The sequence below is a fragment of the Helianthus annuus genome, chromosome 15, assembly GCF_002127325.2.
Source record: "Helianthus annuus cultivar XRQ/B chromosome 15, HanXRQr2.0-SUNRISE, whole genome shotgun sequence".
Classification (NCBI taxonomy): Eukaryota; Viridiplantae; Streptophyta; class Magnoliopsida; order Asterales; family Asteraceae; genus Helianthus; species Helianthus annuus.
Window position 1 is genome coordinate 61,510,290 of NC_035447.2, and position 72,089 is coordinate 61,582,378.

The following is a 72,089-nucleotide window of genomic DNA, read 5'->3' on the forward strand; positions in this document are numbered from 1 at the left end:
CAGCTCCACACACTGATACTGTTGAGCATACGACCGAGATTCCTCTACCACTCATACCAGAGCCAATTCATCAGTCTGGATTGTTAGCTTCCATCGTACCATTTCCAGTTCTCACACGTAATGGGAAGAGAATTCGTATTTCAGAGGACATAGCATCTACCTCTAGGATTGTTACAGAGACTGCATCAACGAAGTTAAAGGGAGTATGGCTAGACAGATGCTCTCACTGCGATCGTTAGATTACCACTCTACGAGGGGATTTAGAGACGACGATGTCACACCCCGATATTTCCACGTATTACCGGTGGGCCCGGAGAGGAGTATCATGACGTGGTTGGTAACATTGTAGTCAAACAACACAACATTTAAATGCACAGCGGAAGCAAAAGATAGATATATTTCAACCGAATATAATTGTAATATCAAGTATCACAAATAGTAATCCACAGGTGGATCAAAAATAAATAGGAAATATTGTTCAACAATTTTGACATCCAAGCTTGCGAGACTTATTGTGGACGTTAGGAGAAAGCCAGCCTAGTTCGTGTAGTACCTGCACTTAACCGTTTTGAGAAAATACGTCAGTTTACACTGGTAAATACATTCAACCGACTCACTTTGAAAAGTTTAATAAAATTGATTTGAATGCACGAGGCACAAACTTTTTATAACTTGGGATAATTATTTGTATATAATCTTGTAAAAGAATTACATGTTCCTTATGCATTCAGTAGCCCGATCCGTAGACCAGGTTAAAGATCAATAGACACACCACATTATTTATTTTTGGCACTGACGGGTGTACGCCTACACCCCGTGCTTAGGTCGTGGCCATTTCGTAAAATGATGCCAGGGATATCCGGGACATGGTCATTAACCCCCCAAAGGCTTTAAGCAAAAAAAAACATTTCAAAACGGAGCATATCAATGATTTAACCTCTAATCGATTAAAGATTCAATGTCCGACCAAGCGGTATTTTATATACCATACCCTAAGCCTGTATGGGAAGATAAATTAAAAGTATTTACCTTTGCAAGTATCAATCACAAATAGCAAGTGCGTGTAGCTTTTACCAGGTCTCCTATTCTGGAACGAAGGTTTATAATAACCTATTAGAATCCTAACGAGTCTTTAATTAAGTCTAAACTTAGACCGGTTAGTTTTTAAAGAAAGATACGGTTCGAACGCGTGATTAAGCGAAGACCGGGATAGAATGTGATTTAGACCCAACAAGTTTGAAGACTTGTATAATATGGGTAATCTAAACACATTCTAGATTTTGAGATAAAAATGATAAGGTTTGACCCGTTTCGGCTAATTTATGTAAACTAGTTACATAAATCGAACCGAACGTGCAGGAGGCGTAACGGGTAACCATGAGAGTCGTTTACAGATTTCCTAAGTTAATATGCCTTGAATAGGTTGTGATATCAGTAGAATACCTTCTGTTATGCCCAAAACGAGTTAAATCTTAATTTAAGCCCCGAAGGGGTATTTTGGTCATTTAGAAGATTGTAAACCAGATTAAATTTAAATTCTGAGACTCGGGTCCGAAATAATCAGAAAAATATCTTAATTTATCAGGTTAAATCAGTTGGTGTTTAATACGCGTAAAAAGCCTTTTTAAGCGATTTCCAGGTTATATCGGAAATCCGAGTTTTCTGATCCGGTTATAAAGTTCAAAATACCAAATTTATTATATAAAATCAGTAGCAATTGGATTGGTGTCAAAATACTATGTAGAACTCATTTTATAACAAAAAAGGGTATAATCGGTATTTACCGAATCAACGTCATAACCTTGGGTTATGAGAAGGTAAAAAAATAATTAAAAATCTTTATAAATCTTAAAATATTATGTTACATCAGTGTGCAAAAGGTTTGGTGTCGAAATTGGGTTTAGATAGGCTTTATGCTAAGTGCGCTGTTTAATTAACAAAAAGTTTCTTAAATGCGCTATTTAGCATAACTCCTATTTTGGACCTTGAACTGATGTGAAAATTTAGGTACATGTTTATAAATCAGTAAAAAAGATTATGATCCTTTCACATATCCAAAATTCTCGTTTTATTGTCAAAAGGGCATATTGCTCAATATTAGGCATTTAACGGAATCGTGTAAACGAATCGAGCAATCAACGAACCAAAGACAGAGGGTTATACCATCATGTAACTTGGTCCTAAGGAAGCTCTAAGGCATATCTAAATCATACCATATCGGGCCAGAACTGAAGTCAAAGCAAAAGTCAAAGTTTTGCGACTTTCGATTCCGAACCGGGTTTAAACAGAAAATTGTCGGATCAAACAAGCTTAAACCAGGTCTTATACTTATTAGCATGTTATATGAGTGATAAAATAGGTTACAAGCCTTCTACGTTGCTAATTACATGTTAATTCGAAAACTAAGCTTCTGTTGACTTTTTATAAACAACTTTGACCCGACATTTGATCTAGTTAAAGCGGGAATCAGAGGGTGCCCTTAAAAGGGTGTATTGCCCACATAATTAACAACTTATAACTACCTTCAATTCGACTAATCACTGGACCATAAATGATTAATTGCTAAGTCAAACGTTAATTACGACGGTTTGATTTTTAAGCTAAAAACTAAGTAAAACTCAATTAAGGATGGTCAAGGGTACTTACCAAAGTCTAATGCACTATTAGAGATGCTTGGGAACAGGTCTTATGCTCCAGAAAGCTCCACAAATGCAGATGGAAGGTGTGATCAAAATGTTGCAACATGAGAGCCTTTTTATAGTGAATTTTGGTTGCTCAAGATCATGCCACACAAGTCTAGCATTGTTCCCAGATCATAAACAAGTGTTCCTAGTGCCTATGGACTGCTAGGGGTCGCCCATGAAAGTGAAAATATCTTTTTAAGTCGGTTAAAAACTTATAACAGCCAACTGCCAAACTTTCTGTCGCTGGGCACTCCTTACGGACCGTAAGGCAGGACCTTTACGGTCCGTAAGCCTTTACCAGAAGGCAAAAAAATTTAACCTTTCAAGCTTTGAACAGGCAACTTGTATAATATGTTTTTGGGCCAGGAATTGTCAGTATGAGGCCTTTAACCCATGCTTGATCAGTTGTGTCTACCCTATCATATTGTATTATTGGTTTGAACTATATTGGAATTCATAAACGAAGGCTTATCGTGCATTATTTCATAGGATCCCATTCTTGAAAAATAGGAATCCATTATTGTTAGAAATCACCGGATTTAAAGGTATACTAGATGTTTATTATTCATATTAGGGTCTAGGGATTCATAATGAAGTTGTTCAGAGGTATGAATTAACATGTCGACAAGTTTAAAAATCCTTCTATACATCTTTAACTCAATCTGGGTTCATAATGCTTTTGTCTTACATGACACGTGTCGTTTATATATTGAACACAAATTTTTCGAGGTGTTACATCCTCACCCCCTTAAAAGAAATCTCGACCTCGAGATCTACTGAAACAACTGAGGGTATTTCTCTTTCATTGTGGACTCTACCTCCCACGTATACTCGGGACCTCTACGGGCATCCCATTTTACCTTTACAATAGGCACATGCTTCCTTCGAAGCTTCTTAACCTGTCGATCCTCGTTCGACACAGGTTTTTCAACAAACTTCAAGCTCTCTTCGATGTGCACATCTGTGTGTGGTATGACTAGTGATTTATCAGCGAAACACTTCTTCAGATTGCAGATGTGGAATACATTGTGAATACCACTGAGCTCTTCAGGTAATTTTAACTTATAAGCAACTGATCCGACACATTCGATGACCTCGAATGGTCCTATGTATCTCGGGCTTAACTTACCTTTCTTACCAAATCGCATCACCCCCTTCCAGGGTGATACTTTAAGTAGAACTTTATCACCTACCTCAAATTTCAGAGGTTTACGCTTTAAGTCCGCGTAGCTTTTCTGCCTATCCCTGGCAGCTTTCAGGCGTTCACGATCCTGGACAATCTTGTCCGTCGTTTCAAAGACTATTTCCGGTCCAGTCAGTTGGACATCTCCAACTTCCGCCCAACACACGGGCGTTCTGCACTTTCTACCGTACAAGGCCTCGAAAGGCGCAACCTTAATGCTGGTATGGTAGCTATTGTTATACGAGAACTCGATCAACGGCAGGTGGTTATCCCAATTACCACCTAAGTCAATCACACATGCACGAAGCATGTCTTCCAAAGTTTGGATTGTACGCTCACTCTGCCCGTCCGTCTGAGGATGGTAAGCCGTACTGAAATTTAAGCGCGTGCCCAAAGATTGTTGGAAACTCTTCCAAAAATGAGATGTGTATCTAGTATCTCTATCAGAGATAATAGACACAGGTACGCCATGTAGAGATACAATCTTATCTACGTACAATTGGGCTAATATGTCGGAGCTATAGGCCTCCTTAATGGGTAGGAAATGGGCTGACTTAGTCAACCTATCAACTATCACCCATATCGTATCATTTCCTTTCCTTGTCTTCGGCAACTTGGTGATGAAATCCATCGTCACCATTTCCCACTTCCATGTGGGAAGTTCAGGCTGTTGTAGCAAACCTGATGGCTTCTGATGTTCAGCTTTGACTTGCGCACATGTTAAACATTTAGCTACATAGGTAGCTATAGACTTCTTCAAGCCTATCCACCAAAATTTTGCCTTCAAATCCTGGTACATCTTGTCAGCTCCAGGATGAACGGAGTATTTGGAACTGTGGGCTTTCTGAAGAATAACATCTCGAAGTCCTCCATAAAATGGAACCCATATTCGTCCATTTAACCTTAGAATTCCGTCCTTGCCATAGGATAACTGTTCTTCAGTTACTCCTAGCTTTTCATTAGGATAGTTAGCTTCCAGCACAGCTTCCTTCTGCGAGTTAAATCTTAATTTAAGCCCCGAAGGGGTATTTTGGTCATTTAGAAGATTGTAAACCAGATTAAATTTAAATTCTGAGACTCGGGTCCGAAATAATCAGAAAAATATCTTAATTTATCAGGTTATATCAGTTGGTGATAAGTCTTATTTGACATTATGGTTTTAAACCCATACTAGGTGTTTAATACGCGTAAAAAGCCTTTTTAAGCGATTTCCAGGTTATATCGGAAATCCGAGTTTTCTGATCAGGTTATAAAGTTCAAAATACCACATTTATTATATAAAATTAGTAGCAATTGGATTGGTGTCAAAATACTATGTAGAACTCATTTTATAACCAAAAAGGGTATAATCGGTATTTACCGAATCAACACCTTATGAGCAGGTAAAAAAATAATTAAAAATCTTTATAAATCTTAAAATATTATGTTACATCAGTGTGCAAAAGGTTTGGTGTCAAAATTGGGTTTAGATAGGCTTTATGCTAAGTGCGCTGTTTAATTAACAAAAAGTTTCTTAAATGCACTATTTAGCATAACTCCTATTCTGGACCTCGAACTGATGTAAAAAATTTAGGTACATGTTTATAAATCAGTAACAAAGATTATGGTCCTTTCACATATCCAAAATTCTCGTTTTATGGTCAAAAGGGCATATTGGTCAACATTAGGCATTTAACGGAATCGTGTAAACGAATCGAGCAATCAACGAACCAAACATAGAAGGTTATACCATCATGTAACTTGGTCCTGTGGAAGCTCTAAGGCATATCTAAATCATACCATATCGGGCCAGAACTGAAGTCAAAGCAAAAGTCAAAGTTTTGCGACTTTCGATTCCGAACCGGGTTTAAACAGAAAATTGTCGGATCAAACAAGCTTAAACCAGGTCTTATACTTATTAGCATGTTATATGAGTGATAAAATAGGTTACAAGCCTTCTACATTGCTAATTACATGTTAATTCGAAAACTAAGCTTCTGTTGACTTTTTATAAACAACTTTGACCCGACATTTGATCTAGTTAGAGCAGGAATTAGAGGGTGCCTTTAAGAGGGTGTATTGCCCACATAATTACCAACTTATAACTACCTTTAATTCGACTAATCACTGGACCATAAATGATTAATCGCTAAGTCAAACGTTAATTACGACGGTTTGACTTTTAAGCTAAAAACTAAGTAAAACTCAATTAAGGATGGTCAAGGGTACTTACCAAAGTCTAATGCACTATTAGAGATGCTTGGGAATAGGTCTTATGCTCCAGGAAGCTCCACAAATGCATATGGAAGGTGTGATCAAAATGTTGCAACATGAGAGCCTTTTTATAGTGAATTTGGTTGCTCAAGATCATGCCACACAAGTCTAGCATTGTTCCCAGAGCATAAACAAGTGTTCCTAGTGCCTATGGACTGCTAGGGGTCGCCCATGAAAGTGAAAATATCTTTTTAAGTCGGTTAAAAACTTATAACAGCCAACTGCCAAACTTTCTGTCGCTGGGCACTCCTTACGGACCGTAAGGCAGGACCTTTACGGTCTGTAAGCCTTTACCAGAAGGCAAAAAAATTTAACCTTTCAAGCTTCAAACAGGCAACTTGTATAAAATGTTTTTAGGCCAGGAATTGTGCATTATTTCATAGGATCCCATTCTTGAAAAATAGGAATCCATTATTGTTAGAAATCACCGGATTTAAAGGTATACTAGATGTTTATTATTCATATTAGGGTCTAGGGATTCATAATGAAGTCGTTCAGAGGTATGAATTAACATGTCGACAAGTTTAAAAATCCTTCTATACATCTTTAACTCAATCCGGGTTCATAATGCTTTTGTCTTACATGACACGTGTCGTTTATATATTGAACACAAATTTTTCAAGGTGTTACAGACGAAGGGAAAGATGCAGGATCTTGGGGGTCAGATGGATGCATATGAGGACATCTGGGGATTGGATGAGATTGTGAGAGACCAGATGAGTTAGAGGATAGCAGAGTTGGAGCAGATTGTTGGATTGTTGTTAGAGTATCTAGGATTTAAGTGATTGTGTTGTTGTTTTGAACAATTTTGAATTCTTTTGGTAATCCTTTGTTAAGCTTGTTTGCTACGTAGGTATTTTAGGAGGAAATTCTGATAGACTTGTTTATGGTGTTGATTCCATTCCCACCAAATTTTGTTAGTTCCAAAAACTACAAACAAGCAATGTAATTTCCACCGTGAAATATCAACAATGGATTTTTGGATTAAATTCCTGAATTTGTTGTGCGATCGTGATTACATGTGCATTGTTAAATCCATTCACATTTAATGATTGAGTTATTTAAATATTGACTTACGTTGTTATTATTGCTTCAATAATAGAAACGTCAATATGCCACCAAAAGCGAGACAAAGTTCCTCTACCGATGACATAGGATTTGCTATCACACCCGAGGAGTTAGCACGATTGGTTGCTCAATATGTTATCGCTACCTTGGAACAGTGTGAAGTTAATCGAGTTGCAGACCATGGACATGGTTGCAAAGGGAAGGCGCATGATCAGGGAGAAGTGCCATCTAAAAACATACCAGATAGAATAATGATTGGAAGATTTTGTGAGTTTCCTATGTTATGATATAATCTAAGAGTAATCTTGATTTTCATTAACTTGGTAAATAGTACACGGATGTACGAACGAAATATTCCAAGGTCCTAACCCGAGATCATTTGCTGGTATCACGCGTGATGAAGAGACGACGCCACATGAGCAGTTAGGTAGTCACAGCAGTTTGACTATTAAGATCATCCAGATTATTGAGTATAAGGATGGAGGTATTAGCGAATTGAGGAAAGGACACAAGATGCATCATACCCCATTTTAATCACTTAAGTACAAAATGCGTGGAAAATAGATCTATTGGGTTGACTACCCCATCGTGATCAGTCGCTTCGATCTACATAGCGGCAAATTCGAATTCTTTAGTTGTCTAGCATGGATTAAAACCTCAATCGTTTTATATAGCTCGTAATGTCTTGCAAACTTACGAAACTGAAGTTATAACGAAAATTTAATATTAAAATTAAATCATGTAATATAGTTTCCAAGCAGAATACGGTGGTAGTGCCGATTTTAATGATTTTACCATGAGATTTTTCAAAGGAAATAAAATGGTCTTTCTTAATGTTTTCAAACCATTAAAGGGTTGTATTAAGAAAGTTTTCCTTAAACAAATTGTTAGAAAAATTATATGTGAACTCACCCTCCTTTGTGTTAACACTTGATTTTTACGTGTTCTTTAGGTACATGAGCTCGGCTTCGGAGAATTTTGGCTTGCGTGGTCATGTGGTTGTGTGATGCTTATGTATTTAAATAAATGTTTGGACACTTTTAAACTTTCGGTACCGTGTGTAATAAGACCCCTAAGGGTCAAACAAACTATGACTTGTTCGTGGTGAATGTGGTAATCTTAAAAACTATGTTTTTAAAATGAACAAAATTTCCAAAATAACTATAGCATCGACCACAAAGACTTTAATGGGTACCAACCTCCGTCACCGCCATGTTTGTATTTCCGCTGCGACGTTTTTGGGGTGTGACATGTACCATGGTAAACTAAGTTGGTACATCACCATTTTGAGGTCAAAAGTTGAGTTTATTTTCTGTTTGTTTGAAAACCTTTGGATTAGTTGTGGGTTACAATGTTTACTTGGATCTCATTGCACCAAACCAAAGTACCAACAAGTTCCATTGTTCGGAGCCTTGTGTTAGGAAAAAAATCTTATAGTTTTTTTTTTACAAATTCGTAAGATTTTTTTCCTAAGGGGTGCGGATGAAAATTTTCAAGGGGTACGGTCGGGATTTTACCGTGAATTTAGCACTAAATTTTATTTTTTCAAGGGGTGCACCCGCCCATCTTGAGATATAGGTGGGTACGCCCCTACGTCCAACCGATAGCGGTGTGTCCGAGAGCCCTCATTGTACGTAGCTTCTGGCATAGAGGCGCATGATGGAGCCAGCCTCAAACTCTAAACACGGGAGACCGAGTTGTGGTTCAATCTAGCCACCCCCTGATGTACCTCCTCGGCTTCGTCATGTTTGTCGTCGACTATCTTCTTATCCATATCAATCCTAAAAATATAAAATTGGTATATATATATATGTATATACTTATTTTAATAAATTTAATAAAATAATATTTAATATAAGATAATTTAATATTCTCTAATTGTTATATTATACTATAACTTAAAAGACAAAGTCGGTGGAAACCCCGCCGACTTTGCCTCCTCCTCCCCCATACTTTCACAATATTGCAATTTTAGCCCTTGACTTTGGTATCTTCAAAGTTTCATAAAATGACAAATTTAGTCCCTAAACTACTACTCCATTTTACACATAGTTTGCTTTTGACACCCCAACTTTGTGGTAGTTTTCTTTTCAGCCCCAACTTTGTTATAGTTTCCTTCTTACCCCAAAACTTTATCAAATTTTATCTTTACCCTTTTTTAGCTCTTAAGTTTAGGAAATGCAATTTTTAACCACTTAACTTTTTATGAACTTTGTAAATGCCACTTTGACCCCCTCGAGAGTTTTTGGCTTGATATAAATTCGAGTTAGTCGTGTCGCGTATAGTACGTTATGATTTTACGATATAAATGTGATTTACGTTATGTTTTGAACCAATCGTAATGCAACTATAGGATACATTGAGTTCAATTGGATACGTCAAAACGTGTGTTTTCATATGATTGACACATCACATAACGTTTGGACTAATCCATTCGATATTTGCAAAGTACCCGCACTGCAATGCATGCTGGTCTTATTCGTGGCTTTTCCACCTTCACTTCCTCAAGTTTAACAATTTACATTTTTGGCCCAACTAATGTAATCTACATTTTTGGCCCCCTCATCTTTTACATTTTACATTTCTTACTAATACTTTTGAAATTTACATTTTTATGCTCATGCTTTTCTAATCTACATTTTTGGCCCATAACTTTTTTTCTTTTTAACACATTGTGATTTATGCTCTTTGTCTTGCTACACGTTTTCACTCGTCGCGTGCCTCCGCAATACACGGCGGGACTACTACTCTTACTTTAAAAACTTGCAATTTTAACTCCTAAAATACTACTCCTACTTCTACAATTGCCAATGCATTATGTTTTACATTGCTTGTCTACCTTTGTGTTTTATAATTTTTTGTATTTGCCTTTTACGCATGTTTTACACTTTTTTTTAGTAATTGTCTTTTACAAATTGCATTTTACGAATCGTGTGTTGTCATACTGCACGTTTCCACCCGCCGCGACCGCCGCAACGCGCGGCGGGCAAAATACTCGTTTTATAAATTTAATTAACTAGTTATTAAGACCCGCACGTTGCGGCGGTGTCGAAAACGTCAAGCAAAGAAAAAACTGATGTTGAAATAATGATAAAATTAACTGAATCTTCATGCGTTGCGGCGTAGGACGTTAGTAATATTCAAAACTTTATATAAAAAGTGAGATCTTGATGTAAGCCCACGTGTCGTGTAATAAACAAAACTTTAAAAAATTCACTTCGAAACCTTAACAAATTTGATAATTTTAGTATTATTACATCTTACTCAAAATACATTACACTAATACTAAAATTTGATGTTTTGCATCTACCAATAATCTCTCTGATATATATTGGGCACGATGGAAGAAACTATAGTTCTTATTAAGATATATAAAAAAATAAATTCAAGATTAAACGATTTAACAAAATTGTATATAATAATAAAAAAGGGAACATTGGAAAATGAAAAACTTAGCAAAAGGAAAATAGTATGCTTTACTAAATTGTACAATAACCTCTGTGTTGGGACTTGGGAGAAAGAGTGGTTCCTGTCTCATAGGAAAAGAAAATGGCTATTTGATAGTCTATAGGTGGCCCAATGAACTTAAGTAAAATTGAACAGTAAACTTGTGAGGCAAAGTAATTTTGTTAAATTATATAGGGGAAATTTACAATATTTGACTAAATTTAAAATTATAAAACATATTTAATTTACAAAATAATATTAACTAGATTTAGTATCCGCACGTTGTGGCGGGACTGTTATGCACGCGCGTTAACTCACAAAATTTGTCTGAAACGTAAAACATAGAAAAGAATAATGAAGTCAAAGCGGTAAAAAACGTTAAACATATAAAAGAATAACTAAGTCGAAAGGGTAAAGAACAATATTCAAGCGGTTAGAATTAATAATGGGGTAAAATGCCAAAATGGTCCATGAGTTTAGGGTCCAAATTGGTAGGGACCAGACTTTTAAAACATCCAATATTTTACACTACAAAAAATCCAGAAATTTCCGGTAAAATTATCGTTACGAGCGAAAAATCGGTGGTGGCCGAGCTATCCCGATCCCAATAAAGCTTCGCGAATATGTGTATATATGTATATATATTATTGTGAATATATTATTTTTAGTTTAGAGGTAAAAAATAAGTGCACATAGATTATACTTATAATTATTTTTTTTGTTTATTTATCAAAAGAAAAGATGAAAAGAAAATTAAAAAATATGGAATAAAAGGGTAAATTGCCAAAATCGTCCCTAAGTTTTGGGAATTACCAAAATCGTCGATCAGTTAACAACGATATATTTTAACTGAGTTAGTGATTTGGATGGAAATGACAACAAAATGAAACCTTAGGTACCTAGATACAAAATGTTTCATTTTTGAAGTGGTAAAGTGACCTAAACTCAGGGACCATTTTGGCATTTTACTCTTTAATAATGTATAGTGGAATTCCATGTATGTTGTTACGAATATCGGCCAATATCGGTTTTGTTCGTTACAGTATGGTACGATGTCGGCCAGTATAACAACCGAAAGTGATATGCACAAAAGAATATCAAAACGTGTTTTGCATTGATAACAATCATGAAAATAAATACCGGTATCAGTTATAAAAAATAACCGAACGTTTTCTATAATAAATATCATTCACTTTAATAGATATAATAGTATTATAAATTGAAGTAATTTTTGTATTAAGAATTTTCAAAGTTTTAGAGAATTAAGCTAATAATACTTGTAATCTTGAAACAATTTGAACAAAAAAGTAAACTAAATAGTGATATTTATTTAGAGTTTAGTTAGAATTAAAAAAAGAAAGGATAAGAATTGAATTGGATTATGAAGTTGTGAAAGGAACAATTTTGACAACTTGATAGAGGACATGTTGCCTAAAAGGTGTACACAAAATTAAATAGTAACTAGAAGTTTAGCCGCCATCGCTGCCAATCTGGTTGTCGGAATACATAAGCCGTCGCCATCATCCCTTTCATCGGGTTGAGGTGGCCGGCTTCCTCTCCCTTTCATCGGTCTCTCTCTCTCTATCCTGTTTCTCTCTCTCTCTCTCTGATGCCACGCCGTTCGCACACTCTCTCTCTAGATGTGTATATATGAGTTTGGGGGTATGAGTAAAGAAAACAATGTGTCTATAGATTCAAAGAAACACCAATTAAGCAGAAGGTACAACCTTCATTTGCACAAAAAAGAAACAAAGCTAATGGTACAACCTCTATTGCACAGAAATATTGAAAATTATATAATTATATAATTATGTGTGGTAAATATTTTTGTTAAGTTTTGGGGAGTTAATATTCGCACATCTCCCTCTCTATCTCTCTTTATATATACATAAACTAGTCTAAGTTCCCGTGTGCTACACGGGTGGCTAAACAGGAAAACTAAATCCTTTAACATTGTGAAGTAAAACTTATAATTTTATATACGTTGAAATATTAACGCAAATTTTAGAGAGTACATGAAATATTAATTAAAATACGTATCAAAATGGTACTTTCCCTCAAAAGTTATAATGTAAAATGACAATCGACCTTGTTTCAACTAACTTAAAATGAAATCTAGTTTTAAACTGGGTGTGTGATCCACCCGATTTAACCACCAAGTTCATAAGCGCCATCTAGCCATTCAAGATTTCATCACAATTTATGATATAAGGAACATGCCTCAAATGGAAAATTGAAACTAAATTACAATAGTAAACTATTGAGAAAAAAAATAGGCAAATTGGATTTAAATAATCCCAACTTGCTCAATTTGGTCGATAATAATCCCAACTCAGTTATTGGCCGATAATAATCCGAACTGGTCCACTTTTGTCCGATAATAGTCCGCCGTTAAAAATAGCTTAACGGAGTTAAGCTTTTTTCTGAATTACAAACCGATGTTTTATGGATTTTGATCAGAACGAGGATACGATTCGATTTATGTAAAACTTACCTCGAAACGGTGCTTCAAACGACTTAATTTTTGTTAATTGGAAGTTTAAACACCCGAATTGAAGCACCGTTTTCGTCGTTTGGGGCAGTATTTCGAGGTAAATTTTATATCAATCAACTCGTATCCTCGTTCTAATCAAAATCCATAAAACATCGGTTTGTAATTCGGAAAAAAGCTTAACTCCGTTAAGCTATTTCTAACGGCGGACTATTATCGGCCAAAAGTGGAACAGTTCGGATTATTATCGGCCAATAACTGAGTTGGGATTATTATCGGCCAAATTGAGCAAGTTGGGATTATTTAAATCCAATTTGCCAAAAAAATATATGAAATCATGCAAAAGTATTAAGAGATATTAAATAGCTAAAAGGATTACACTTACATATGTATTCATTATTAGCTAAAAAAATCAAATTTTAAAGTTGTACATATCTTCATCTACACCATTTTCACTAAATTCTCGAACAAAGCTAATATCTTTCTTTTCTTCATGTCGTTGACTTTTCCTCTAATATTCTCTTCCGTCTTTAACTACCGCCAAGCACACTGTATATAATGAGCTTGTATTACAGATTTATAAACAAAAAATAACAGTAGAAATTACTAATATCGTTGCGCATATTAACCTTTGAAAATTTGCTTACAAACCCTACAATGTTATACTTATCATAAGGTGTCCAACAGGCATGAGATTGCCCTTCGATTGTACCCTTCTAGGCCATGTTTATTATGTGATGCCAACACAAAGCACATCTGCAACGATAATATCACTATTACTAAACAAATTACCATTTTAAATTGTTGAAACTAAAGCTAAAGTATAGCATCATTTGTAAACAGATCATGCCGCAAGACTTTTACTCCATTCGTATCTCCAACCTAAAACAGTAAAAAAAAATAAATCGTCATCGTCATAAGGTCGACACATAGTGCTCTTGGAAGGCCAAGTTGTGTAAAAAGGTTTCCAAGTTAGATATAATTCTATTTTCACATGCCCCACGCTTTCTAGGAAAAAGACCCAAGTTCCAAAAACTTCGATTCACTTAATGATGGTTAACCAGTTTCAAGGTGCCACTTCAAAAAAAATGTCAACTGTGGGTCAAAGTTACTATTATAAATGCATATTTTAGCAGTGTAACCTATATGAGTAAGTGAATAACCATAAATCAGTTTCTCTGGCTTTAAGGGTTTTTATTAATTAGTTTGCAAATTTATGTAAGTGATATATTTGCAAATTTAATAGGTTTGACTTCCAAAGTCAAACAAAAAAAATAGCATTAGTTAGACAAATAACAAAACCAATATAATGTTACCATGTCATATTCATCTCTTGTATATTCAATATTTCACCCCAATAGAGAATGTGCTGAGAATTCCAACCCAACCTGCAAAAGTACTCGTTTTTATTTTTTACTCAAACCCTCTCACTTGAGAACGAAGAACAAATTCCACTGCAAAAAAAAGGAAGAAATCTTGTGTTAGTGTATGTTGTATAATAAAATTTAATATTATATGAAATATTTATGAATCTTGCTATTCAAATAACATCCAAATTAATGTATTTGACAGACTTTCAAATCATAGTTATGATGGTCCCCATGTTACAACACAACTACAGATAGAGCTACCAAATTTCCATGTACCAGACTACTCAATATCATATCTGGATATTATTTGGTACCTACCAACAAATTAATTTGCAATATATATACACATATGATTGTCTAATTTTTCAATGACTACATTAAACTGCATGCCAATACCATCTATTCTCCAAATCAAACTCCTTCAACTCCGAATCCCACGACGAAACATTTGACAGAAATATTCAAATTCAAACAGTGCAAGAGTACATTACCTTTAACAATAATTCCAAGCTATAAGAATCCAATGTCCTGGATAAGGATAGCTGCAACAGATTTTTTTTTATGCCATCAATTAATATAACATAAATGAATAAAATAACAAAAAATAACAACAAAATTCATAAAAAGTTTCTAATCCTTACAGTGGAACTTATTTGTGTGAAAGCACACTGTCTACGACTATTCACCCGACCATGAGTGCTGGTAATCAATAGGGTAGCCCCCTCAGCTCACAGGGCATGGATATAATAGAATACTCAAATATTTATATCAAATATAGAAACAATTATTGCACATATAGGTTGTAGGGACGCTGCAGTTCCATGTCTAACTTGTGATATAGACAACAAAGTTTGTTAGAAGCAATGCAAAAAGAGGTAAAGAAGAACAAAAAAAAGCATTGCCCATACTTGTCTTTTGACCAATGAACAAAATAGCTCGTGAACACCTTTAGCCTCGATAAGATCTCCTTTGATTGGCAAATAGCTTAAACATGCATGAATAACCTGCCAAACAACATAACACCATTTTATTAGGTGAAAAAACAAAACCAACTTACAACTCTTCCTGCGTTTAGTTACCAGCATAACGTGTAATTCAACCCTAGAAAGAAAGAAAGAAACAATATAGTAAAAAGAAGAATTGGCTAAACGGGTCGGATCAAGTGGGTTGGCAACATCTAGAGGATTGGTTGCTCAACTAAAAAACCTATATTGACAATGACATGTTCATTTAGAAAGCGAAGGCAGTGGCTCATTTGAAGGGACAACTGAACTTTTTACTTCCAGAGGGTGGGTTGGTTGTTCGAACCAAATGACGAATCGGTTCGACTTCGTTATATTTTTATAATATAGTTTTTAAGTCATATAACACGCTAACAATATATCAAATTAAAAGATAAAATATTTGCAGACTTACTCGACCCAACTGTTTTGACTCACGCTAATAGTTACCTGTTTTGTCAAATGGGTCGAAAAGTGCAACCTCCTGGAAAATTACAACAGACGATTTGAAGGATGTCAAAAGCTCCATAAGTAGAAAAGTAAAGAGGGACAATACCTTCCTAATTGCTAGATGGAAAAGTGCTCTCAAACTCCTTCATCAAGGTCCACAGCCAGGTCTCACAAAAAAGAAAACCAAATATTTTATAAAAGTTAATTACTATAAAACCACACGCATCATTACTGAATTAGAAGCCAAAGTTAACAAAGTATGAACATGTGTTCAAAAGGAGGAAACTGAGGAATTATTGGTGATCAAACACGTTGTGAATAGGAGCACTGGTAGTTGATGTATAACCTTCATTTAATACAAAATAAAAAAATGTTCTGAATTCATATATCATCATTGCGGTCGCTGAACCAAAAATAAGCACTAAAATACGCACTAAAGGTGAAATTAAGCTAAATTAGACTAATTGATCACATGACGAATACCTACTGGTTTTGTCAATTAGAGGTAGTGGCTAAGAAGTGGAATCCAACGCGGGTGGAAGAACCTCATGCACGCTACTTCAAAACAACACACTTTAATCAAAATTCATATTGAAATTCAAGCAACCATAAAAATAAAAAGGTTCATATAAATCAATTAAAAGAAATGCAATATTATTAGAAACTAAATAAATGACAGGTCCACTGAAAGAAACCAAATACTGATAATATAATAATTGATATTAAGCTAAATTGGACTGTATATGCTCTCACAAACCCGCAAATCTATTCATATTCTCAACATGGAACCCAGATTTACTTTGACTCAGTATTAAAGATCTTGATATGTGTTTCTAATAAAGTGTGTGTGACTCAGTATTACTGTGAAATATTTAGCGTTACATCACGTATCGAATAGACGATCGTTGCTACAACCCCTTCGTTTACCGATGGCGTTGCTACCAAGACATCCATATAGATTCGTCTCCCTGTCTCTCAATCCATATCTTCCTCAAGGAAACATGTCTCGTCTCGCCGTATTCCGGCGCCGGTAGGGATAGATGTAAGAGATTCGAATATGAATCCAGATTTCCTTCTACCAATTCCGGCATCAACATTCATCGCCATAATAGTTAATGTTGCCACAAGTCCAAGTAATTGGAGAAAGTAGAAGAGACGGAGACCAAGAAAATCAAATCAAACTTCAAATTAAAACTAACCTGCATGAGAATTGTAGAATGAAAGAGGGGTGAATATTAAGATAATTAATATCTTATAAAAATTAAATAACTATAACATTTCTTAAAAGATTTTAAGAAATATGAATAATTTGTTAGGATTATAGTGTGTCATGAGTTGTCGATTTTAATCGCACGTCCCTAATACTAAGAACCAAAATAGATATATATTATTAAATGCAAGAGACCCTCACTTTGATGTCACAATTTTCATTTAAAAGAAAAAAAAAAAAGGCAAGCTCATTGTTTGTCTTAGCTAAGCCAGCGACCATTTGGCCTAGTACACAAAGAAATAAAGAAAAACTAAATTAAAACATTGGATGACTTACCTGCTTGCTTCCTAACCGGATGTAATATCATTTATATGAGCTGAGATGCTTTTGAACCCATCACTTCCAAAGTTTCAAGTCTCTCCTCAATACGCAAAACTCTCGTTACCTAAAAGACTAATACATGATTATGGTATCTCAAAAAATAGAAGGGCTTTAAAACTTTTAGGTTCATGTAACTTACATAATAGAAACCCCACGCTGCAGAAGCACAATTTATTAGCGATGCAGCCCTGCACGAGCTTCCAGATAAAGAATAGGACCTCTTTCGGAACTCATAGGTTCCATCTAAAACCTTGAGCCGCCACCTTGTTCCAGATCCGATTTGCTATCTCATCTCTAAACTGAGTGACTAAGAAATTTTTTCCCTCTCCATCTGCGCTTTGACCCCCAACTTTTCTGCCCCACCTACTCCAGATTTGATAGTGTCTTTCAAAACCGAGCATATATCCTTCCAATTTCCAACCAATACTTCTTAAAGCAAATATACCAGCACCAACAACACGTGAGAAAATGGGTTATTAAGCAGCTGTTAAAAGGCTCTTATTCTTCATGATTTACAAAACTAAAAATGAACTATAAAATCAAACAAAAAAATAATATCATCCAAAAATATAACTAAAGGTTCCAATTCAAAGTGAACGATTCAAATTTGGCAATCCAAAACTGTTAATTTACCCCTAACTATCAAAAAGTTCCTAATCAAAATTAGTTCCCGTAAAGACTAATAAATGATTATTGCAATACAAATAAAAAAACTAAATAACATATATAAATTCATTCCAGTAAAGAAAATCATGTGTCAACAAAGGATGATCCATTAGTATGGAAAAAAGGCATAAAAGTTCGGGTACACTAACCTGTCTAGCCATGGTTAAAGAGTTGCATGATTTTTCCGACACCGAGTAACCTCTTATAATACTGATATGAAATAAATGAGTGAGTGTTATGAGTTAACAAATAATATATCAATGTTATAGTAATGAAAACAAAAAACAGAAGAGATGCTTGCAACCCATGAATAGATTGTCCATATCACCGAACAATCTTCAACAACAGTCGGTGGTGGTAATGTACCATTTTCAGCTCTATGAGTTGCATCTTGATCTTTAATTGAGCAATTAAGATCATTATGATCACTATTTTGAACTGACTCATCAATAGAACTAATCAGAGATTGTTGATTCGAGCTGCTGCAAGCTTCTTGATCAAGAAAAACGCTTTCCACTTTCTAGTTTATATGAACCATTTCAATTTCGATATCCAAATTTAATTCAACTATACATGTACTTTATATTTATTTTTATTTTAATTTTCATATCTCAGTAATTCGAATCAACCAAAATACGAACTCACATTCAAAAAATACAAATTACCTAAATACCCCAAAACAAATTCGATAAACATAGATCTTGATGATGCATACAACCTTTTATCTTTGTCTTTTTGGCCGTTGTAAGAGTTAAATATAGCTACATTTGACTGTTTCTAAAGTGGGCACGTTAATACCTGAGATACATTCGACTCTTCTACTTGCCCTTTCTCCTTTCTTCGTAACTATGGTGTCCTCTGAATATAGCCGACGGTATTCTGTGGAAAATGGTAGCACATGAAGTGAATATATGTGGCTATGCAGTCAGTCTATTGTGTAACTATATGCTATATGTTATCATTTTATATTGCCACTTTAATGGTAAAAGTGCAGCATGATTGAAGATTTACTTACCTAGTAGTTGATTGAATAAACTAATTACCAAATCTTTTATTGGGCAAACTAATATGACCCATCAAAAAGACCGTGACCCGGATCCATAACCCAACTTGACCCTTCAAGATTATCCAACAGATTCGAAATACAATTGGAGTGTTGATGTATACCTGGTCAGATGTCCACCGATAATCAACTAAAAGCCCTTCAGAATGAACCAGTAACTCACGGATTCAGAACAATCAAAACAAAATTGCCACTGTTCTCCTGCAAGAAATCGAAGTTAATAAACAAAAAGTAATGCTTGTGATAAAACGACAATGAATTTTGTAGATGGCAGATTATTAAAGAGAAACATGTCATGGAACAAAATTTAAAAAGGCTAATAATATATTGGGGATATAAAAAGAATAAGAGGAAAGGTATTGTTAATGTTGGGCAAGTCACACAACCTACTCAAAATTTTGAAATTGTGTGAAAATAGAGCATAAGAACGTTTTAAAGATTGCATCTGCAAAAATTAACACCGGATTACCAAATCAATCAAATTACATCCCACAAAAAAAACATGATTGATTAAAAACAACACCAGAACGTCCCAGACCAGGAGAAGGTCTTAATCATCACTTTTCAGTACTCTCTCTTTCTAACTTTAAGAGGTCTTCTAGTCATGGAAAAAAAGCGCGAAATAACCAAATATAACATCAGTGATTAAAATTGCTAGAGTCGAAGCTGCTCGAAGAGCTATTGCAGAATATTGTATAGGAAAGAAGATTAAGTGATCGGTTGTTATGGACTCTGCTAAGGGTATAGATGGTGTTTCACATTCCGGCTTTGAAGCATATGTATCCGGAAAAACAATCGTTGCAGCTTTCCGTAAGGGGAGGAATATATAGATTCAGGTCGATTAACCTCTTTTTCCATCTCTCTAGTTCGGCCCATAAACCACATCCACTCTTCATTTCCTTACATGTTGCTTCTTTCTAGTTTATTCACTTCAAAAAAAATCCCTATAGTTAGGTGCTATCAACTTGATTCAGGTCGATAGTATCAACTATCAAGTATCAACATTTTATTCCTCTATAAGATTAGCACCTTAAGATAATAACTATAATTAGTAACCAGTTGTTAGATAATGTACGAAGCATGCTCTATTTAGTTATTCACATCAAAATTCATAGCTTTTGATAACAAATAAATGATGGCTAAATTCATTGAAACATATTAACAAACACCTTGCGGGCATTACTAAAACATGTCAATTTACTCACCTAACACACTAAAACGTTCCATCTTTTTTATAACCATATGCATATGCAGCAGATTTCCCTTACCCCGGTGATTTAGTTAAAACAAAAGAGCTCTAAAAACGAGGAGTTGTGGCGGTGGTGACTGAGATAGGTGGTAATACTCCTTGGTTGCCTTCCTTTCCCCTCTGAGCACCACATTTTCCAAGAGACACATAAAGAAACAATTATGTCATATAAATTACAAAATGTTTATCTCAACACCATCGTTTTCAAATTTCATATGCTAAAAAAATAGACTTTAAAACTAAAAAAATCAACCGGAACATTCAATCATACCTCTAATTTCATAGGATTCCATCACTCACAAAGCAAACCCCTTCAAAAACTACGGATCCCGGTGGATGATAGTTAAGCCACGTTCCATATTTGCAAAGAAAAAAAATAAACATACACACAAATATATTGAAATTAGAACAATGTTATCTTCTACAAAGCAGAACTAAAACTCTGTTTTATTAAATTTTTTTATTCTGTACTAACATGCTAACCTAAGTCTATCTCTATAATCAACAAACGCGATTAGGGTTTATGATCTAATGAATGAAAAGGAAAATCAACAAAACAGGGTGTATAATAACATCAATAAACACACAGATTATATTCAAATTAGAACTATGAACTGCTTAAAACCGCATATAAAAAACAATTAATGGCCTAATCAACAGCAACAACATAAGAAATCATACAACCAAATTAGGGTTTTCTTATAACAACTACAAAATCACAAACACAGATGGAATCCAACTTACCGATGCTTCAGTTTCGAAGGATGATCAAGATTAAACAAAACAGGTGACTGGAATCGTGCTTTCAATCCTAGAATTAAGAGCCGTAAACTATATATAGGCGGTAAAATTGGAAAGCTTCCATATTTTTGCAAAAGATCTTCTGTAATTGATGATTTGTTCAAGTTTCCATAATAATAAAAAGGAGCCTTTGAAATTCGAATGAAGGATGTGGGAGACGGTATATCAATTGAAGGAGAATTGAGAGAATTGAGATATTGGCGCCCAAATAACAATTATCTGGCTAAAGACCTATGCCACATCATGGTCAAATGGTCAAACTTATTTTGTTTTAATATAAGAGATAGATATATATATCGAGAGAGAGAGAGACAGAGTGAAAAAGGATGTGAGAATAAGATTTAGAGATGTGTGAATAGCGAAAGCCTTTTGGTAATTAATAATGGGTAAATTAAAAATAATTTGATATTTTATAATTTAATTTATTTTAAACTAATAAAAGCGGTATATATATATATATATATATATATATATATATATATACGGGTTTTAATAAATTAAATTAAATTATATAAAAAATTAATTTACAAAAGAATATTTGATTTAACATATTTTTTTTAAATTAAACTAATTTAATTTAAAATTAATATAAAGTATGTATGTTTGTTGTACATAAACTTACGTTTACGACCAATTTCCTTGAGTTCTTCATTGATCGCGGTTGTCGATGTTATAATGGTATATTGCTGTGTTGCAAACTCCCACAATCTCGTAAATGAACGAGTAAATTCCACTCACTCCTTTTCAGTTAAGCACTTCTTGTTGTTCTTTAAAATAAAACATTGAATGTGAAATCTGTAAAGATACTTATACCTATTCGGTAAAATTTTATTACACGTATTCATGAGCGCTTAGCCTTTATCAGTTATAATGACACGCGGCTCCATACATTTTCCAACATAAACTTGATCATCTCCAAGACCCGTATGTAGTTTTCTTCCTTTTCTTTTGAAACAAACGCATGAGTGACAACAAATGACTGGTTTGTCAACGTCATACCCAAAACTTGAACAACTGGAAGATTATACATGTTGGTTTTGGAGATCGCATCAATCATCGGCACATGTGGAAATGTACGCCACATTTGTAGGATAACTCATGAACAAAGAAAACTTCCTCAACAACGTTTGCGGAGGGATTCCCTCGCGCATAATAAGTGTAATATTTAGAAACAAACAGGTTTTCGAGCTGTTGCATGGGAGATTCGCCGACTCTCTTCGCGGTGTTAATATTCAGAACAACATTATGCATATATTTCATAAGACACTTGCTCTCAAGGGTTCTGTGTCGTTATGGTTTTCCAAAAGTTACGTGCCGGAATGTCTTGCATTGATATCTGCTCCACAAATTTGTAGTTATTTGGAGAAAGTCTTATAGCATACGTGTGGCCCTCCATATTTTCAGAACAATTGTGGTTATACCCCGCGTTCCTCATCTCTATCCTCCAAACCTTACGCATTACATCACCTTATCAGTTGGAAATGGCAACTTGTTTTTAGGTTGGCAGTTTTTCTCACAATGGCTATACTCTTGTGCTAACCACTACGACTTCATTGAAGCCATACCTTCGCGTCATTTTATCCTTTTTTTTCTTCTATCTTCTAGCCAAAATGACGTAATCGTTATTAGTTCCTCTATTTTGTACCCAATCCCTCCAACTCTTTGCGGGACGTAAATTCCTGAAAAATGGCACAGTTATACTTCGATTTATCAATAAAGATATAATTGAGAAGTTGTCATACCTAGTCATTTTCGTACGAAACTTTTAGGTAAGGGCGTTCCTCATCATCTGCTGACTCCTTCTTGATTTGTTCTTCGACGTATGCCTGGTCTGGATAGTTCTGTTGTATGTACGGAGATTCTTCCCTGTAGCTGTATCGCAAATAGTTTTCCTAAACGTACAAAAGTTTACAACTGTACCCATGTCACGGATAGCCATGTTGTGCGCACGAGAGTTTACCCGTATCCATAGCTCGAATAGTCCTGTTGTGCGTACGAAGTTTCACCATTAGGGACAGGCTCTTGAAACAAGTTTCTGGTTAAAAAGGTGACGGTTAATCTAAAGCCATGTATAAATAAAGAAATAAATGATTTGTTTCATTTAGGTTGAGCAACACCAGTTTCTTGTCAAGAGAACGAACATTGGACACGACCTCTTCCCCGTTCAAGTCTGGCAGCAGTAGTTTCTTGTAAAAATCAGGCATGCTAGACCCCTCATAAGAATTTGGAATGATAAAACTCTTTAGAATATTCGCCAAATAAATAGTTGGCATTCCACCAGGACATCGTAACGAAACTGAAATTAAAATTCAAATGTATGTATGAAAATGGGAATGTGAAGGGGTACGGTCCTAAATCCTGCGCCGACCATATGAGTTACCCTTAGGTCGCGTGCGTGACCATACCCAAGATAAACCAAATTGATAACTTCCCAGACCTTGCGTCGGCTACACAGATGTGTTCCAAGTCACGCGCAGGGTCAGGACCATAACAAGATCAATTCTGACACCTAGCCCCTTAGATAAAAGACCTGGCTTCCTTGACCTTGCGCCGACTACACAAGATATACTCGAGTCGCGTGGAGGCAAAAAGCGCACGTAAACATCGGACAAGTACAAAAGGTACAAGTGGCAGAGCAGTGGGCCAATAAGCATCCAACAGGCTGTATCTGATCGTGCTGCACGATGGACTATCGTACAGGAGACAAAAAGGTACAGAAGGATGTATACATGGCACCAATCAGTGTGGGCCGACCGCTGCTCCATGATCTCCACTTAGCTGATGATGACAGACCAGACAACAAGGACCATCGTTAGGACACATGGCTCCATTCAGCATGCGCCAGCTACCCTCTCGCCTGGAATCACTAACGGTCGTGGCAGAGGGAGCAGAATGGATATTCCTTATCGTCGTCCTCAGGCCCAAGACCCATCAGCTCATCTCCTTCACAAACCACATCGGTTATAAATAGGGAACTTCACCTCCAGGTTTAAGGATCACTCTCTTACTCTCTCACTTAATAAACACACTATTATCCTCAAAACAGTTACTTATTCTCACGTGAAAGGGTGGTTACAAGGAGAACCCCTCTATTCTCCTCCTTGTAACGAGCTTATGCTGTGTTGATTGTTTAGCAAGATCATCATCGCTGTTTAGATGAGAATGGAAGAAGATTAACCTCTTTTGGACGAGACACTAACCACAAAGTAATCACCAGTTTGGTGTTTCTTCATTGGCCCCCACCGATTTCTACCATCACTTTTTCATCTTTTTTTATGAGCTGTTACTCTTGATCAATGGCTGATCAAGGTTTTCCTTTTCCATCATTCGGTTCACACTCTCAAATGGGTACGATAGCGGACAACTCGCACGTCCAAAACCAACCCATGACGAGTACACCGAAGGTGAATGCATATATGTTGGAGCCATGCGCGCAAGCGGTACTCAAACTGCCCAAACGGTGACTCCAACAAATCAAGGCGCTGGTCCTTCAGCACCTGGGATGTCACGATTGCTCGCGATGTCAGGATTGCTAGAGGGGGAGACTCCCGCCTCATGGTATGCAAAAATTCAGGCAACAATGAACCTCATTTATGCACAACTCTGTGCGCAACAGGGGCCATCACAAGCCCAAACGTAGCAAACTCCGATGGTGACACCAATGCCAAGTCAATTGAACTATGAAACGCCGCACCAAGAGCGCACGCGAAAGCAACTATACGACAGGTCACCATCACCCCGAAGGTGAAGTGCTCGTAAAACGCGCGAGACTTACGACGAAACAGAAAGCTACTATGAAACTCATTCTCAGTCCCATCGAAAAACTCTGTTGAGTAGTCAGCTCAGGCTGTGCAACATAAACGATGGATGGGGTAAAAACACTGACGAAGCCAACTCAACGTACCAACAAGAGGAAACTTCGTCAGTCTTCAGCCTTTCACCAAGAAACCATGAGTCTTACAAGCCAAAGACGCGCGCAGCATACAATGAATTGACAAAGCATGATTTCAGCCTCGTTTACAGGCCAGCAGTAGAGCATTCCAAGTTCACCTGGAACATCGTTCTGGCACTATTGGAAAAAGCCAAACTTCCACAAGCTGTGGGTAAGTTTAACGGCTTAACTGACCCAGATGATCATGTACAGTTGTTTATAAGTGTTGACATGGTGGGTGGGTGGACCATGCCTATGTGGTGCCATCTTTTTGTGCAAACCTTGATAGGGGCGGCTCGCACGTGGTTCGACAACCTCCCCACAGGTAGAATAAAATCATGGCTAGATTTTCAAGAAAAGTTCTTTGCTCATTTCTGCCAACAGAGGCGTTACAAGCGCGACCATCAGAGGTAATGAACATCTGGAGGCGTGAAAATGAAGGTTTGGAAGATTTCATCACTCGCTTTAACAAGGAGTGCCTGGAAATAGGGGCGTTAGCAAAGATCTCATGCGCGCTCACTTCAAGAAAGTAATACGCTGTGATAGCCAGGCTATCACAGGAAGAGATGGGATGCCAAAAGAATGGGATAAGCTGATAGGGCAGCGAAGATTGTGGCGCAAACTGAAGAGTCATTGATTGGGGGCGGATTCAGTCATTACTCTGAAGATCAATACTTGAGGATCAACGCGCAGGACTCTAGCAGGCGCAATAGGAAAAACAAGAACTCTGGCTGGAAGTCAAACCATGATGAAATGCCTCACTACAGGGAAGACGCACGTGCCACAGTCGATAAAATTGGGTATAAAAAAATCAAAAACGAGAATCGGGAGAAACATTAGACTCCGTTATCTAAGACCCCAAAGAGGTTCTTATGATGGAGATAGTAACCATAAAGTAATCACTAGATTAGTTTGGTGTTTACTAGGTTATACTCCCGTGTATACACCGGTTGAATAATAAAAATAGTTTAACTATAAATAAAACAAGTAAACGTACATGACAGTCATTCCACAAGTTTGTAATCTTTTACTTATAGTAATTAATACCCAACCCACTTGTAAAGTGCTTGTCGCGGTCATCAATTCTTAAGAAACTTTTTTAATTATTTTTACATTGTTAGCCAATGAGGTAACGAAGTAATGAAATAATTTTCATTAAATACATGGAGAATCTACGACATATTTGAGTATATTTTATTATGTTTAATCGTATCTATATTTTATTATGTTTAATCTTGTTGAATATTTTTAATTGTAGTAAAATATATCTATTTGTTAATGATAACAAAATTGAACGAAAAATTGTCATGTGGTAATTAACATAATAACAATTAAACAAAATAGAATATTTTTAATTGTAGTAAAATATATTTATTTGTTAATGATAAAAAAATTGAATGAAAAAATTGTTATGTGGTAATTATAGTTAAACATAAAAACGATTAAACAAAATAGAAGTTACATGTAGTAAAAAATATTAATTGTAGTTATCCATATAATATTTTTAATTAGTTAATATAATAATTTTTAATTAGTTATCCGTAAATTATTTTAAATATAAAAATGGAATATAAATTAATGTTATATTTAGGTAGCATATGGAATTGCATGTGGTAGTCATTGAAATTGTTTATTGGAGTTTAGATAGAATATTAGATAATATTAAAATTAAAATTAAGAGAATTTATAATAAATAATAACAAGGATAAAAAATTATTTTTAAATAAAATAAAAGTAAAATTATAAGATTGAATAAGAAATTGCCATGTGACATTAATTAGAGTCTTTTATTAATGGGTAAATTACACTTTTCGTCCTTTATGTTTGTATCAGATTGCAATGGATAACCTTTAACTTCGATAATTATAGTCATAGTCCTTTATTTGAAAAACCTATTACACTATAGGTCCTTTAGCACAAACTAGGTTAAAATTTTCAGTTAAGTATGACATGTGCTCTGCACATGAGGGTATTTCAGTCATTTTACCCTATCTTTTTATTTAAAAGTATATTTATAAATAAAACAAAATCAAAGTAAAAAGCAAAAAGTAAAAAAAAAAGACATATAAAAAAACCCAAACTCTCTGTCTCTCTTCTCTTTCATCTGTCTCTCTTCTCTTTTCTCCCCCACCAGACAACCACCAGCACCATCCGACAACCACCACCCTAGCCTCCAGCAACCATGAGCACCCTGGTTCCTTCAAGTCCATATTCATATTCATATTCCTCTTCAGAGCATTTGATTCAAACGCTAACTAACAGCGGCTGGTGTTTTCAACATATTCATTAAATCAAAACCCTAATTGAAACCAAATTCTTTGCAGTTTCCACCACCATTCGCTCCATCGAATCAGAGCTATGTAACATGGACTTACGAGCAATCGGAGGTAAATCATTGTCTGATACTTCCACTCTCCGTAAATCTACTCATATTCAAGGCCCCAAAGTTCTTCAGGCAAGTCACATGATTTGTTTTTAGCCTCTTAGGATTTTGCTTACACCAGTAGTTAGTTACATGATTTATAAGAAGTGTAGGTGTTATTGTGTTTGTTTTGACCTAGGGTTTTGTTTTGGAAAGTGAATTGGGGTTTTGTGTAGGTGTGTTCTATTAGGGATATAAGTAAATGTGAAGCTTACTGATGGACATTACTGTGCAGGTGTGTTCTGTTACTGATATAAGTAAGAAGTGTAGGTGTTATTGTGTTTGTTTTTGTCACACCCCCAAATTACCACCTAGGGCGTGTCCCTAATGGAGGTATAACGATTCAACAAAGAGCCACCAATCATATCAAACACAAGTTATAAATAAATACCAAATCAATGGAAATGTATTGTTTGAAAGATTAAACCAAAACCAAAGTACTGAGCGGAAGCATAAAAGTATCAATGTGTAATATATCAAAAGCAATTTAAGATAACGGTCTATCATGACCACAACCACTCCAGCAGCATCAGACAGCAAGCTCCCAAGTTCCCTCAGTAATCGCCTACAAGCATGTAAACAAGTGTGTCAGACTACGCTGGTGAGTTCAAGGTTTGTGTTTGTTTACCAAGTTGTGTTACCGATCAAGTGAGTAAAACAGTTTACAAAATGATATGTTGTTTGTTGTTATGATGTTTGATGTTTCGATGTTGCTCATGTTAGATACCCTAGGGAGTGTGCCCATAAGTATCCGGGGAGTGGGTACCCCTTAACGACCGTTTGCTATGTTGCCTTCGTTAGATACCCTAGGGAGAGTGCCCATATGTATCCGAGGAGTGTGCCTCTAACAACCATAGCCATACCCAGATAATTAGTTCACGCCCGTCCTTACGGCCCGGTGTGAGGTTTCCCACCTAATAGCGCTATCAACTAATCACCCCCATTGCCCTCCAGGCAATAACCAAAACCGATTAAGTTATTTACCCAATGTTTCCCTTCCAAATGTTTACCAGTTGTCCCAAACCATCGGGACGCATGCTTGAGAAAAGTGCAGTGAACTCACCTTTGGTTTGCTCGGTTAGATTAAACGTTCGTTAAACAGTTGATCAGATACGTCCTAACAGGATTACCGACAACAATTAGTCTTAGGTGCACATCATCCATATATTTCACGAACAATCAATTCACGTATTTCTTATTCACATATTCTACAGTCAAGACGCACGTATCACACACGTATAATTCAAGTCATAACAGTTAGTTCACATACAAGCTTAGCGTATATTGTTTCACACAAGCCGCCCCCCATTGGACCTTCACAGCCGATTACTAACCCAAGCACACATCCCCACGGCTACAACATGATTCATCATAATAGAACTCTAGGCCACATAGTTCAACGCCCCCATTGGGCCTTTGCTTGGTCCCTTTATTGCATGACAACACATATGATTAATTATTTGTTTGGGGGCATCATTCAACACATATTACAAACGATAGATAACCTACACAATTAATTGTTAGCAATAACCCAAACCGCCTCCCCCCATTGGGCCTTCATACGGTCCACTAGCTGACCCACACATCATAAGGATCACATATAATTATTCAGCAAACATTATTTAAAGCAATTAAACTATTGCACCTCAAATGTCATGCACACACAATTTATTTAGTCTACTGCCCATGTACAATTGAAACCATTGGACCGCATCTTTTCCTTTAATGCCCTACCCCATCGACTACTACCCATGTGCTTTTGACAATCCCAAACCATTCACAGTAGCCGCTAATTTAATTGGTCGATTAATCGGTGATCACATGACACTACATGGCCTAACATCATCAACATGATTACAACTAACTGGAGATCTCAACTCATTCATGGTTAAACATATAAATACAAACACAACTGTCATGTAATAACATACATACAAACACGATTATCATGTAACGACATACATACGAACACAATTATCATGCACCGGGTCCTAATAATCAGCGAGGGTGGAACACTAACCGTATCACAGGCTAGATCGGTGGCGTTTAGGATGAGGATTTCGAAACGGAGAAGAGGGGGTTTCCTGCTGCCGAACAAGTCAGGTGGGAGATGTCGCACGAAGAAGATGGAGGGTGGTAGGGGTTTGTTATGTTTTTAAACTATCCATAATCTGATTTGGAGTACATTACGCATACCATATCTAAAAGGATTAGGATGGTTGGGCTGATTAACCCATCTAAACAACTACAAGAGTTGGGCCGATTCACTAATTAATAAGACATCCTATGCACGGCCTACGTGGATCATGGATCGAAAACAAAAGCCAACAGAAGATATACGAAGCCCAAACTTTTAAGGAGTTTGTTATGGCCACAAGTATAAATAACTACAATAAAATATAACAAAAGGTACGTGTTCGGTCGCATTGTGTCTATTATGTCACATCAATAGACATGGAAAATACGTGTTCATATAGGAAATTACGCGTGGTGTTTATGAAGTTACGTGTAACGAATGTTGATAACAAAAGTCGTCGTATCATGCGGAAGAAATAAAAGAGTATACGGTGTAAGAAAACGATACTAACCGTGAAGATTCGGGTTGTCACAGTTTTGACCTACGGTTGTTGAAATTGAAGCTTACTAATGGACATTCTGAAGTGACTGCCGTCGAGGCTCTGCCATAAGGGTGGTGGTGGCTGACCGTTTTCTTGAGAGAGAGATGTGAGAGAGAAGAAAGAGAAAAGAAGTCTGGGTCATGTGTGGTTGTGAAAATGAAAGGAAAAAAAAGATCTTTTATACACAGAAGGAAAATTACTAACATACCCTCATGTGCAAGGCACATGCAATATTTAACTGAAAATTTTAACCAACTTATGGCTAAAAGACGAAGGGTGTAACTAGTTTTCCAAATAAAGAACTATGACTGTAATTATTAAAGTTAAAGGCTATCCATTACAATCTGGTAAAAACATAAAGGACAAAAAATGTAATTTACCCTTTATTAAGAGTTAATTGCCAAAATCGCCTCTGAGGTTTGAGCACATTTGCCATTTTCGTCCAAAATGAAGGTTTTGTACCATTTTGCCCCCAACGTTTTCAACTTTTTGCCATTTTCATCCACATACCTAACCAAGTTAATTTATACCATATTATGTGTATTTTTGAACCTAACCAAGTTATTTTTTACCTTATTATAAGGTATTTTTGAAATTTATTAACTAAAAGGGGTAATTTGTAAATTTATCAACTTTATTATATATCATCCCTTATAACTCACCTACCTCATTAAACCTATTTCATCACAGAGAAGATAACCCTAAAATTTAGGAATCGCTGAAGAACAACTACGAATCGGTGAAGAATCATCAATCGCCCAATCGTCTAGTGATTTGGAGCCAGATAATTGGTGTATTAGAGGTGAAAACGCAAATTTCAATCCCAACATTACATATGGTATGTTCTATCCACCATCATCTGAGAATTGCTTGTAAGCTAGGGTTTAGTTGATAAATCAATCGTTTTTTTTTTCTTTTTGTTTCAGCCAAATTTCCAAGCTACTTCACCTTGGAATTTCACCATGGTGGTGAATTTGATGATGAACCAGAGTTTCATTACAAAGGGGGTAAAGTCGAATACATTGACAAGGTGAATCCCGATCTGTTTTCTGTTATTATAGTCAATGTTATGATGCAAGAATTAGGTTATTCAGAGGAAGATGTAGTGATATACAACTTTAGGGAACCAGGAGGGATGCTAGAATCAGGTTTAATATCTTTGGGTACTGATTCTGATGTGTTCAAGCTGATTAAATATGCTGAAACTTTTAGAACCATTGAAGTTTATGTTCAGCATATCCGAACATATCCTAGAAATGATGTGAATACTAAAGAGGGTAAACATGATCAAGTTAATGAACCTCAGTATGTTGATTTGAGTGATGATACTAGTGATAATGATAGTGACAAGGAGAGTTCTGGTGATGAGGACAGAGGCAGTGTTGAGGGTAGTGATAACAATAGTGATGATGAAGATTCTGATTACTTGGTTGATGATGATCCCATAGTGCCTGAGTATGATGTAGATATGGATGAGTTTAGGGCTGCAGTGGACTTTGATGTTAGTGATGTAGGTGAAGATAATGAACATGCTGATGAAGAGGGTAGTAATGAAGAGGTTGACTTAGACGACTTTGACACTTTTGAGGATAATACAACATTGGAACAAGCCTGTAATATTATTAGGAAGAAGAAGAAAAAAAGTAAACCAACAGATGATGACCCTTTCTTTGTTGGCCAACAGTTCACTAACAGGGATGAAATTAAATCCTTGGTCAAAAAACACGCAATACATTCAAAAAGGCAGTTGTCTATCATCAGAAATGAGAGTGCTAGATTACAGTGCGATTTGGACCGGAGGTTCAAAGTACAAAGTGACCACCCATTTCAATGACCACAAAGACCAGAGAATTGTTAATGTTGATGATAGGAGTTGCTCTTGCAGGGGATGGGATGTCACTGGCATGCCATGTAGGCATGCAGTGACCTGCATATGGAATATGGGGTTATATGGAAGAGGTGATGGTGTTCCAGAAAGATGGGTGGATAGGGCATACTGGTTACAGACATGGAAGGATGTGTATGCATGTCTCATTGACCCAATTAATGGCATGGACATGTGGCCAAAATCTGCATGCCCAACTACATTGGTTGCTCCAAAATATCATCCCCAGGTTGGGAGACCAAAAAGAAGAGAAAGAAGTCTGTAGTGGAAATTGATGAGTTGAAGGGCAAAAAGGAAGCTGAAAAGTTAAGTGAACAGATACCAACTACTAGAAAAATGCCAAGGAAGGGCAACTCGTTGACTTGTAAGCTTTGCAAGGAGAAGGGACATAACAAGAGAACTTGTAGAAACAAGACAGGTGTTGGCCAGTCACAGCCGTCAGAGACAGGTGTTGGTCAGTCACAGCAGTCAGAGCATGTCCCTTAGTTGGATGCAGTTGAAGTTTTTGTGCAGTTGAACGTTTTGTGCAGTTGAACTTTTGTGCAGTTGAACTTTTGTGCAATTTGAAGTTTTTGGTGCAGTTTAAACTTTTGAAGCAGGTTTAACAGTATATCATTAGATCTAGCAGTTCATGTGGTTAATCAGGTTTAAAGTTGTAGTTTTTTTGTTTATAACAGATGGTCTATGTAACTGTTAATCAGGTTTAAAGTTCTAGTTTTTTGGGTTGTAATAGATGGTCCATGAAACTGCTATTGAATGGTATAATTTGCAGTTTTATTGTGGTTTAAAGAGTGCAGTTTTAATACCTGCAGTGAACTCTACCTGCAGTTTTATTTGCAGTTTATTGAATGGTATAATTTGCAGTTTTATTGTGGTTTAAAGAGTGCACAATTTGTGTAAAGAGGGTTTGGGTTGAATGGTTTGAATACCTGCAGTTTGTGGTTTATTGAATGGTTTAAAGAAGGGTTGCAATTGAATGGTTGAAATGCACGATGGTTGAAATGCACAATTTGGTCGAAATGCACGATGGGTTCTTTACATTAAGAAGATGGATCATTACATACCATTAACCAAAAACAGGTGCTTTACATTACAATAACGCTAACCAAAAGACGGGTTCTTTACATTACAATAACGTTAACCAAAAGACAGATCATTACACTACGCTAATCAAATACAGACGATACCAAAAGACGGGTCATTACATTACGCTACCAACTACCCTTTTTATGACATTTTTTCAACGACAAATGTAATACATCACCACAAACAACCAGGTGCAGCCTAGAAGTATTTTCATCACCCTATTCTGTCGAGCCAATGTTCTTGCATGTTGATCCCTTAAACTGATCTTGTATGCCATCTCTCTTGCATTTTGTTCATGCCTTCTTATTGTGTCTAACAATGCAGGTATCATCACAGCAGGGTTTTGGTTCATTGGAGGTTCAGCCCAACTCATAAACCCACACGTCCTTCCCTGCAATTCGTATAACATGAATACTGTGATTTTTTATTTTGCAACTAAACCCTAATTACTAATATACATACCGCTCTGTTGCAGCAATGGAATCGACGAGCAGGATTTTGGGAGGCCCACGACGTTTTTATGATAGTCTGAGCACCACAATTACATACCACCATGTCTTGATTCATGGAACGAGATGAAGAAGAAAGGGGGGCGATTTAGGGGCGATTTAGGGTTTTTTTCTTCCCTGTGCAAGTGTAAATGGGTTTTAAAGATGAATGTAAGGGATTAAAGACAGGTATATATATGGTAAACTTATTTACAAATTACCCCCTTATTAATGAGAAATTTCAAAAATACCCATAATATTAGGGCTTTCGTAAAGCTCGTGATTCGTAGCTCGGCTCGTAGCTCGCTCGAAAGAAGCTCGAGAAAAACTAGCTAAAAAAACTCAATTTGAGATGACGTGAACCAAGCTGGCTCATTTTGTAACCAAGCCCAGCTCGAGCTAAGCTCGGCTTGGCCCATGGCTCGGCTCGTTGGCTCGTTCTTAGGCTCGTTTAACTCCGACGTAAAACTCAAGCGAAGTTTTACCGCCTGAATTAATTTCGAGCTTGAGCTCGACCCCACCCTGGCTCGACTCGTTTACAACCCTACATAATATGGTATAAATTAACTTGGTTAGGTATTTGGATGAAAATGGCAAAAAGTTGAAAACGTTGGGGGCAAAATTGTACAAAACCTTCATTTTAGACGAAAATGGTAAATGTGCTCAAACCTGAGGGGCGATTTTGACAATTAACTCCTTTATTAATATTTAGATTTAGAATGCTTGGATGAAACAACCTTAATCTCTTTATCTAGAAGCTAACAAAAGAAGACCAATAATTCATTCAAACACGTAGAGGGCCCCACAACTCAAGTCTACCTGCAATGCAATGTCTGTCAAAATAAGCTTTTGGGGGTGTTGACTCCATGAAATATCACATTCGTTTTTCCATCCGTTCCAATTTATCTCTACCTTCCCCCATCTCCCTAAACAATCTGCCAGTATGTTATGTTAGATCACAACAAGTAGGGCTGTTTAAAATAAATGAAAAAAAAGTGGTCTGATTGAATGAAATATCTCATTAGTCCTCCCATCATCAATTCTGCAACAATGGCGGCAACAAAAGCTGAATTCATGCTGCTTCTGATTCTCAATGTGATCATCATGCAAAGATTAGCTGAATCTGGTGTGCCACAACAAGAAGGTAATACAATCTTTAGTGTGTGTGTGGATATTTTGTTAAAAAAAAATCACACCTTTTTGGTTTCAAGAAAAGGCAGTCTTTATTTTGCCGATGGGATGAAGATAAAGCTATGGATTATGTTACAATTTCAAATTACATAGTGAATGTTGGAGTTGAAAATGAGCTAGTTTGACTTTAAAAGTAAAACTATATGTATTTTCATGATTGGAAGTCAATTATGATTAGCTACCTTTCTGTTAATTCGATTTAGTGGAAGCTGTTGGGAACATTCTTGCTTCCATGAATGCAACAAGTTGGAGATTTGATGGCGACGATTGCAGTCTTCATATGGTTTCTGAAGTGCCAAAGCCATCTCAAGAAGCTAATGCCAGCATTGGATGTGATTGCAACATTGGCAACCATACCGATGATTGTCATGTCGTATGGATGTATATATTTCTTTCTTTTAATTTCTATTCATTTACGTTTAGTTTCATGCAAAGAGTACTTGTGTAGGTGTGTTCCAAAAAGAGGGCACTTTGACTTTGGAAGTCAAACTATGCATTTTGTAATGGAATTCATATAGGTTTTCTTTGCATGGCCATGTCACCCTTTTTCAATGTCTATTTTGTATCCCTTGAAATTGTTAAGATCTTGACTCTGAGAAGAGCATATCTTTGACATTAAAGTCAACACTACCTTCAAGGGGTTGGCGCAGTGGTAAGTGCTTGAGTCCCTTTAGCAGAGGTCTCAGGTTCGAATCCGCTTCCGCTGGTTTATGCCTTTAACCTCCTTGAAGACCACAGGCAGCTGTGTTTTACCATATCACATTGGTTGTTAGTTGGTTATTGGTGGGGTGAGTTTTCCGGTATCAGTTCTCACGTTTACCAAAAAAAGTCAATGCTCTTCGATTTCAACCCGACTCAAGTTATGGGAATTTATCTAACTCTTTTGTATATGCAGCACACACCAGTTTTACAGCCTTGATGGGGTACTCTCACCTGAATTAGTAAAGCTTCCTTACCTCTGGTCCATGTAAGTCCTCTTTTAAATACATGGATAGGCCGAACATTTTAAGCAATCGAGATTTATTGAAACTGAAGTATATCTTGTTCTGTTTTCAGAGATTTTGCTTACAATTACTTAAGTGGCACAATACCGCCTGAATGGGGTTCAACAACGTTACAAGAAATGTGAAATCTCCATTTTACCCTTGAGTTCCATAGTATTTACTGCATTAGAGCATATAGTTGTAAACTTTGAACATATTCTTCCATATGCAGCTCCCTTCTTGGTAACCGTTTAACTGGATCAATTCCACCGGAACTAGGCAATATCACCACTCTCACAAAACTGTAAGTTGTTGGTGTTTTTCTTTCTTAGGTTCTATCAATTTAGACTTTTTATATCACATGGGTCAAAAAATCTTTAGATGATTTTAATTTTCACCATAGTTACTTTTATGTTTATATGGATTCATATACTCATCTAGAAATAAATTCTGGATCAGGAACTTTGAAGCAAACCAGCTTTCAGGAACTATTCCATCTGAGTTAGGGAGATTAACAAATTTAAAAACATTGTAAGGCTGATTAAGTTTTTGAGTTACAAATTTTCTTCCTTAATTTACTTGAATTATTTCTCCAGAATTAGAACCTGATTAAGCTATTTATGCCATAATATTGGTAGAGGATCCTGTAAAAAGTGCTCAAAGTGTGAGAAGTGTATTATAACACTATATATAATACTATATAACACCATATAAACACCGTATAACAATATGTAACACCATATAATACCATATAACACTATGTAACACTATATAACATTATATAACAAATATAACACTATAGTTTGTCTGATAGCATGTCTATGATAGATGTATAGTGTTATATTTGTTATATAATGATATATAGTGTTACATAGTGTTATATGGTATTATATGGTGTTACATATTGTTATACGGTGTTTATATGGTGTTATGTAGTATTTATTATATATACTGTTATAATACACTTCTCACACTTTAGGCCCTTTTTACACTATCCTTACCCCATAATATTATATTTCAGGATATTGTCTTCAAATAGGTTGACTGGAAGGCTGCCAACAACCCTTGGTCAACTAGGAAATCTAACAGAATTGTGAAGTCTTTACTTTATACGATTATACCCGTAGTCAAAGTTTTTTTGATTCCACCGTTATTTAAGTCTAAAACTGAGAATCTTGTTCATTTACTTGCAGTAGGATAAAGGAAAACAATTTCAGCGGGTCGATACCTGATTTTATACAAAACTGGAGATTACTTACTAGATTGTAAGATGTTTCATGTTTACTTTCATAACTATTTACAACATAGTCTTCTAGATCCTAATAATTACACATTTGAGTAACTGCATAACACGTTCAGAAACGTTATACTTTTAATGTTTGGATGTTTTTAAAGAGAGATGGTGGCGAGTGGACTCACGGGACCTATTCCTTCAAACATATCTCTTCTTGAGAATCTAACAGATCTGTAAGTTAGTAATCTTTTCTTGTTGAAACTGTTTATTTGTGTCAAGAAAGTGATTATTTATATATATATAGCAAGCTCATGATGGCCATGTTTTGCAGGAGAATTGGTGAAATAACCGGACCTGCTCAAGCTTTTCCTCAGCTCAACAATACTCATGGATTAATAAGATTGTATGTAGATATTTCTAGCATTGACTATTGTGTTGACTCGTTTGAGCTCTGATATTCCATTCATAAATTTAGGATCTTGAGAAATTGCAACATATCTGGAGAAATACCGGAATACATCTGGCTAATGAGGGAACTTGAAGTTTTGTAAGTATGCACAAAACGGACCGTTATACTAATCATTCATGATTTCTACGTCTAGTGATATCATTTCTTGTGTGCATATGGCAGGGATTTAAGTTTTAATCGGTTAGTAGGGAGAATATCTAATAACATCGTGGGGTGGACCTTGAGATTTGTGTAAGTTTTAGTAAACTTTGACTTTCTTTGTGCTTCATTGACTATTATGAAGCTCCATGTCAAATTACCCAATTTTGAATAGGTTTTTGACCGCTAATATGCTAAGTGGAGACATACCAGATACACTTTTGTTAAATGGAGCTACTATGTAAGTTTGTTTCTTGAAAAATATGTTAAAACTTGATGTTGCATACTTGTTTTTTTTAAGAAATTAACATTTTTAGTTGACTAATATGTTTTAGTGATTTTTCCTACAACAATTTTACATGGCAAGGACCTGATCAAGCCACATGCCGACAAAACCAGTGAGCATTTTTATTAAAAAATTGTGTGCTAATGGATTTGTATAGAAAGATGTGTTGTTTAAAGTTTGATGTTGTATAACTTGTTATTTCGGTTGTCTTCATGTTAGGAATTACTATGTAAACATATTCAGAAGCTCCTCGACAGGAAAGCCAATGTAAGATAGTTTCCATTGCTTTTATTAGCATTTATATGTTTTTGATGTTTGTTGTTCTTGTCATGGTATTCTCGACAGGCATGATATGCTCCCGTGCACGGAGAATATTAAGGGTCCTAGATGTGAGTATATCCCACCTCTAAACCTGTTATAAGGGTTGAGTTCAGATGAGAAATATTAAATAACTGGAAACTAATATAACAACCATTTTAGTGACGTCCAGTCCAGTCACTTTGATAATGGAGTGGACAAGAAAATGGGAATGATCGAGATTGAAGTGGAAGAGGCATAATCGTCTCAGGTCTCAACCATCCATTGAAAATGATCCAATGGCCAAAAATGGTTTCTTTAGTTTTCAGTTATTTAACGTTTCTCATTTTAACTCATCTTCCTACTGTACATGTGGAAATCTAGTTTTTATAATCATATTTAATAGACAAAAGATCAAATACAAATACCCTTATCATACAAAATGTACGAATAGGGTGAAAAGTTAAAAAACGCGGTGGCATTTTCGTAATTATTTACTCGTAGAGTAATTCTCAAAATTACCCAACAAATGATCTTGTAGGGTAATTTTGATCTTGTAGGGTAATTTTGTAAAATGTTTTTGTAGGGTAATTTTGATCTTGTAGGGTAATTTTGATCTTGTAGGGTAATTTTGTAGAGTATTATAAATACTCTACAATTGTGTCAAAATTACTCTGCAAGTTTCAAAATTACCCTACAAGAACATTTTACAAAATTACCCTACAAGAACATTTTACAAAATTACCCTACAAGAACATTTTATAGACAGAAATTGCTTATCCGGTAACAAATCAGCACCAAGTTCTAAGTTTGAGAATGCTAGGTTTGACCCAAAAGTCAAAAATGATAACTTTAAGTTTTTACTCTGCATGACCCTAAAACTATGACACTACATGATCTTATTGACTTTATGGTTATTTCCCAATCGTCATATGACAGCTGCGTGCTCTTTACATGTTAACTGTGGCGGGAATGATTTAGCGGTCAGGGAAAACGAGCAGTCTGTTCTTTATGAAGGAGACGCCAATGTGGATGGTGGTGCCGCCAGGCTGTACAAAGCCGCCAGGAACTGGGGACTTAGTAGCACCGGTGACTTCATGGATGACAACAATTTTCAAAATGCGCGATATGCAGAATCTTTACAGGGCAACACGAGGTTACCTGCACTTTATACAACCGCACGGCTCTCACCACTTACACTCACTTACTTCAGCTACTGTCTGGAGAACGGTGAATATTCTGTTAAACTGCATTTCGCAGAGATACAGTTCACTAACGATAGCACGTATAAAAGTCTGGGCAGGCGGATATTTGATATCTATATTCAGGTGATTATAGTATGATGTTCTTTATTAGTCGTTGGATTCCCTAATCAAGATTATGATGGGTCAATCCAACGGATACTAAATGAGTTATGTTTTGAGTTAGGGACGGCGGGTCAGAAAGGATTTTAATATCGAAGATGAGGCAGGTGGTGTTGGACGGCCCGTGGTCGTGCCATTTAACGCTAGTGTGACTGTTAGCATCTTGGAGATCCGGTTTTACTGGGCGGGTAAAGGGACGACCCGTTTTCCTAAAGCAGGAGTTTATGGGCCTCTTGTATCAGCTATTGACGTTGACCTGCATTTTAAAACTTGTTCGATGGGTGGAAAAAAGTCGAATAAAGCTGTTTATATAGGTGTTGGCATTGCTGTCCCGTTTCTTATTTTCTTGATCTTGGTAGTTTTGTGGCGGAAAAAATGTTTTAAAGGCCGAAAAGCGAACGATAAAGGTGACGGTTTACTTCTCTGGTAACTTGTTCCATTTGTTCAACTGGTTGCTGATGCAAAGTGCTTTTTTGAACAGATTTTGAAGGAATGGAGCTTAAAACGATTTCGTTTTCTTTGAAACAACTAAAGACTGCTACAAACAACTTCAAGGATTCCAACAAAATCGGGGAAGGAGGTTTTGGGGCTGTTTACAAGGTTATAACACATGTTTTTAACCTTTTACAAAAGGGTCGGCTTGGGTGATTTTAGTTTTGTGTTTGTAACGTGTGTATTCGATGGCTGCAGGGTACGTTGAGTGATGGCACAGTGGTTGCAGTGAAGCAGCTTTCGTCTCACTCAAAGCAGGGAAACCGTGAGTTCTTGAATGAGATCGGTGTGATTTCGTGTTTACAACACCCGAATCTTGTTAAACTTCATGGATGTTGCATTGAAGGAGATCAGTTGTTGCTGGTTTATGAATACATGGAAAATAATAGCCTTGCAAATGCTTTGTTTGGTGGTGAGTGTTTATTGATTTTCTTGCAAGTTTGACTTTGTTAGGTTTCAACGGTTTATGAACGAACACCTATTTAATTAATCTTATCCAGGTAAAAGTGGATTAACGTTGGATTGGCCAACAAGGTTCAGGATATGTATCGGGATTGCTCGAGGTTTAGCTTTTCTTCACGATGAATCGAGGATCAAAATTGTCCACCGGGACATTAAAGCCACAAATGTGCTACTTGATAAAGATCTCAACCCAAAAATTTCGGATTTCGGATTGGCAAGGCTAAATGAGGACGATAAGACTCACGTTAGCACACGAGTTGCCGGAACAATGTAAATTTGTCATGGGTACATTCCTTTCTTTGATCAGTTTTATGTCCTAACATTTTTCATTGATGAATTTGTAGTGGATACATTGCACCCGAGTATGCCCTCCGGGGTCACTTGAGCGACAAGGCAGATGTTTACAGCTATGGAGTTTTGCTATTGGAAATCATTAGCGGGAAGAACAACACCAGTTACATACCGATTAACAATTGCATTTGTCTCCTAGATTGGGTAAGATTCAAGTTTTCATGGTCAAATCTGTAAGACTAAAGGGTATGGTTCGGCTCATCCTCACGGGGATGAGCCTCCACGTAGGCGCCACGTAGGCGGCTCGTGGGGGATGAGCCAAATGAAGGATGGAGGGGGATGGAGGATGGGGCCCCACCTCATTATTTTATAATTTCCTATGGTTTAATTTAATAACCCAAGTTAATAAAAACTTTATAAAATTTAAAAAACACAACATAAAAAACACAACATAAAAAACACAACATAAAACAACATAATTTCATTTCATAACATAAAAAAAAATTAAATTTCCTAAAAAAAAAAGAAACCGAAAATAAAAATAAAAAAAATTATACCGACTATCGGGCAAGTAGAGGCCTTAACATACGCCATAGCTAGCGCCTCCTCTTCTACTTTCGTCCAAGGTCTCCCCTTTGCTCTCAGTTTTGGCGCGGTTTCGGGTTCAACCTTCTTTCCCTTCCCCTTGTTTTTTTTGCGCGTGAGCTCTTGCGGTGGTGATTCGGGGACGACTTCTTCATCATCATCTTCAAGTTGAACCGGGGGTTGGGGTTGCGATTGCGATTGAAGTTGTTCAAACGTGTTGCGTTGCATGATTTGTTGGAGCGCTTGATATTGTTGAACTTGTTGAAGTTGAGACATTTGTGAGAAGGCGTTGGGTGTTTGTTGGAAACCCGAAAACGGAAATTGCGAAGCCCCCCACGAAGGATCCATAGTCGGAGTGTAAGCGGGACTCGAAAAAAAATTAGGTTGGTTCGGATTGGGATTATTCGGGTTGGGGTTGTTTGGGTTGAATGGATTCATGATTGGGAGAGATGGTATAAAAATTATAGAGTGTTTTTATAAAAAAGGAAGAGAATTGGAGAAGAATGGGAGTAGAATGATAGAGAATGGTATAAAAATGGATTAGATTGTGGTATTTATTTAAAATGAAAATGATTTTTTTTTTATTAAAAATGCCGTTATTAAACGGCTATCTTTTCAAACATTGGAGCGGCAACCCCGGCTGTGGGGTGCCAGGTTGGACGAGCTGAGCCCCAGGGGGCGGTGTGGGGGTTCGGCGCCGGGCCTAGCCGGGCATCTGCCGGCCCCCATACCTTCCAGTCTAAGGGTAGGGGTGCTCTTGGGCTCAGACATCAAACCAAACCAAAAGCCGAAAATTCAGTTTTTGGCTTTTTGAGTACTGAAAATAACATTAAAATATGTTCCGTTTTCAGACCATATGTAATGGGGCGCGAGGCACCACCATAGCGCCGATATGGCGCCATGTACACCGGCCCCCCGGGCGCTATGAGAAAAAAAAAAGGTTGGGCGTTTTGTTTTTCGCGGCGCGAGGAGGTGATGTTTATGATTTTGACCGTTTGATAACGGTCATATTTTAAAAAAAAAAAAAAATTCAATTTTTTTATTTTTTACACTATAAAAACCTCATTTTCTTCCACTTTTTTTACAACTCAAACCTCATACTCATTCTCCATACTCATTCTCCATATATTTTTATAAAAGCTAGTCTCACTTTATAAAAAATGGGTTCCCCGTCGGAAGAGTCTTTCACCGAAATTTACCGAAGATATTTTTCGCCCGACGAAGACGCGGCCGAGGAAGAAGCGGTTACGAGTGCGTGTACTTTTGTGCTACAAACATTTGAGCACATTCGGCCACCACCCCCTCCACGACCCATCTTGCGACGCACCTATATCTTGCGAGATCGTGAAGCCGCGAACGAGCGTTTGATGAAAGATTATTTTGACGCGGCACCGGTTCACGGACCGAATGTTTTTAGACGACGTTTTCGGATGAGCCAAAGGTTATTTTTGCGCATTAACAATGACTTGGAAAATACGTACGATTTCTTTAAGCAAAGAATGGACGCACGAGGATATCTAGGCTTCACCTCAATTCAAAAGGTCACATCCGCCTTGCGCGTATTAGCATACGGAAACACGTACGACATCAACGACGAGTATTTGAAGATGGCGGAGAAAACAACCCGAGATACCTTGGAACATTTTTGCTATGGTAATTTTTTAATTGTCTTTTATTTATTTACTTTTATACATTTATTTTTTCTTAACTTTTAAATTATATTTTAGGAATATGCCAGTTATATGGAAAACGTTATTTGAGAAACCCCACTTGGAACGACCTTCAAAAAATATATGAGGTGCATCTAGAAAAGCATGGAATACCCGGCATGATTGGTAGCTTGGATTGTCGTCAATGGCGTTGGTATAATTGTCCAACCGCATGGCGAGGTCAACATACGCGTGGTGATCAAAAAGGGCCAACTTTGGTATTACAAGGTGTTGCGTCATACGACCTTTGGGTTTGGTCGGCCTTCTTTGGTGTAGCCGGGTGTTTTAACGATATTAATACGTTAGAGGCTTCACCATTAATCGAGGGCTACATTTCTGGAACTATACCAAAGGCCGGTTTCCATGCAAACGGGAACGATTACGAGCATGGCTACTACTTGGGCGATGGTATCTACCCCGAGTATTCGATTATTGTTAAAACGTTTTCTGAAACTTTCGATGAAAAAAGAAAGTATTTTAAAAAATTACAAGAGTCTTCGAGAAAGGACATCGAGAGGTGTTTTGGGGTTCTCCAGCAACGATGGCATTTTATCAGGAATCCTTGTCGCATGTGGCATAAGGATAAAATACGAATGGCCATGTATGCTTGCATCATTTTGCATAATATGATCATTGAGGATGATGGAAAAGCGATATGCCAAAACTATATTCCCGAAGATTTGGTCGAACTACCCCAAGCGACAACGGAAGAGAGACTCGTAAATGCTCAACTACTCCGATCTAGAGAAATACATAACGCGTTGAAGGCGGATTTGGTTGAGCATGCTTGGGCGATTCGCCCAATTCGATCAAACAATGATCACGACGAAGATTCCGAGGAAGAAGTGGGGGAGGAATTCGAAGACGGGAACTTTGAAGACGTAGGTTTAGATGCTGGAGAAAACGAAGAGGAAGAAGGAGAGAACGAAGATGACACCGAAGAATAAATTTATTTTTTAGGTGTATTTTTTTTTTTTTAGTGTAACTTTTTTTTTAATTTTTAATGTAGTGTTTTTTATTTAATGAAATGTTTTTTTATTTTATAAAACTTATAAATTATTTAAAAAATAGAAAATTAAATTAATTGAGTAATGATTACACAGGGGCTTTATGACTACGGCCCCAAATTGCATAAAGCCCCATAAAGCTCCTTTGCTGACGTGGCATGCCACATGGCGCATAACGCCCCTTTGAGGGCTTTATGACTACACATGCCCTCAGAAAATACAAAACTGAAACTAAACTGTAATAAGTTTCGCTTTTCAAAAAATACCCGCTGTATGGTTCGGCTATGTCAGTTAATTTGGTTTCGGTTCAGTTAATCGGTTCTCTGTCCGGAAACCCAATGAATGAGAATCAGTTATTGGAGTTTTTAGATGTTCATTTATTTATTGAACTGATTATGCAGGCTTGTCGAGTGGAAACAAGTAAACAATACGAAGAGCTTTTCGACAAGAGATTGGAGTCGGCAATCAACAAACAAGAAGCGGAAACCGTCGTGAAAGTAGCGCTTTTGTGCACCAACGGTTCACCGTCGATGAGGCCGACAATGACGGAGGTTGTAAACATGCTCGACGGAAGAACCCATGTACCGAAAATAGTTCCGGAACGAACCGATAACTCTGAAGATCTGAGATTCAAAGTGATGAGAGACTTTCGAAGTGGTGAAGGAAGTCAAACTGTTGGTCAAACGCAATATTCTAACACGAATCGGAGTGATGCGAACTATTCTTTGACATCTAATGATGATGCGTTTGAGATCCGGTCAGTTGATACACGATCGTACTGAAATTCAGGTTCGATTGTTCGTTAACTAACGGTGTTGACTTGTAGAATTTAGGGTTCGAAATTCAATCAGTGTGAATTTGTGTTCTGTCTACGACGGCGTCACAAAGGCACATGGTGATGGCCGCGAGGTGGCTCCCCAATAGGGATGGCAATCAAACCCGAACCTGCTGGGTAAACCCGAAACCTGACATATTTGGAACAGGTTTGGGGTCGGTTAATCGGGTTTGGGAATAGTTTTTATTTTTTTCGCGTGTTTGGGACGGGTTTAGGATTTAGTGATATATCCGTTTACCCGACCCAATTACCCAATAAAGTGTACCCGTTTACCCAATTGTATACCCGATATAATTTCTTTTATATTATTAAATATGTATATATATGATACATCCATTTTTACATATATATGTATTCTATTCCGTAAACATTGTAGTCATTTGATATATATTTTTATAATGACAATACAAAATGCAACCGGTTAGTAGTTACCTGATAGATACCCAATGGGTTTTGAGATAAGTATACCTAACGAGTAATCTTTTTAAATTAACGGGTTTACCCGAAACCTGCGAGTATACCCGATACCCGATGGGTATTTGCCTGCTAGAAACCCGACGGGTTTTGGGATGAGTTTCCGACAAGCTTATCTAACGGGGTTTGGGTTTGGGATTACCTAAACCCGTCCCAAACCCGACTCGTTGCCATCCCTCCTCCCCACTTCTTTTGGTTTCGCAAATTTTGTATTTTATTATTTTTATTACTAGTATTAAGCCCCCCCCCCCCCCCGCGTCGCGGTGGGGGCATAAAACCGTGACAAATAGCACCAAGATCACAGCAACGCTAGCGACCACCAACACTGAAGTTGCGATGTATTAATGCAGAGAAATTGGACCGAAACATAAAACATAGAAAATAATAACTAAGTCGATTTAGAACCAATGCGTCACGATGAACCTATCAAACGGGAAAAAATAGACGACCATAAAAACGTTGAACCACACACGCATGTTGCGTAATGTTAACTCGCAAAATTTAGAACGAAGCGTAAAACAAAACGTAAAAATGTTGAACCACACATTAGCGTTACGCCGTGTTAACTAGCAAAATTTAGAACAAAATGTAAAACGAGTTTTTGCGCAATATGAAAAGTATAGGGTACCAAAGTTGAAAGTAAAAAAGTTCTTATGTTAAATTGACAAATATAAAAAGATTTGGGGTTAAAAGTAAAAAATCAAAATAGTTTTAAGATAAAAGTGTAATTATATCATTTTTTTTGAAAATCTTCCTAAGCATAGAGTACAACTACGTTATGCATCAAGATGTTGATAAATTATAATGGATAAATAAATTGTTTTTCACCTAAATCGTATACCTGGTTAATTTACATGTTGATCCTCACAAGTTTTAAATTTACCTGATTTATACATTTCTTATTTCGTTTTCACCAACCCCACACGTTTTCATTATTTAAAAAGACCGTTATTTTGTTTGTATTTTTCTAAATTTAAGAATTGGGATTCTCATTTTCTTCTTTTATCTTTTATGATCACACATATTAAGAATTTCAAATATGAAACCAAGTTTTACTAATTTAAGCCGTGTAATACACAAAATTTTAACCTAATAGAAGAATAAAAAAAGTAAACTATACCTTTAATATTTATTATAATAAAAACTTATTACATAATTATTAATATGTATTAGTAGTAGCATTATTCTTATATATTTATAGTATTGCCAATGATGTTGTAGCACAGTGGTTATAACGGAGGTGAGAAGGTTTTCCCTTCTGGGGTTCCTGCCTGAAAGGTTCCTGGTTCGAGTCCTGCCGTCCACCGAAAAAAATATACTCAATAGGTTTGAAAGGGATCGGCGTGTGGGGTGGGATTCGATCTTGGGTAGATAGGGGTTTAAGTAAAAAGGGTTTCCACTTATCTACACCTGACAAAAAAAAAATATATATATTTATAGTATTATCATCAAATTTTGATCTTCAATAGATTTAAAACATTTATTCACTTTGCTTACCAATTAAAAATTCTTTCATAATCGATTGGGACGAATGGTAAGTTCCTTTCATTTATCCACCAAATAAAAATTAAGGATTAGATTAAAATATCATATATTAATTTGATATTTATATTTATTGGGTAAGGTTTATTTTAGAACCACCTTTATTATGAGAACCACGAGAACCAATGTGAACACAAAAATAACCTAAAAAAACCTAACCACCCCCCTCCCCCACCCAAAAAACCCCACCCCCACCTAAGCTAAATGCTAAAAACTAAACCCCCCAAAAAAACCTAAAAAAATCTAAAAAAACACACAATATTTTTTTTAATATTTTTTACTTAAAAAACATTACTTTTAGTAGCCAATTTTTTTCTAACAACGAAATACAGCGAATTTTAAGTAAAAAATATTAAAAAAAAAATTGTGTGTTTTTTAGCTATTTTTAGGTATTTTTGGTTGTGTTCACATTGGTTCTCGTGGTTCTCGTAATAAAGGGTGGTTCCTAACGGATCCTTCTCCTATATTTATTTACAAATATTAAGAATAAAAAATAAGGATTAGAATTAGATATCATATATTAATTTGATATTTATATTTATTTATGAATATTTTTAATAAATTAAGGAGAGATTACCATGTGTCATTAATTGGAGTCTTTTATTATAAGTTAGATTAGATTAACAACATGGGTTTTATAAGAGATAATGTTAATATTAGTTCTTTAATTCGGAAACACATTTATAAATGACTCTCGCTATTTCTACATCTCTATATCTTATTCTCATATTTATTTTTACTCTATGTCTCTCTCTATATCTATGTATATATGGGGATGTGTGAATATTAACTCCCTTAATTCACATCGTCGGACCAAACGTGGGTGAAGGGCAGGGGTGGAGCGGCGTTGCTGCGCTCACGACATGGAGTAGATATGTGTGGCATCATAGCAGTTAGTTTGGAAATAGCAGGTATGCTCCCTATGGTTTGTCATTTTGTTACTCGGATAGTCCCCTGAGTAAATGTCAGTGGACTAAGACTATCTGAATAACAAAATGACAAACCATAGAGATAAGAACTAAACGTGAAAAAACGTGAAACCACATACCATCCGGGCAATTAGACCATGGGGTATGGGGCTTGGGTTGGGGCGTGGGTTGGCTGAAAACGCCCAAGTCACCACCCCGGGGGCTTGGGTTTGGGCGTGGCCCCATTGGCGTGGGTTTGAAGCCGGGCGTGGGGCGGGCTAGTAAGTCACATGGCAGGTTCTCAATGGCCAAACCAAACTCATGCTCCCAACCCAAGCCCCTAACCCAAGCCCCACCATACTCCATGGGCGTGGGTTTGAGTGGTGGGGGGCTCCCATTCCACGTGTCAACAAATGCCCCAACCCAAGCCCCACCATACCCCACGTCCTTGACTCAAACAAAAATGATAAGAAACGTGAAGTCCGTAGTCCTTTCAAACCATTTTCTTCTCCCCCGATTATCAAACCCTAACCTTGATGATCTTCCACTTCAATGGAAATGGAACAACAATCAACCTTCAACAACAACTTAATCGACACCGAATTTCACGACGCACTCGAAGAATTCCCGTTTCTCGATGCCTCAACTTCCTTCGAAGAATCTTATCAATCAGTTTCCACTTCCGATTCTGATATCATTAACGATGAAGCTACCGAAGCGGCTACTGTCATATCGGACCACTCGCCGGACTCGCCGTTGTCTCCTTCCGCCGCCGGCCTCCGTCACTGGCGACTCGTTTCCCCCCGGAGTCGCAACGAAGTCTCGCAGTCTAGGTTTTTTTAAGAAGAATCCAGAAGGATTGATAGATTTTGATCCTAAAGGTAATAATAGGTTTTGTAAACGAACTGAACGAATACCAACGGAGGCGTGTTTGTGTTCGCTTATGTTCGTTTTTGTTAACATTTTAAAGGAAATGGGCATAAATGAACATATATATATATAAACTTTTGTATTAAACAATATAAAACATAAACACACATAAATTGAACTTTTGTTATAATATTGAAATGAACGAATATAAACTGACATTCATGATGATAAATGAGCAAACGAAACATCACGAACATAAATGAACAAACGAACATGTTCTTTTATTAAATAAACAAACTTCCCACCGAACATTCACAGACGGTTAAATGAAGGTTCGGTTTTACAGGTGTAGGCAAGAAGCACAAGCGATCGTGCAGTTTGAAGGACAATGAAAAACTAAATGAAAATTTGAGTTTAGACAGCCACGGGAGTTCTGCAATTACTAGTGTTAGTGACAGTCAAAGAGTCCACGATGAGTCAACTACAGTTGACTCACCAAATTCTGGACCTGATTTACTGTCTATGTTAGCTGAATTAGTAATTGAAGTTATTAGTTTTCAGACAAAACTGTTAGCAAAGTCTGTTAAGTTTTCAATATGGTTAATACATTCTTCATACATGTTAATATGTGATCCCTATGGGGTTATAAGACTTTGGAGAAATGATTTGCAGGGGGGTATTTCTGGAATTTGGGGGATTTGTTATAATACTTGTGTTAAGCTGATTAATTGGTTTCAAACTCATGAGTCTGCATTGAAGCTGTGTGTGCAAATCGGATGGGGACTGTTGTGGTTGGCTTACTGCGGTTTCCTTTTAGTTTGTCTGTTAGTTCCTGCTTTTGTTTTCGGCGTCGTGGTGGTGAAGTGGATAGTTGAGGAACAGGTACAGATAATGGAACAGTTGACTTTCGATTATACGAAAGACACTCCCATGGTTTTTGCGCCTGTAATTTATTGCCCGTATTCATCTTTTGTAGTGAATGACGAAAAGAGTAAGATTGGGAGTTTTGCTTAATCGCGGGTTGTACCGTTTGGCAACCTATAAATACCCCCTGTCACATCACAACAGTGATGTGACATCTCTTTCATTCGACCAGCACGCTCAAGCCCTTCTTTCTCTCGATTTCTCGCGATTCTTGTAAGTTTTCAACTCAAATCTTGTACTTCTATCATCTATGCACACTTCTCCATCATTTTCACCTTTGAATCTTAACTTTTAACCGTGAAATCAGTGGATTTGAGGTGTTCTAGGATGATGTCATCATGGAGTTCTTATGAACTTCAAGATTTGGCTTCATTCCACCAAGAACAACTTATATCTAAAGGGTTTCCACATGATTAAACAATGTTTTCGTATAGATCTAAACATTTTCAAAGTTAAATGGATTGAAAGATGCTTTGTAACCTTCTTTCACCTCTTTTACACTCAATGCACTCAAAACCGATTGAATCGGACCTCGTTCAGGCCTTTTACTCATTTCTCTAGTGATGTGTCGGTTTGAGATCTGATTCCTATCAACGAGACAACCGATTTCGGGTTGAACATGAACACCGTCACGAACAGTTAACTGGTCGGATTGGGGTGATTCCCGTTCGATCAGATAACCTGGGCCTGATGAGGGTTCCGTTGTTTAATACGTTGTTATATCGTCTCGAGCAAACCGCAAGACTTTCAAAACTTTTCAAAATAATTAAGTTTCAAGACGATCAGATCGTTGGGACGGATTACCGTCCGATCGGATTGCCGTCCGATCGGATTGCCATCCGATCGAATAACAATCCGATCGGATTGTACTTGGTTCCCACACTTAAACATTTCCAAAGTTTCCAGACGATTTGAATGTCGAACGGATTGCCGCCCGATCGGATTTCCATCCGATCGAACGACGATCCGATCGGTTGACATTTGGATCTCCATCACTAAACATTTTACAATTTTCAAAGATCATCAGTTTCTAACGGATTGCCATCCGATCGGAAGACCATCCGACCGAATGACAATCCTGTTGTGAACTTGTTCTCTGAGAAATACCTCGCCGGACGGATCGCCATCCGATACTGCCGTTCGATCGAACGACCTGAAAGGTAGAGATACTTCTCTGTTTTCAAAATGCTACAACGAAAACTTCAAAGTCATCATACACAAACACATCCATCCCAAACGAGTGTCAATCTGACCGGATGGCCATCCCAACGGATTGACATCCGATCGCATGACCATACGTTCGGATTGCCATCCGATCGGATGACCCTTCGTCACTTGTTTCACTTGCACCGTTTTACGCGCCGTTCAATCGCTTATGCTATCGTCACCTGTTCAGGCTAATTCCTCAGCGCTCCCTTCAATCCAAGAGATTGTTTACTTGTTAAACACGATCTGTGAGTATACTCGATCCCTTTTTGCTTTACGCACTTTTGGGTGTTACATACGTTACTTATTTAAATCACAATCGACACACAACGCAAACACTATTTATACCCTGACCGTTATTGAATGTTACGTGTTATTCGATGAATGATTGTATGTTATGTTTACACAGTGATTGTTGCCTGACACCTTAGCAACGATAGTACTATAGTTTGGACTCAGCACCTGTCATGGACAGGGGTTGTTAAGGGCTTTACTTCACGTGTCCCAGTGGGGATATGTGTTGCGCATTCTATAACTCGCAGTCACGTCTGTGCATATTTCATTGTCGATAACCTACTAGCCTTCATTGTCTATAGTCTAAGTACCAACAGACCGACTTATGCATACCCGGTAGGGGCTTTGTATGAGCTTACTTGTTATTCTCGCCTCGCAATCATGCTATACGCTATCACACTGCCTTTCCTAAGGCAGTCGCACTGCACTATTTTCGAAATGAACGAGTGATTAAGATCGAGACTATGTGTGAAAACCGCAAGCTCTCGATTGGATCACTTATTCGACCCGCACTTTTACTATAAACAAGAGAATTTGCGTTGAATCAGGAGTGAAATCCATACTTCGACGCAAATTTTCCTCTCAATCTCGTCAAATAGGAACGAAGTTGTTAAGTCAGGGGTGAAACCCGAACCTTGACAACTTGTTCCGATCTTTATTTTGGTTTTACAAAACTCTCACCAAAGTCTCGACGGACTCCAACGACTTGAGTCACGCTGTAACTGGAAGGATGCGTGTTGATCGCCCAAAATCGAGGCAAGAGCACAGTCCAGAATGCCAAAGTGTACATTCAAATTCCTTGGGTAGTCAACGTCTATCAAGCCAAGACAGTCTATTCTCGATTTTATGTGTTTTCAATTCTGGATTTCGCCGCCGCTGACTCTGATATTTGTCGCTTTTATGTGGATTTTATGTGTTTATGTGGTTTTACCTGTTTATGTGCTTCAATTTTTGGTGATTTATCGCTTTGATCGACACACACAACTCGCACTGCACATCTATCTCAATACGCTAACAAATCGCTCGCTATGCTACTTGCTGTGTACTCGCTAATCGCAATCGCTAATCTCGAACGCGCGAACCTTGAATGATAGGTGAATATGTAAGACAAATGTAGGTGAATACGTGCAAAATATAGTGTGGTTTCTGTGGTTTACGTGCTTCTGTGATTCTGTGTTTATGTGCCTACGTGAATATGTGTTTATATGATTGATTGTGTTCCTAAGCTTTAGTAGTAGTGCGTGTGAGGTGAGATTCGATTATATAGTGTCTGAGTCCTATGGCGATGTCTGTTGCAGACAATGTCGTCATTTGGATCGTTTCACTCTCGCTCTACCGATCGAAATCATAAAGACAAATGCATTGCTGCTCTCGTCGCTAAGCAAATGGCGAAAGTTATCCCGCAAATCGTCAGTGAGCTTCACGAAAACACCAGCAAGTCCTCTGAGGAATCAAGGACTGACTCGCCTAAAGGTACTTTCAGCTTTAAGCAGTTCAAGGCCTGTGGCCCAAAAGACTTTACGGGCGAAGACGGACCAACCGCGATGTTCCAATGGTTCAACTCGATCGAAGTCACGCTCTGTTAGAGCGGATGTCCTGAACACCTACGCACTGTTAACGCCATTGGCGTTTTCCAGTCCAGGGCTCTGGACTGGTGGACTGCCGATAGAAACAAGCATGGAAATGATGCAGCCTATGGGCTTTCGTGGGACGAGTTGAAGGACATCATGATGAAAGAGTTCTGCCCTCCCCCACGAGCTTCAGAAGCTAGAAGATGAGTTCTGGCACATCAAGCAAGACGGTGGCGATAATGCCGGTCTGACTGCCCGCTTCAAGCAGCTGAGTATCATTTTCGCTGGTCAAGTTACTACCCCCGAAATCACCATCAAGAAATACATCTGTGCTCTACCGGATTGTGTGTCTGATTTCGTTCAAGCTGCGAAGACGACAACTATCGAAGAGACCTTCCTGCTCGCTGCCGAGATTAATGATAAGCGAGTTCGAGCTGGTTACTTTGATAAGGCCTCCAAAAATCTTCACCAAGTTACCACTGCCCCCACCGCTGAAACCGCCACCGCACCGCAATCTTCAAAGTCCTCCCACCGCAAGAGAAAGAACAACAACTCCAGCAACAAGAACTGTACAGTAACTGCCGCTCCGCTCCAAACAGTACCTGCACAACCGCAACCCCATAACCGCCAAGTAGCGGCCCCAGTGACCACTGCACCGCCCGCCAAGCATGCATATACCAGTCCTCACCCACTCTGCCTTACTTGCTCCTACCATTATCCCGTGGGGATTGCTTGCAGATTCTGTGTTCACTGCAACGCGTACGGCCACTTCAGTGCTAATTGCCGTACCGGTCCACATCAAGCTCCAGCTCCAGCTCAAGGTCAAGCTCCTGCACCACAAGCTCTCCTTCCTGCTCCTCAGGGCCAACCAGCAGCTCCTACCCCCGCAGCTTATGCAATAGTTTGCTTTGCATGTGGTGATCCCAACCACTTTGCAAACATGTGCCCCAACAGAGTGGTGAAGCAAGAGTCACAACAGCAGCCGCAACAACATCAACAGCAGCAGCCTTAGCAGCCCGCGAACGTGCTTTTAACATCAACGCCTGCCAGGCTCAAGCAGACAACAACGTGGTTACTGGTACGTTTCTTGTGAATGGTATATATACTTTGTGTTTATTTGATACTGGAGCCGATAACTGTTTTGTATCGTTTGTATTCGAAAAGCTCCTTAATCATAAGCGCGCCCATCTCCCCCCGACGTTCGATGTTGAAGTTGCCACTGGAAGAACGGTCGCTGTCAATTCTGTTCTACGTGATTGTGACATTATCCTATCATCTATTATTTCAATTCTCTTAGAAATATCTTATATTGTTTTAGTTTTAAGGGTGAGAATCAAATAGAAAGTTTGTTTTGAGTAGAAAGTGTAGGAAGAAATAATAGAGTAACATCTAACAAAGTTGAAAAATCATAAGGAAGAACATTTTAGTCCATCCAAATTAGTCTTATATAACGTTAAATCAAACAAAACTGTCACACCCCGATTTCCACGTGTCTCACCGGTGGGCCCGGTGGGGGATTACCGTGACGATGTTGGCAACAATATAGTCAAACCACACAATTATATAATGCACAGCGGAAGCTTAAAGATAAATATATAAACTTAAACCTCTGGTTGTAATATCAAATGTATTACAGAAGTTGAATATATCCACAGCGGATCAAAATAATAATAAAATATTATTCATTCAGATGCAGCATCGAGTTTGCGAGACTATGTACGATGCTTAGGACGCCTATACCAGCCCATTTCGTATAGTACCTGCACTTAATCTTTTTGGGGAAAATACGTCAGTTTACACTGGTAAATACATTCAACTGACACATTTGAAAATGTTTATTAAAATTGATTTGAATGCACAAGGCACAAACTCTTTTATAACTTGGGAAAATTATTAAAATCTTGTGAACGTTTTACATGTTCTTTTATGCGTTCAGTAGCCCGGGTCGTGCCGGGTTAAAGATTTATAGACACACCACATTGCGTAAAACCGTATTATAAAAACCAACGGCTACGTCTTTTAATTTAATGTCGACAATATATACCGGGTGTACGCCTACACCGGGATGTCGATGGTCGTGGCCATTTCGTAAAATGATGCCAAGGATATCCGGGACAACGGTCATTAAACCCCCCAAAGGCTTTTAAGAAACAAAACTGTTTAAATGAGCCGATCATATTATTTAATTAACCACCTAAGCGATGGAAGAATATAATGCTCAATCAAGCGGTATTAATATACCGTAACCCAAGCCCATATAGGGGAAATAAGTTAAAGTATTTACCTTTGCAAGTATATTTCCTTAATTTGGATTAAATCACCGATAGCTTTTACTGGGGCTCCTAATCTGGAACGAAGGTTTTAATTAACCTCTTAGAATCCTAACGAGTCGTTATAATGGCCGTAGCCTAGACTGGTTGGTTCTGATATGTGAATACGGTTTAATCGCGTGAAAAGGCGAAAACCGAGAATGGAGTGCGATTCTGACCCAACAAGTTCAGAGACTTGTTTTATATGGGTTTATGGTTCACACTCTGGATTTTGGGGTCCAAATAATATAATTTGACCCGTATCGGCTAATTTATGAAAACTAGTTTCATAAGCCGAACCGTGCGCGCAATGGGCGAAACGGTTAACCATGAGAGTCGTACGCTTATTTCCTAAGTCAATATGCCTTAAAGAGGTTGTGGTATCAGTAGGATACCTTCCGTGATGCCCGTAACGAGTTTAAGTTAATATTATGCCCCGTAGGGGCTTTTTGGTCATTTTAAAGACTTTTAAAAGAGCTTTTCGAGTTCTACTGGAAATCTGAGTTTCCCGAACAGCTTATAAAGCTTAAAATACTTTATTTATTATTTAAAATCAGTAGCAACTGGAATCGGGTCAAAAGACCTTGTAGAACTCATGTTTTGGCCGAAAAGGGCATATTCGGTATTTACCGAACCGTAGCCATAACCGCAGGTTATGAGCGAGGTAAAAATTATTAAAAATCTTTAAAATTCCCAAAATATTATTTTAATACAGTGGGTAAAAGTTTTGGTGACGAAATCTTGGTTTAGATAGGTGTTATGCTAATTGCGCCGTTAATTACTAAAGTTTACTTTAAATGCGCCATTTAGCATAACTCTCATTCTAGACCTCGGATTGACGTGAAACTTTAAGGACATGCTTATAATTTAATAAGCAAGGTTCTGGTCCGTTCACGTGTCCGAAATATTCGTTTTATTTTCAAAATGGCGTTACGGTCAACTTTTAGGCGATTAACGGAAACACGTAAAAGACTCGGATAACTCATGAACCGATCACAGAGGTTTATACCAACATGTAACCTGGTCCTAAGAGAGTCCTAAGGTATGTCTATACCTCACTAAAACGGGTCAGAACTGAAGTCAATGCAAAAGTCAAACTTTTGCGACATTCGGCTCCGAACCGGGTCAATATAGCAAATGGTCGATTCAAACGAGCGCAAACAAGTTTATATACTTAATATCATATTTTATGAGTGTCAAAACAGGTTTCTTAGTATGTATATTACAGATTATGCATAAATCGCTAAAATAGCTTTCTGTTGACTTTTTAAGTGCGCGTTTGACTCGATATTTGACATAGTTAGAGTGGTGATCAGGGGGAACCCTTTTAGAGGTTTATTACCCACATAAATACCAACTCAAAACCACTTTTGATTCGTCATAAGACTGAACCATTTGCAAGTTATTGTAATGACAGCCGTTAGTTACGACGGTTGGGTTTATAAGCTAAAACTATGGAAATGTAAGACCAAAATGGTTATGAACGACTTACAGAAGTGGTATCTTGCTTAGAGAGCAGAAGAGAATGCTAGAGAGCTCTTGGAATGATCAGATGAATGCGTTTTGTGTTGTGTGAATGTTATGCACATAATGTGGCTATTTATAGTGAAATTTGGGCTCTAGGATCATTACAACACATGCTACACTGAGTATGGATGATGGGCAGGTGCCCCTAAGTGATATGGGTCGAGTAGGGGGCGCCCATGCCTCATTGATTGAGGTTTTTGATCATTCACAAGCTCAAAAGGCAAGTAGTTACTAACTTTCTGCATCTGGGCGTTTTACGCGGCCCGCATGGGAGTCCCATGTATGTTTAATGCGGGTCGCCTGATATTCAAATATCAGGCGCGTATTTTAGGAGGCTCGCGGCCCGCCTCAACTTAGGCCTAATCCTTACGCGGGTCGCGAGAGGCCTATTTTTCAGATTTTTAAAATCCTTTGTAATGATTATCAGAATCTGGTAATTAATAACGAAATCTTTCGTAATGATTTACCTGACCTTTCGGGTTTGAAGGGGTAACTTTGCGGTTTGGCCCTTGGTTAATTACAACTAAGGACCTCGTGTTATTTACCCGCGTTGTTAAGTCCCCGATTAGTCTATTAATTATTCAGAAAGCCTTAACTTTCATTATTAACGCTTTTAACCCTTCTCCTACGAATTCGATCGTAACTTTCTTGTTTCATAACGAAACTTCGCGAAATTTATATATTATATTTTAGTGAGTGTATAATACGTTACCAAGCCTTGGGAACGTTAAAGGGTCACTCAGAGGTATAATTAAACATGTTGACACAGTTAACCCCTGTAGCTTGTAATCTCTCACTTTCTTTCGTGTTTCGCTTTCGTACGATCTATGATACATTCGTTTGAAGGTTCAAGCATTTATTTAGGGTTACTATTCAGTATATTTACCCTTGTTGACATTTATAACCCTCGAATTTACATACTTTCAAGGTTTGTCAAAATTAGTCCTTTATTTATGATAGATGCCACGTGTAATCAAATGACACGTGTTAACACATCATAGGGGTATTTTTCTTTCATTGTGTCTTCGACTTCCCACGTATATTCGGGACCTCTACGAGCATCCCATTTGACTTTTACAATCGGTACGTGCTTTCTTCAAAGCTTCTTCACCTGTCGATCTTCAATCGACAAAGGTTTTTCTATAAACTTTAAGCTCTCATCTATATGCACATCTGTGTGTGGAATCACCAATGATTCATCGGCGAAGCACTTTTTGAGATTGCAGATGTGGAACACGTTGTGAATTCCATTGAGCTCTTCAGGCAATTTCAACTTATAGGCGACTGATCCGACCCGTTCAATGACCTCAAAAGGTCCTATGTATCTCGGACTCAGTTTGCCTTTCTTGCCGAAACGCATCACCCCTTTCCAGGGTGATACCTTAAGCAACACTTTTTCACCTACTTCGAAGTGAAGATCCTTACGTTTTGGATCAGCGTAGCTTTTCTGCCTATCACGGGCAGCCTTGAGACGTTCCGGATCTGGACAATCTTGTCCGTTGTCTGGAAAACAATCTCTGGTCCTGATAATTGGACCTCTCCTACTTCCGCCCAACAAACAGGCGATCTACATTTCCTACCGTATAATGCCTCGAAAGGCGCAGCCTTTATGCTGGTGTGGTAGCTATTATTGTAGGAGAATTCGATCAGGGGTAGGTTCTTATCCCAGTTACCACCTAAATCGATCGCACACGCACGAAGCATGTCTTCTAGCGTTTGGATAGTACGCTCACTTTGACCGTCCGTCTGTGGATGGTAAGCCGTACTAAAGTTTAAACGTGTGCCCAAAGATTGCTGGAAACTCTTCCAGAAGTGAGACGTGTACCTGGTATCCCTGTCCGAGATAATAGTCACAGGTATGCCGTGTAAGGCTACAATCTTATCAACATAAAGTTGGGCTAACATATCGGAGCTATACGTCTCCTTGATGGGTAGAAAATGAGCTGATTTAGTCAGCCTATCGACTATGACCCATATTGTATCGTTTCCTTTCCTGGTTTTGGGTAACTTGGTTATGAAATCCATAGTTACGCTTCCCACTTCCACTCGGGAAGCTCAGGCTGTTGTAGCAAGCCAGACGGCTTTTGGTGCTCGGCTTTGACTTGAGCACAAGTCAAGCACTTTGCTACATGGGCGGCTACAGACTTTTTCAAGCCTATCCACCAATAATTTGCCTTTAAGTCTTGGTACATTTTGTTTGCACCAGGATGGACTGAGTATTTGGAACTATGGGCTTCCTGGAGGATAACATCTCGTAGTCCTCCATAAATTGGAACCCATATACGTCCGTTCAATCTAAGGATTCCATCCTTGCTAAGAGTCAACTGCTCCTCAGTTACTCCCAGCCTTTCATTAGGATAATTAGCTTCCAACACAGCCTCTCGCTGTGCAGCTAATATCTTTTCAATTAAATTGTTCTTGACCTCAATGCTTTTGGCATTGATTCGAATAGGTTTTACCCTTTCTTTTCTGCTCAAGGCATCGGCGACTACATTCGCTTTGCCGGGATGGTACCTGATCTCGCAATCATAGTCATTCAAGGTCTCCATCCAACGGAGCTGTCTCATGTTCAACTCTTTCTGGTTGAACAGGTGCTGGAGGCTTTTGTGATCAGAATAAATCACAAATTTAATACCATAAAGGTAGTGCCTCCACAATTTCAGTGCAAATACAACGGCACCCAACTCCAAATCATGGGTGGTGTAATTCTTTTCGTGCACCTTTAATTGCCTTGAAGCATAGGCAATCACCTTGCCCTTCTGCATAAGCACACACCCCATGCCCGTGTGTGATGCATCGCAGTAAACTACGAATTCATCTGTACCTTCTGGTAATGTCAGCACAGGTGCGTTGCTTAGCTTTTGCTTCAGTATTTCGAAGGACTCTTGCTGCTTTGGGCCCCAAATGTACTTTTCTTTCTTCTTGGTCAAGGAAGTCAAGGGCGCAGCAATCCTCGAAAAATTCTCAATAAATCTCCTGTAGTAACCTGCCAATCCCAGGAAACTACGGGTTTCCGTAGGCGTCTTTGGCTCTTGCCAGTTCATGACTGCCTCTACCTTAGCGGGATCCACTTGGATACCACGCTCACTCACAACGTGCCCTAAAAACTGAACCTCTCGTAGCCAGAATTCACATTTCGAGAATTTGGCGTAGAGTTTCTCACGCTGTAGTAATTCGAGAATGCAACGGAGGTGCTTCTCGTGGTCAGCTTGGTTCTTGGAATATATAAGGATATCGTCGATGAAGACTATGACAAATTTGTCCAAATACGGCTTGCAGACGCGATTCATGAGATCCATGAACGCAGCCGGTGCATTTGTGAGCCCAAAAGGCATCACTAGGAACTCGTAATGACCATAGCGAGTCCTAAATGCTGTCTTATGTACATCCTCATCTCTGACCCTTAGCTAATGATAACCCGACCTCAAGTCGATCTTCGAGAAATAGCTCGCTCCTTGCAGCTGATCGAACAGGTCATCGATCCTCGGCAAAGGATATCTATTCTTTATGGTCACTTTATTTAGCTCTCGATAGTCGATGCACAACCGCATCGATCCGTCCTTCTTCTTTACGAATAGGACTGGTGCTCCCCAGGGAGATGAACTAGGTCTGATAAAACCTTTCGCCAGCAGTTCATCCAACTGGGTCCTCAGTTCTTTCATTTCCGTTGGAGCTAGCCTGTAAGGTGCTCTAGCTATAGGAGCTGCTCCAGGAATGATGTCTATTCTGAATTCCACTTGTCTATCCGGTGGCAAACCAGGTAGTTCTTCAGGGAAAACCTCAGGATATTCAGAAATGACAGGAAGATCTTCTATCTTCGGCTTAGGCTCTTCTATTATCACCTGAGCCATGTAAATTACACAGCCTCTGTTCAAACACCTTGAAGCTTTGAGCATAGATACGTCTTCGGGTAACCCGTACTGCGTATCTCCTCGAATGGTAAGAGATTCACCACTCGGAGTCTTTAAAACTATCTGCCTCTTGCCGCAAATGATTTGGGCCTGGTTATGGGATAACCAGTCCATGCCTAGCACAATGTCAAAACCCGCTAATTTGAAGGGAAGTAGAGATAAAGGAAAAGAATGGTTCCTAATGGACATTTCACATCCTTCTAGAACAGTAGAGACGGTTTCGATCGTGCCGTCTGCTAACTCTACTTCGTATTTCACATCAAGGGTTTTGATAGGCATATTTAGTAGTTGGCAAAATTTCTGGTCTACAAAGGATTTATCAGCGCCAGAATCGAATAGTACTCTTGCAAATATATTATTTACGAGAAAAGTACCTGTAAGCACGTTGTCGTTCTGGACCGCTTCCTTTGCATCCATGCGAAAAACTCTCGCATTTGACTTCTTTGTCTCTTCCGCCTTCTTAGCATACTTAGGGCAGTTACTCTTGATGTGCCCCTTTTCATTACAACCATAGCAGGTTGCATCCTTGATTTTCTTGCACTCCACAGTCTTATGATCCTTGGACTTGCATAGTCCACAGGAAGGAGTCTTTGATTGCGATTGAGAGTTCGATGCAAATCTACATTTCCCAGAGTGGGGTTTCTTGCAGATTTTGCAGTTGGGCCTTTCACCAGCTTGCCCATCTTTCTTTGTCTCAGCCCCTTTCTTGCCGTCACCGTTTCCACGGTGCTTCTTTCCAGATCTTCGTGAGGTATCATCCTCACGTTTTCTCTTCTCAGCCTCCTTGTTCCTTAGTGTCCTCAGACGGACAGCGTCTAAGGTGAGAGACAAGGAGAGGTCAGTAACTGACCTGAAGGTCGTCGGCCGAGAGGCCTTTACACTCGCCTTTATTGCGGGCTCCAAGCCCCCAATGAAACGGGCAATTCTTCGAGGTTCTGGCGTCACAAGGTATGGGACCAGACGAGACATTGTATTGAAACTCGTCAAATATGTCTGGCAGTCCAGGTTCGTCATCACCAGTGACACAAAGTCAGCCTCGATCTTCTCAACCTCATGCTGAGGGCAGTAGTTTTCCTTAATGAGAGCAATAAATTCCTCCCACGTCATTTTGTATAAAGCAGACTTACCAGATGCCTGCACCAACGCCCTCCACTATGCCAGGGCCTCGCCCTTAAATGACTGGGACACATACTTCACCACATCCCTCTCTGCACACCCGCTGATGTCCACAATAGTGTCCATCTCATCTAGCCAGGTGATACAATCCACAGCACCTTTCTCCCCTGTAAATTCCCGGGGCTTACAAGATACAAAGTATTTGTAGGTGCAACCCTTAGCATTTGATGCATCAGTATATTCTCTATCGCGATGAACGCTGTTCTCAGTGGACGAGTGTTTGTCGTCATCTTTCTTGGGTTGAGAGGGTGGTTTGGAGTGTGTCTTTGGTTTAGAGGGTGGTTTTGACACGGTTCTGCCTTGGGACTCAGTATATTGATGATCAAGAGCTGCCTGAACAGCATTGTCAATCAGAGCCTTCAGTTGTGCGCCTGTCAAATGCACTGGTGTATTGTCGTAGTCATCTTCATTAGTATGGCTATTCTCTCCGTTGGGATCCGCCATTGTAACTTGAATCTGTTACAAAAGATAACAAAATTTTATTCAGGAGATTATTATATAATTGTCTTTTATGACAATTTGTCAACCATGGTACAGAGACCATATTTGGTTAATTTATTATTTCATTATATATTAGGATTTGAATATATCCTATTTCGGCTATATAAATAGTATTAGCGGCATAAAGCCTAATCACGAGGATGTTTTATAATTTTAGCCGAGATTTCAGAGAATCAAAGACATAGAGATTTGAACCGCAGTTCTTTTATCTCTTTCTGACAGGGAGTCATAGACCACCACTGCCTTTTGTCGTTATAAGACAATTATTACGGCCCATAGGCACTACACCTTTAATGGATGTTTTAATATGGTTGGCCCGTAGGCACTACACCTCTAATGGATGTTTTAATATGGTTGGCCCGTAGGCACTACATCACTAATGGATGTTTCTAATAATACTGGCCCGTAGGCACTACATCACTAATGGAGGTTTTAATATGGTTGGCCCGTAGGCACTACATCACTAATGGATGTTTCTAATAATACTGGCCCGTAGGCACTACATCACTAATGGATGTTTTAATAATATTGGCCCGTAGACACTACATCACTTATGGATGTTTTAATAAGATTGATCACCTTCATTGGTGATTTAACCCACGATTTATAAATCATTTAGTTGGGTTTTGAAATCCTTAAAGGATTATTGTATGAGAATGACGTGCGTGATTTTTAACGAATCACATCTGCCATGATTGTTAACATGCGTACAGAGGTTAACAGGGAATAAGAATCTTTTTAATTAGGTCGTACCATCTTGACTGGATCTTAAATGACACCAAGCTAGGTTTCACCTTTTAAGATTCTTTATCTAGGCAGATCAATATAAAAGGAATGGTTTTGATTTATTTTATACATATTAAAACAAAACTCATAACATACATTCCATAATCTCAAATACAATTACATATTGCCCTAAACGGGTCTTTCAAATAGTACATACCTCCTTAGAGGTATAAAATAAGTGACAAGTCCACGCAGGGACTAACATAAGATTAAATGTCCATGCAAGGACTTAAAAGATAAGTCCACGTAGGGACTGAAATACGATAAGTGTCCACGCAGGGACTTATTTCAAAATAGAAATTACATTAGTACAACTATTAAGGGCTAGTGGTCACGTTTCTTCTTTTTGCCCTTTAGTAGGTTTGCTAAGCCTTTGAGAAATCCTCGGTGGCTCTTTTTCTCTTCTTCGAACTCTCTCTCCACACGATCTAGTCGATGGAGTATCTCTTCTTGTTCAGGAGGAGAGAATCGTGGTTGTGGCGCGTGTTGCGGAGCTGGGGGTCTGGGAGGTATTGGATACCCATGAGCTGAGTAGTCCGGTGGTCCCATGTTCCCATGAGCTCCGTCAGGGTAGCGCGCATTATATCTAGCCGACACCACATATGGGTCGCGTTCATAATTGTAGTTGTATTGTGCTTGTGACGGTTCGAACGGGTTGTAAGCCGTTGGACCCGTGTAAGCAGGTATGGGTTGGTCATACCCAAATGGTGGCGAATTTTGTGCAGCTGGTGCGGAGTTCGCCTCCTGTATAGGACTTGAAGGTCCTTCTTCTTGTAGTGGCGGATAGTGGCTACTACTAGAATGTCGAGGAGTGCTGAAGTGGATACCCCCTCCTCCTCGTGTAGACATACGAGCATTTGTCCTCCTACGCCTTGGCGGATCAGGTATTACTGGTTGCGCCGGTGGCGGAGGTGGTGGCGTAACTGCCACAAAGCGTGAATCCTCAGAGGGATCCTGTGGATGTCGCGGTTGTTGTGATGTCTGTTGGGGTGGCGTGTAGTACCACTCATGTCGGTCAAACAACGCTTGGAAACTGTCTGGTCCCTGATAAGGTGTGCCATGGAAGGATGACCCATCAGAGACTTCTATCGGATGCGTGGGCGTACCACGCGCAGGTTCAGTTGGATCAGTATCTTCATCCATATGGTCTTCGGAGAAGTGATCTTGTGGCCCTAGTGGAACAAAGCCTGAAGGTTCCTGTATGTAGTCAGCCGGATTAAACTGACCTATGAAGTACGGAGTAGGGTCGTCGTAATTTCGGTGTGATACCGAACGTTGTAGAGGTATGAAGGAAGGTTGTGGGTTGTTGGGATCATTCTCTGAGTTTGGTCCAAATGAGTGCCGATAAGATGGCGTCGAGCTGTGTGAGGTGGAATGCCTCGCGGGTTCGTAAAGATCTCTTCGTCGTTGTGGCTCTTCGCTCCGTGTCATCGAAGGATGTCTTGTACCAGATGGTCCAGCTTCGTTATCGTGATGTGTCACGACTTCTCCTCTGCCTCTTCTTCCCCTTCCTCTTCCTCGGAATATAACAGGTGGCATTTTCCTGCTTTATAAAACTTTAAATTCTAATAATAAAAGAAAAGACAAAATTGGAATAACAAATTCGAATTTGTCCTAAGTTCTTGTCTAGACTCAAGTATGTGCAATTGTGTCACTGAGATTAAACACAATAGGATAGTGTTTAATTCACTCAATGTTGGCTCTGATACCAACCAGTCACACCCCGATTTCCACGAGTCTCACCGGTGGGCCCGGTGGGGGATTACCGTGACGATGTTGGCAACAATATAGTCAAACCACACAATTATATAATGCACAGCGGAAGCTTAAAGATAAATATATAAACTTCAACCTCTGGTTGTAATATCAAATGTATTACAGAAGTTGAATATATCCACAACGGATCAAAATAATAATAAAATATTGTTCATTCAGATGCAGCATCGAGTTTGCGAGACTATGTACGATGCTTAGGACGCCTATACCAGCCCATTTCGTATAGTACCTGCACTTAATCTTTTTGGGGAAAATACGTCAGTTTACACTGGTAAATACATTCAACTGACACATTTGAAAATGTTTATTAAAATTGATTTGAATGCACAAGGCACAAACTCTTTTATAACTTGGGAAAATTATTAAAATCTTGTGAACGTTTTACATGTTCTTTTATGCGTTCAGTAGCCCGGGTCGTGCCGGGTTAAAGATTTATAGACACACCACATTGCGTAAAACCGTAGTATAAAAACCAACGGCTACGTCTTTTAATTTAATGTCGACAATATATACCGGGTGTACGCCTACACCGGGATGTCGATGGTCGTGGCCATTTCGTAAAATGATGCCAAGGATATCCGGGACAACGGTCATTAAACCCCCCAAAGGCTTTTAAGAAACAAAACTGTTTAAATGAGCTGATCATATTATTTAATTAACCACCTAAGCGATGGAAGAATATAATGCTCAATCAAGCGGTATTAATATACCGTAACCCAAGCCCATATAGGGGAAATAAGTTAAAGTATTTACCTTTGCAAGTATATTTCCTTAATTTGGATTAAATCACCGATAGCTTTTACTGGGGCTCCTAATCTGGAACGAAGGTTTTAATTAACCTCTTAGAATCCTAACGAGTCGTTATAATGGCCGTAGCCTAGACTGGTTGGTTCTGATATGTGAATACGGTTTAATCGCGTGAAAAGGCGAAAACCGAGAATGGAGTGCGATTCTGACCCAACAAGTTCAGAGACTTGTTTTATATGGGTTTATGGTTCACACTCTGGATTTTGGGGTCCAAATAATATAATTTGACCCGTATCGGCTAATTTATGAAAACTAGTTTCATAAGCCGAACCGTGCGCGCAATGGGCGAAACGGTTAACCATGAGAGTCGTACGCTTATTTCCTAAGTCAATATGCCTTAAAGAGGTTGTGGTATCAGTAGGATACCTTCCGTGATGCCCGTAACGAGTTTAAGTTAATATTATGCCCCGTAGGGGCTTTTTGGTCATTTTAAAGACTTTTAAAAGAGCTTTTCGAGTTCTACTGGAAATCTGAGTTTCCCGAACAGCTTATAAAGCTTAAAATACTTTATTTATTATTTAAAATCAGTAGCAACTGGAATCGGGTCAAAAGACCTTGTAGAACTCATGTTTTGGCCGAAAAGGGCATATTCGGTATTTACCGAACCGTAGCCATAACCGCAGGTTATGAGCGAGGTAAAAATTATTAAAAATCTTTAAAATTCCCAAAATATTATTTTAATACAGTGGGTAAAAGTTTTGGTGACGAAATCTTGGTTTAGATAGGTGTTATGCTAATTGCGCCGTTAATTACTAAAGTTTACTTTAAATGCGCCATTTAGCATAACTCTCATTCTAGACCTCGGATTGACGTGAAACTTTAAGGACATGCTTATAATTTAATAAGCAAGGTTCTGGTCCGTTCACGTGTCCGAAATATTCGTTTTATTTTCAAAATGGCGTTACGGTCAACTTTTAGGCGATTAACGGAAACACGTAAAAGACTCGGATAACTCATGAACCGATCACAGAGGTTTATACCAACATGTAACCTGGTCCTAAGAGAGTCCTAAGGTATGTCTATACCTCACTAAAACGGGTCAGAACTGAAGTCAATGCAAAAGTCAAACTTTTGCGACATTCGGCTCCGAACCGGGTCAATATAGCAAATGGTCGATTCAAACGAGCGCAAACAAGTTTATATACTTAATATCATATTTTATGAGTGTCAAAACAGGTTTCTTAGTATGTATATTACAGATTATGCATAAATCGCTAAAATAGCTTTCTGTTGACTTTTTAAGTGCGCGTTTGACTCGATATTTGACATAGTTAGAGTGGTGATCAGGGGGAACCCTTTTAGAGGTTTATTACCCACATAAATACCAACTCAAAACCACTTTTGATTCGTCATAAGACTGAACCATTTGCAAGTTATTGTAATGACAGCCGTTAGTTACGACGGTTGGGTTTATAAGCTAAAACTATGGAAATGTAAGACCAAAATGGTTATGAACGACTTACAGAAGTGGTATCTTGCTTAGAGAGCAGAAGAGAATGCTAGAGAGCTCTTGGAATGATCAGATGAATGTGTTTTGTGTTGTGTGAATGTTATGCACATAATGTGGCTATTTATAGTGAAATTTGGGCTCTAGGATCATTACAACACATGCTACACTGAGTATGGATGATGGGCAGGTGCCCCTAAGTGATATGGGTCGAGTAGGGGGCGCCCATGCCTCATTGATTGAGGTTTTTGATCATTCACAAGCTCAAAAGGCAAGTAGTTACTAACTTTCTGCATCTGGGCGTTTTACGCGGCCCGCATGGGAGTCCCATGTATGTTTAATGCGGGTCGCCTGATGCGCGTATTTTAGGAGGCTCGCGGCCCGCCTCAACTTAGGCCTAATCCTTACGCGGGTCGCGAGAGGCCTATTTTTCAGATTTTTAAAATCCTTTGTAATGATTATCAGAATCTGGTAATTAATAACGAAATCTTTCGTAATGATTTACCTGACCTTTCGGGTTTGAAGGGGTAACTTTGCGGTTTGGCCCTTGGTTAATTACAACTAAGGACCTCGTGTTATTTACCCGCGTTGTTAAGTCCCCGATTAGTTTATTAATTATTCAGAAAGCCTTAACTTTCATTATTAACGCTTTTAACCCTTCTCCTACGAATTCGATCGTAACTTTCTTGTTTCATAACGAAACTTCGCGAAATTTATATATTATATTTTAGTGAGTGTATAATACGTTACCAAGCCTTGGGAACGTTAAAGGGTCACTCAGAGGTATAATTAAACATGTTGACACAGTTAACCCCTGTAGCTTGTAATCTCTCACTTTCTTTCGTGTTTCGCTTTCGTACGATCTATGATACATTCGTTTGAAGGTTCAAGCATTTATTTAGGGTTACTATTCAGTATATTTACCCTTGTTGACATTTATAACCCTCGAATTTACATACTTTCAAGGTTTGTCAAAATTAGTCCTTTATTTATGATAGATGCCACGTGTAATCAAATGACACGTGTTAACACATCATTGGACACAAAATTTCGAGGTGTTACAAAAACCCATCAGAACCTTAAAGTTCATCCACCACCACACCATCACCACCACCACCACCACCACCACCACCACCACCACCGCCACCTCTCTACCACCACCAATCCCTCCACCACTAGACTCGTAACACAGGCTTCGGCGACCTCCGCCACCGCCACCACATGCCTTGCCATCGTAACCACCGCCACCATCTCGAAAATGAAGTATTTTTTAGAGAAATGGAGTTGAATGGCTTGCTGTCGTAACCACCACCTCCATCTCGAAAATGGAGTGTCTTTTTTGAGAACTGGAGCTGCTGAGCAAATGCGAATAACAAATGATGAACAAATTTGAAGGTGTGTTGTCCTTTTTAATACATGAGTGGTTGTTTTTAATTGTTAGTACACATGTGTGGGTTTTTTTAATAGTGCTATTGCTCTTTATTTTGTGGGAATTAAGATGTAAAGTTGTTGTTATGTAAGACGCAATTGTATAACATAGTTTTTTTTTTTTTTTTTTTTTTTTTTTTTGTAAAATGCAATTGCAAATGTATAACGTATCTTCGATTTTTCCATGTTGTTTGTAAATGCAGTTGTCAAACATATTCAATATATAAAACACAATTATGTTTTTGGTCCATTACGTTTTATAAAACAATGAAAAACATATTTTTTTTGTGTTTTTATTCCATTGTGTTTTAGAAAAAACATATTTTTCTGTGTTTTTAGGTCATTGCGTTTCAGGAAAAACACATTTTCATGTGTTTTTTGGTCCATTGCGTTCTAAGAAAAATGCATTTTATGTATTTTTAGTCCATTACGTTTTAAGTAAAACACATTTTATGTGTTTTAGTCCAATGCGTTTTAGATAAAACACATTTTTGTGTGTTTTTAGTCAATTTCGTTTTATAAAAAAACACATTCTTTTGTGTTTCAAGTCATTGCGTTTTATAAATAAGACATTTATTTGTGTTTTTAGGTTATTGCGTTTTAGAAAAAAGACATTTATTTGTATTTTAGTCCATTACGTTTTACAAAAAAAAATGACATTTCTTTTTGTTTTTCAGCCATTTTGTTTTAGAAATAACACATTTTTTTTGTGTTTTTTGACTATTGGCGTTTTAGAAACAAGACATTTCTTTGTATTTTTGTCAATTGTGTTTTAGAAAAAAAACCATTTTTATGCTTTTTATCAATTGCGTTTTACGCATCTGGGTTTTCGATTTTTTTTCAAAAATATAGCAATAGTATACTCGTTTTAAAGATAAAAACGCTCGGTTTTTGGTGCAACTTTTATAAAAAAATAATATCGTGTGAAAGAGTTATTAACGTTTAAAAACGGGGGGGGGGATTGGATTAGAGAGAAACTATTGCTTTTGATTGACTAGAATACCCCTACACAAACTCACGCACCTCCTTTTTTTATCAGTTATACCCATTTAATCCAAGTCTTTGATTAATCAACTGATGGTCAATATTACTTCTTAGCCAAAATAAACTTCCTAGTATATTCAGACCCTTAGTTTTAAACATCTTTCTATACTGATAAATGAAAATCTTTTTTGGACACGTGTCACACTCTGGTGCTTTCTCACCTTATTTTCCTATTTATCTCTTATATTAAATATTTATAATTTAAAAAAAATAGATAAGAACAAATATTTGTTTGTCTATAAATAATTTTAAACAAATATTTAAATAAAGATAAACGTTTGTTTTTTTATATAATTGTAAAGCTAAACTCTGAGTATTATGAGTAGATATATATATATATATATATATATATATATATATATATATATATATATATATATATATATATATATAGAAAAAGTATATCGTACATTACGGCTTAAGGTACTTTACGTACGACAACGTCCGTGATTTGTTCTATAACATGCGTGATTAATGTTTTCTATATGCGTTATTATTGTGTTTCAACATGCGTGATTTTGGACTTTTGAGTTATAATGTGCGTAATTTTAAAATGAACGTGTGTAATTACCTGTCGTACGTGATGTATGTTAAGTCGTAATGTACGTTAACCTTCCTCTCTATATATATATACTTTGGAGTTCGTTGATTGAAATTATGGTAAATTAGGAATCAAATGTTCCCGTTTGGTATATACTTAATAATTGTATTATTGTTTTTTTATAGAGTAAATAATTATTATAGGTTCGGGACATATATTGCTATAATGGTTCGAACTCACTATTATAGTCGCATAATTCTTTCAAATATCAAATTTTGACTACTTAGTTTCACCTTTGAACTGTTAGGCGTTCCTTTATAATTAGTTTAAAGTTTAAACCCATCATTTATCGCACATTGCATCAATGTTTAGAAAGAACACCATTTTTAAATATAACAATTCTATACTCCATTCAAAGAGAATTTAATTCTCGATTTTACGGTATCATTCATAAAAAAATGATGAAATATTCCAAAACGTGGGGATCGATCTCTACCTTTTTGTACCGTGAACTCTCTTGAATAAAAATTTGAGATGAGTGTTTTAGGAATAAAATAAACAAATAACCACAAAGGTTCATAAAACTAACTAAATCATTGTATCTCATAATTTGAACGTATCATAAAAACGGGATTCAACCCCATGTAATACATGTGTTTTTTACCTAATAATAAATAAAAAACGAACTAAAATGTTATAATAAGTAAATAGAACACCAAATTTCATTTTTAAAAGATAAATCTTGACGATTGTATGCGTTAACATATGACATTATATTTTATTCAATACGAGTTTTTTTTAAAGATATATCGTTTTTATTATTTATTATATAAAATAATATTTATGCAGCCCGTGTAATACACGAGATTTAAATCTAGTAATAAAAATGAATAAACACCCTAACACGCGAATACACATAAGACTTAATATCCAACTCTTGTTGGTATGATGACGCCTTGTTGTAGGTCACATCGATTTCTAGTTTATTTCGTTTACGTACATACCAAAACAAATTTTCTTCTTTTTGTCCCTCTCTATATGTAGGTAACTCTGTTAACATATGACATTATATTTTATTCAATACGAGTTTTTTTTTTAAAGATATATCTTTTTTATTATTTATTATATAAAATAATATTTATGCAGCCCGTGTAATACACGAGATTTAAATCTAGTAATAAAAATGAATAAACACCCTAACACGCGAATACACATAAGACTTAATATCCAACTCTTGTTGGTATGATGACGCCTAGTTGTAGGTCACATCGATTTCTAGTTTATTTCGTTTACGTAGGTAACTCTCATCCGAATTATTACGTGTCTAGACATTTTAAGCAATTAACAATCGGAACTTTGTCAATTAGGGCAATTGAACAAACTTGGATCAGACTCTACGGAGAAGCATAATAATGAAAAGGAATAAAAGTACTTTTACATTCTAGATGACTTGTTCATCACCACAAAGTACCGATCCCTAACATTTCTAGTGGACGATAACTTAGTACACCAAACAACACATGATATGCAACAAAACACATTAAACGAGGAATAGTGTGCATACGCTACACTGATTAACGTTCATTCAATCTTCTTTATTTCAACTTGAGGCCTTTAAACAAGGAATAGTGTGCATACACTAGTTAACGTTGGTTAAAGTTTATTCTATTTGAAGTGTAACAAGCTATTATAGAGTGACAATTGTGCTAAAATAAATCAAGAGGAAAAGGTAATTTAGTCAAAGAGAATAAAAGGATTATGCATATGCAAGTCATCTGCTATTTCTCTCCTACTTTTTAAACATCCATAACTTTTTTATACGACATTTTTTTAGTCCTCAACTATCTCGTAAAAAACAGAGATGATTACAGACTAATGGTAGGTAGACGGGCAACAAGTTGCGCCGTTACCCCTTTCTGAATAGCAAATACATTTTATTATTTCTTAAATCTATTCT

The 72,089-nt window shown here is 37.7% G+C and overlaps 1 protein-coding gene and 1 long non-coding RNA gene across 6 annotated transcripts; one reads left to right on the plus strand and one right to left on the minus strand.

The window, feature by feature from the left end:
* Positions 1-13,562: 13,562 nt before the first annotated feature.
* On the minus strand, positions 13,563-15,476 carry LOC110917796. The gene is made up of 4 exons (XR_002580859.2): positions 15,138-15,476; positions 14,988-15,038; positions 13,756-14,580; positions 13,563-13,675 (listed from the first exon to the last, which is right to left on the minus strand). It is a non-coding gene; the product is annotated as an uncharacterized LOC110917796 (long non-coding RNA).
* Positions 15,477-34,479: 19,003 nt separating this feature from the next.
* LOC110915315 (probable LRR receptor-like serine/threonine-protein kinase RFK1) lies at positions 34,480-49,711 on the plus strand. 5 transcript variants are annotated; one of them, XM_022159989.2, is made up of 23 exons: positions 34,480-34,891; positions 35,142-35,319; positions 35,834-35,905; positions 35,995-36,063; positions 36,154-36,225; positions 36,381-36,452; positions 36,943-37,014; positions 37,115-37,186; positions 37,317-37,388; positions 37,487-37,558; positions 37,631-37,702; positions 37,787-37,855; positions 37,938-38,003; positions 38,098-38,160; positions 38,268-38,315; positions 38,394-38,437; positions 39,285-39,673; positions 39,774-40,116; positions 40,191-40,309; positions 40,400-40,610; positions 40,702-40,933; positions 41,008-41,158; positions 44,657-45,061. In XM_022159989.2, exons 1-23 carry the CDS (start codon positions 34,756-34,758, stop codon positions 45,035-45,037), a joined length of 3,075 nt encoding a protein of 1,024 aa, XP_022015681.1. In that variant the 5' UTR covers positions 34,480-34,755; the 3' UTR covers positions 45,038-45,061. The 5 variants fall into 5 exon arrangements, 4 of the variants coding, with proteins under 4 accessions (XP_022015681.1, XP_022015682.1, XP_022015683.1 ...); XM_022159990.2 differs by having other exon boundaries at positions 40,200-40,309; positions 40,400-40,613; XR_004882200.1 differs by lacking the exon at positions 44,657-45,061 and adding an exon at positions 43,267-43,960 and having other exon boundaries at positions 34,481-34,891; positions 40,400-40,613; positions 41,008-43,192.
* The last annotated feature ends 22,378 nt before the right edge of the window (positions 49,712-72,089 follow it).

Coding starts and splice junctions, on each gene's coding strand:
- LOC110915315 (XM_022159987.2), top strand. CDS start 34,756: ATGAAATATCTCATTAGTCCTCCCATCATCAATTCTGCAACAATGGCG. Junction 37,559..37,630: donor ACTCATGGATTAATAAGATT/GTATGTAGATAT, acceptor TCATAAATTTAG/GATCTTGAGAAATTGCAACA. Junction 37,856..37,937: donor GGGTGGACCTTGAGATTTGT/GTAAGTTTTAGT, acceptor AATTTTGAATAG/GTTTTTGACCGCTAATATGC.